Source organism: Humulus lupulus, chromosome 7 (assembly GCF_963169125.1).
Source record: "Humulus lupulus chromosome 7, drHumLupu1.1, whole genome shotgun sequence".
Taxonomy (NCBI): domain Eukaryota; kingdom Viridiplantae; phylum Streptophyta; class Magnoliopsida; order Rosales; family Cannabaceae; genus Humulus; species Humulus lupulus.
In genome coordinates, this window is record NC_084799.1 from 67,572,988 (window position 1) to 67,645,076 (window position 72,089).

The 72,089-nt window shown below is 39.6% G+C and overlaps 4 protein-coding genes and 1 non-coding gene across 9 annotated transcripts; 4 read left to right on the forward strand and 1 right to left on the reverse strand.

Annotated features, from left to right (window-relative positions):
• The first annotated feature begins 7,491 nt into the window (after positions 1-7,491).
• Positions 7,492-7,598, forward strand: LOC133793121 (small nucleolar RNA R71). Its single transcript, XR_009874581.1, has one exon. It is a non-coding gene; the product is annotated as a small nucleolar RNA R71 (small nucleolar RNA).
• An 18,206-nt stretch (positions 7,599-25,804) lies between these two features.
• Positions 25,805-27,154, forward strand: LOC133791815 (uncharacterized). Its single transcript, XM_062229726.1, has 4 exons — positions 25,805-26,334; positions 26,386-26,551; positions 26,637-26,875; positions 27,148-27,154. Exons 1-4 carry the CDS (start codon positions 25,805-25,807, stop codon positions 27,152-27,154), a joined length of 942 nt encoding a protein of 313 aa, XP_062085710.1.
• A 181-nt stretch (positions 27,155-27,335) lies between these two features.
• Positions 27,336-28,412, forward strand: LOC133791816 (uncharacterized). Its single transcript, XM_062229727.1, has 3 exons — positions 27,336-27,684; positions 27,954-28,139; positions 28,287-28,412. The coding sequence occupies exons 1-3, from the start codon at positions 27,403-27,405 to the stop codon at positions 28,410-28,412; spliced, it is 594 nt and encodes a 197-aa protein (XP_062085711.1). The 5' UTR covers positions 27,336-27,402.
• Positions 28,413-29,607: 1,195 nt separating this feature from the next.
• On the reverse strand, positions 29,608-30,936 carry LOC133791817 (protein FAR1-RELATED SEQUENCE 5-like). Its single transcript, XM_062229728.1, has one exon. It carries the CDS (start codon positions 30,934-30,936, stop codon positions 29,608-29,610), a length of 1,329 nt encoding a protein of 442 aa, XP_062085712.1.
• A 2,711-nt stretch (positions 30,937-33,647) lies between these two features.
• On the forward strand, positions 33,648-37,368 carry LOC133788245 (uncharacterized). Of its 5 annotated transcripts, XR_009873156.1 has the most exons (9): positions 33,648-33,930; positions 34,336-34,422; positions 34,729-35,126; positions 35,284-35,933; positions 36,060-36,227; positions 36,331-36,660; positions 36,735-36,808; positions 36,886-37,020; positions 37,136-37,368. XR_009873156.1 is itself a non-coding variant. In XM_062225648.1 (8 exons), exons 4-8 carry the CDS (start codon positions 35,685-35,687, stop codon positions 37,199-37,201), a joined length of 948 nt encoding a protein of 315 aa, XP_062081632.1. In that variant the 5' UTR covers positions 33,648-33,930; positions 34,336-34,422; positions 34,729-35,126; positions 35,284-35,684; the 3' UTR covers positions 37,202-37,331. The 5 variants fall into 5 exon arrangements, 4 of the variants coding, with proteins under 4 accessions (XP_062081632.1, XP_062081635.1, XP_062081633.1 ...); XM_062225648.1 differs by lacking the exon at positions 36,735-36,808 and having other exon boundaries at positions 37,136-37,331; XM_062225651.1 differs by lacking the exon at positions 36,735-36,808 and having other exon boundaries at positions 35,827-35,933; positions 37,136-37,331.
• Positions 37,369-72,089: the final 34,721 nt, after the last annotated feature.

Sequence of the window (72,089 nt, forward strand, 5' to 3'; positions counted from 1 at the left end):
AAATTGGCAAGATTAAACGGGGAATTGGTACCACGAGCATGGAATGGAGAACAACTACGACCTTACTATCAATAGTGTAGGAATGATGTCACCTGTAACCATGCTTGTTTATCTTTACTACGCTTCTATTGATAAATTGTTCAATTCTGATAAAGTTCATTTTCGTTTCACTATGCTGTATTTTTTTCAAACTCTCTTAATTTAATAACATATGGTCACACTCATAGGATATTAAGGGGGCATTAGTGGTATATATACTGTAAGCTTGAAAAAATAAAAAATAGCATACACGAAAATAAGCAAAGTGTTTGGATATAACCAAACGCGCGAGCTAAAATAATTTGGACATAACCAGATTATGAAAAGTAAAGTGTTTGGATGTAACCAAATACGCGATCTAGATATAACTAGATCAAAAATATGTGTATGGACCTAAATAGGTTTGGAACAAATCGGCTAAAACTAACCGACAAAAAGATGGGATATAGATAAATCCATCTCAAATTAAGTTGAGACCGAAGCTGGAATATCTTGCAAAAGGGTAGTTTCGACCTCATAACTTCGGGGAGCTACCCGAGGATGAGGAAAAGCAACTAGAAAAGCAGGATATAACTAAACTACCCACCTTACACACTATATAAGTACTTTCGGGTGCATGGTAAAATTAAATCCCGACCTTGACAAAAAACGAGATCGGACATGGATACATTGAGTAAACTGTGCATGAATGTATTGAAACTCGAGCTTAAATCCATCATGTGTATGTATGAATAAACAAACATAAGGGCAAACTTTTAATATAAAATTGCTTAAAATATTTCGATTTAAGAGATGTAAAGCAAAAATATTAAAGTCAAATATGGTATTGTAAATGTCATAGGAAAATAGCTCTTTTACGAAGCTATAAATTGTCTTAGCCCCAAGGGCATAAAAAGAAAAAAATAAAAACTATTACAAAAGTCTCAAAGGAACGCAGCCCAGGATCAAGATTCAGGAGGAAGGAGCGCCCCCTTTAGCCTTCTCAGCATCCTCCTTAGCCTTCTCATCATCCTCCTTGGCCTTCTCAGCATCCTCCCGAGCCACCTCCTCCGCATCAAGCCGAGCTTGACATTTGGCCACAAGATCCTCCTCAAAAGAGCCCAGGAAGCTGGTATCGAGATCGGTGTTGCTAGCCCAGATCTTGTACATGGCTAGGTCAACCGCCCGATCCTTCCTCTTCTTGAATTCTTCAAGAAGACGAGCCTTCTCGCCCTTCATTACCTTGAAGGTGGATTTTTTCTCCTCCTCAAGCTTGGCATTGATCTTCTCGAGCTCCCCGAGCCTAGCATTCAACTTCCCAAGCTCCTCAACCTAGGCCTTCATCTGCTCGACCTCAACCTCCAGCTTTTATTTTTCGGCCTTAAACTCGTCAGCGAGCTTGAGTTGAAGATCCTTCAACTGCTGAGCATAGGACATGCTCGAGTGGACCTCATTGTTCAACTTGTAATTTAGCTGAGCAAAGGCAGTAAGGGACTAACACACAATAAAATCCAGTTATAACATATGTTAAGCACAATTACAATGAATAATAAGGTGTGAGAAGTTATCGCAGCAGCGAGCTCGACACTCTTGACAAAAAGGCTGTTGCAGTCCTGAGCATTGTTCAAAAACTGCCACTGGGGAGCCTCAAAGCTGCTGATGCTCTGGCCTACCCGAGACAGGACGTCCGAGCCAAGTGTAGCCCCATGAGTCCCGGCAGGATTGTCGATGACATACTCATCAACATGAGTAGAAATTGACAGCAGGCGCCCTTTGGACGTTGGTTTCTTCGGAGGAGGGCTGAGCGTGGGCAGGATCTTGATGGCAGGAGGCAGAGGAGGAATATCTGTTGTGGAAGCATCAACCTGGGAAGTAGGGTCTGCTACTGGGCTCGTAACAATGGGAGTTGGGGGAGGAGGAGTCTTCTCGGTCCTCTTAGAGACCTTAGCAGGTCGATCAGACTTCTGCGAGGCTCTCGTGCGCTTACTCTTCTTGGCCCCCTCACCCCTGGCGAGCACGGTCTCGAGATTCGAATCCATAGTACTTGCACAGTCACACCACATTATAAGAAATTTAAAGACACAAAAGTTAGCATAATGTAGATAGTCAAGGAATAAAAGGACAAGCAACGAGGAGCCTAATTGCAACTCTCCCCCGAGCTCGTGCTCGACGACCACATAATTCCCCCATCTTCGGAAGAGGCAGAAAGAGTCCCTTCCCTATATGTGGAAGTCAACCTTGGAAGTACCCTATAATCATTCGTCCCATATTGGACGACTATTCCATCTCAGACCTCGTTCAAACTATACATAGTATCGTACTTCCCTAGCCAACTATCAAACCTATGAACCCTCTCATCTACCCAAGACCATACATAAAAATTGTCCCTATCATCTGGGCACAAGATTAGGGTGTCAGATTTATGCTTAAGTAGTGAAGGAGACCATAAAGTCGAGCTAAGGATGACAGTACCTCTGTTACTCAAGCTCGAAGCCTCATCATTGGCCTCGTTCCCCAAGCTCGGACTCCTAGGAGGGTGAGCTGGGGATCGTTCCTTAGAGCTTCACCTCGGGGGGAGGCTGCCGGCTGGAAGAGGCACAAACTCCCACTTGGTGTACTTCTTGTAGGCTCTATCATCTGTGGACTGATCCTTCTCCAGGAGACCACAGGCTCGAAGATTATCTTCATGGAGAAGATAAGAAAGGGAGCACCTACCATAAGAGAGTTGAAGCAAAGTCTCCTTATGCTCCTTCATCTCATCAGTGGGAGTAGGGCGATGATAGTTGGCTGAAGAAGTGAATATATAATGAGTGGTTCGAGCCTAAGCAAAAATTCGAGCATGAAAAGAAAAAAGACCGTATACTTACGGTTTCGCTTGAACGAATAGTATCTAGAGGGAGCTAGGTCGTCCGTCCAAAAGAACGCCACCTTGAAGTTGGGAGGATGGTTCGGCAGGTCCTTGAATATTTTCTTCTCCCGGGGATAGCTCGAGAGATAACAAAAGCCATCTTCTCCCTGAGCTCGGGAGGGATTGCTTTTCAAGAAAAAGAGATACAAAATCTCTTTTGGTGAAGGTCCTTCCCACTTTAGCTCTCAGGGCTGACAAGACCCTGTACGAGTTGGTCTGGAGTTGGAAAGGTGCGAGCCCAATGTAAACCAGAAAGTCCTTAAAAAAGGACTTCAAGGGCAATAAGGCCCCTGCCCTCATATGATCATGGCTCCAAGCTGCGAGCTTTAGCTTACTGTCGGGATTGCCATCTCCCAGGGCACGACAGCTACGCTCAATGGGAGTTGGAGCTCAACGCCTTAACGAGCCTAATAATCCCAGGCCATGTCGAGCTAGGATGTTTGTTATCTGCCCCAACGAAGAGACCGAGCTCCAATAATTCTCAGCCTCAAAAAATTCTCCCCTCGAGGTGGAAATAGTGGTTGGCTGCGAGGTGGACGGTTGATTTGTTGGTTCCCCCATCAGGGAAAATATAAGTTCGCCTGCATTGAAAGCTATAGTCACTTTATGGGTAGGGTCAAGGGGGATTGGTCTAGGCTCGAGGTCTGGATCTGGGTAGATTGCAACCCTGAGTCTCTTCCTTTTTCTCTCTTCGACCTCGTCGATCTGGCGTCCAAAGTGAGCTCAGGTGTCCTCTTGCTCACACCTTAGTTCGTGCTCCCGAATTAAGCGTTGATTCCGAGTAAAAGGTGACTCTGGGCTCGGAGTTTCCGATGAGTAAGGAATCGTGAGTTTTGACCCCCACCGCTTTTCCAAATTCAACGACATCTAGTAAGAAAGAAAAAGGGTGAGGGCTACACGAACAAGAGATTAAGAATAAAAATCGAAATGGTCTAAGCTCGAATGCTCGAGACCATCGAGTAAGTTCAATTAAAAGAACGAGATCAGGTTCGGAGGGAACTTAAGCTATCAAAAGAATCAAGCCCCGAGCGTGTATTTGACGAAAAGGGGGAAAGTGGATTTGTTTTTTAAAAGATCCCGGATTTTTAGGGAAAAAAGTTGACGGTTACACAAAAATTCATATTTTTGGGAAACGTGCAATTTATAAACCCTAATCTTATACCCCATTTCTCGGTCTACACGATATGATATTCAGAATCAAGATAATCCATTAAAAGAGCCATATTTGCATCATTCATGCAAAATCTGGGATTGGAAATCCGTAATCTTAGAAGAGCCTAAAAATTACACGACATTGACTAAAGCATTCTGATACTAAAAGCTGGTGATCAAATGCTACTACAACGATAAGCATGCATGGAAAAATAAAATGTATATGAACATAGAACAGATACTTACACAATGTGGCTGGTGGGAACAAAGAAATCGATGACCGAAGGAGAGGTTGCAAGAACGATTTCACGGACTCGAACAGACCAGTGTTGTTTCGTTTCCTCGGCTTGGAGAACATACAAAAGTAGAACGAGTTTTGAGTTCTGGTTTTTTGTTCTTCCCTTTTCTCTGAAAATTTGAAAGCGTAAAATTGAAGTGAAGAAGACGATGGGCGTATTTATAGGCCACAAGAGAATGTCAAATGACAAATTAAATCTGGACCATTGGACGAGATTGGTATCTGATCGAACGAACGGGTACTGGCATGATAATGGCGGAAAAAAGGTGGCAGATGAGAAGACGTGGGCATGGTGCAAACATACTCAAGAACTCTGATCCTCCAATACCTGCCTGACGCGTGTCTGCACTCGAGTACAATAAATGGTATAGTTTCCAAGAAGGGTAGTTCAAAAGTTTCCTTCTCATGGGATTCAAACTGATACTTTTGAGGGGGCAAAATGTTACACCCAGATTTCGAGATAAGAAGTTATGACCTCGAAAACTGGGCTCGTCAGGTGTGAGCTCGAAACATATACGGTCCTCATATGATTCAACCGTCGGACCTCTTTGAAGTAAACAACGACCTCGAGAATGTGTGGCCTCGAGCGTGCTCTGAGCTCGCAATGGTGATGGTATGACACATGAATATAATTTTTCGTGATTGCTTCAGACAAGATGGATCGAGCTCGAGAAGTACTAGATTGGATGTGATAGCATCGTCTACATATACCTGTTCCGAGCATAAACAAGGCTGGGCAGCGAGCTCGTGCATGACTCATGGTCTCGACAAGTTCGATGTTAATTGCTGATCTCGAAGATTTGATGAATCATTTGGGATAATCAGTTACGTGTGAACATTTTTATTATCTTATAATCCAAATATTTAAGGGATATCATTTAATCTGTTATCCGTTCCTGATCTTCATGGGACGTTTCCGTGTATAAAGGAAATAATGCATTAAATAACATTATCTTAATTGATTTACAGAATATCTTCCCGAAATATGTGGGAATGAATTCTACAAAATTCTCTATAAATAGAGAAGGAAACACCATTTGCAAGGGACCGATTTTCTGATTCCTTGAGAGAAAACTCTGGGCAATTCTTCTCTGAAAAATTCCCAAGAAACTCCCAAGTCTTAGTAACAAGGACTCGTGGACTAGGCAGAGTTAACTGCTGAACCACGTAAAAAATCTTCTAGTTTTCTTCCTCATTCATTTGCACCAATATTTTACTCTTTGATTGCTCTACTATTTAAGTTGACGAAAAACGGTGTCAACAGCGGCATTAAGTAGGTTTATTTCGAAATCTACAGACCGCTGTCTTCCATTTTTTAACCTTTTGAGAGGGGGTAAAAAATTCGAGTGGACAAAAGAATGCGAGCTCGCATTTCAGGAGCTTAAGAAACACCTCGCAGAACCTCCCATCTTGTCAAAACCTATCACAGGAGAAATCTTTTACCTATATCTCGCTACAACTGAGCACGCCATCATCGTCGTGCTCGTCCGAGAAGATCAGAAGGTGCAAAAAACAGTATACTATGTCAGCAAAAGGTTACTGGGGGCAGGATCGAGATACCCGTTGATGGAGAAGTTGGATCTTAGCCTAATCCACTCATCTCGAAAGCTCCGACCTTACTTCCAAGCACACCCCATCCATGTGCTCACGGACCAACCACTACGGCAAGTCTTGTCAAAGCAAGAAGCCTCAGGCCGATTACTAAAATGGGCTGTTGAGCTCGGACAATTCGAGATTACTTATCATCCTAGAATGACCATAAAAGGGCAGGCCCTGGCAGACTTCATTGTGGAATGTACGGGAGTATCTGACAATGAAGTTATAACCCCAGCCCACGAGCTGTAGAAACTTTATGTCGATGGATCCTCCAATGAAAATGGATCGGAGGAAGGAATCATATTGATCACTCCAACTGGAAGTCGATTTCATTCAGCCTTAAGGTTTGGCTTCGAAGCATCTAACAACGAGGCTGAATATGAAGCTCTATTGGCAGGACTTCGAATAGCCAAGGAACTAAAGGCTAAAGCGATACATTGCTACAGTGACTCGCAGTTGGTGGTCAGCCAAATCTAAGGGGAATACCAGGTCCGCGGAACAAATATGGCCGCATATTTAGAAAAAGCGAAAGCAGCACTCGAACATTTTGAGTTCTATGCAATAGAGCAGGTTCCCCGAGAGCAAAATTCTAATGCAGTCGCCTTAGCTAAGCTCGCCACGTCCACTGAGGTCGATGCGCTACCCAATTGAGCACCTGTCAACCTCGGGTATGTAATCGGGTTTTACAATGTTCTTTCCGAACATAAGAGTTGAAATTGTTTTGACTTCTCCATTATGACTATAGTTTCCTATCTCATATTGACTTTTTGGATTAGGGATACGTTGACTAGGTAATTTTCATTTTTCTCTATCAGCTAAAGCAGTGGCGAGTTGTCCTACTTGTGTCTCAAGTTTGGCAATTGATTGAGACTGATTTTGTAGGATTTGTTGAGTGGATTGCATAAATTGTTGTCAGGTATCTTCTAAGGAAGGTTTTCTATGTTGAGGATATGGTTGATTTTGTGGGGCATGAGTTTGGTTTTGCGTGTTGTATTGGTGCCCTTGATTCATTTGAGGTTGATTTTGTCTCCATGAAAAGTTTGGATGGTTTCTCCAATTTGGATTATAAGTTGATGAAAATGGGCTATCGTTTGGTTTCCCATAAGCATGAAGAGCATTGGCCTCCTCAGAAAAGGCTTCTTGGTAGGAAGGACATGATTGGGCATTGTGGCAAGGACTAGAACATATAGAACAAACATCTTTTCTTGGTTGTATAGAAGAATTTATAGTTTGGCTTATGGCTAAAGCTTCTACTTTTCTCGCTAATTTGTCTAAGGATGTTCTTAAGTATAATTCATCTTTTACTTCATACCGTCCTCCTATTTTTGGTGAATTAGTTGACCTAGACCTAGGATTAAAATAATTCCATTGTTGTGAATTGAAAGATAAATCTTCAAGGGCGTCCCAAGTCTCTTTTCCTTGGAATTTTAAAAAATTTCCAGTATGCATAGATTGAATCATTTGACGATTAGAGGGGGTCAAACCATCATAAAAATATTTTACAAGTCTCCATTTTTTAAAACCATGATGAGGACATTTTAATAATAAATCTTTAAATATTTCCCAACATTCATAAAACTCTTCATTATCTTTTTGAAAAAACTCGGATATTTCTCTCCTTAGACTATCAGTTTTAGACATAGGAAAAAATTTCACCAATAATTTATTATAAAGTTGATCCCATGTAGTTATAGACCCCGTGGGAAGGGAATTTAACCAAGCTTTTGATTTTTCTTTTAATGAAAAATGGAACAATCTTAGTTTGACCGACTCATTAGAAATTTTTTGAAATTTAAATGTTGAGCAAATTTCTAAGAAATCTTTGACATGCATGTAAGGATCCTTTCTATCTAAACCATAAAAAGATGACAAAAATTGAATGATTGATTGTTTAAGCTCAAAATTGGTAGTAAAAGTGGTTGGAAGAACAATACATGAAGGAGCATTAGATGAAATAGGTGCAAAATATTCAAGCAAAGTTTTTTCAGGCACAACATTTTCATCAACAGGATTAACAATTGGTTCCATGATGCTCAAGTTTTTATTAACACTTTCAATTTCAAACAAAGATAAACGTCTTTTTACTAATCAATTTTTAGAGTAACATTCCCAATGATGCATACAATTTTCACAAACAAGGCAACAAAGATAATCTCAAACAAGCAATTTTCTGATGTGGAAGATCAGTTAAAACCGCAACCACATAGCATACTTAGAATTTTTAGAGATTTCACAACAATATAATTTTTATGGTTTACTTGTCCCCGGGCCTATTTGATTCCACTTACTCACACACTTCTAACAACTTCCCGAGGTTAATTAGTAGAGGCGGATTGGGAATTTTGTACAAATTTCCTTTAAACAAAAATTGCTTATGGTGAAAGGACAAGATTTAGGTTTCTTTTTTTTTTTTCAAGTATTTTTTTTCACAATTATAGAATAATATGATAAAAGATAAAGAAAAATAAGGAAAATTAAATAAGACTAAAATTTAGGCAAGAGTAGGGAGACATAGCATGCCATCAACCATAACAAAAATAAGGTAAAAATTAGGAGGCACAAGTGCCATCAACTAAAACATAAGATAAAAGACTAGGAGGCAAAATTTCCATCAACTAGCTAGGAGGCAAAATTGCCATCAACTAGTAACTTGCAAAAATAAAATAAAATAAAAACTACAATAAGATAAATAAAGAAAGTTGCAACAAAGGTTAGGAGACACAAGTGCCGTCAACTAACAAAGAAATACAAGGAATAAAAACTATAACAAAATTACAACAAAATTAGGAGGCACAAGTGCCATCAACTATAAAAATTAAAAAGATAGATTGATAGGAGGCACAAGTGCCATCAACTAAAAAACAATAAATATAAATATATAAGTAATTTTTTTATGGGTGGTAGAACTGTCCCAAATTTTCTTTTTATTTTTTTAGTTTTTATATTTTTGTATATATATATGTTTTTTTTTCTTAAGGCACAAAAATTAAATAACTAGTAGAAGAATTCACTAACCTTGAGATAAATTTCGTTTCTTTTCTTGCAACTCCCCGGCAATGGCGCCAAAAACTTGATGGGCCCAAAACGGGTATGTTTTGAAAATTTGTAACTCGCAAGCACATGACTCGTATATGAAATATAGTGTTCATGTAAGCACGAGATCACACCTGTTATCCCCGTTTTCTGCCAGGTACCCAGATCCGCGCTTCAGGCCCACAGGCTGGCCAAATGAGTTTGGGCCCAGCCCAGGCCCGTTTGGAAATAGTGTAATAGATATCGACAGCCCAACTCTGGGCGAGGCCCGGTAGGCGTTCAGGGAGTATTGTCCGGGACGGTCATCCGAGAAATGGTATGTTTGGCTTCCAGATAACAGTCGGGATCGATGTGGATGATCCCGAAGCCTGGTAAACGGTCCGGGCTCTTGGTAAATGGTCCAGGCCCATGGTAAACGGTACGGGACCTCAGCGAAAAGAGAGGGATATGGGTAAACGAACCCGGGTCCGTTCTCCAAGGTTGGCAGGATAAAGCATCCATGAACCTGACTTCATCCCATGAAGTGTGGGAGTTGCCCCATGTTTCACCTGCAAAAAAGGCCACCTCAGGATTGCACGTCGTTGGTTCAGACCTGCGCCGCCACTATTTTGATAAATCTTGTCCCCTGAATCTGCCTTGTAACTCGAGATGCCCAGACCAAAGCTCCAATTTGTCGCATGTATATATGGTTTGGGCTGGCCCAGTGGGCTCAGATTAATGTATTTTGTTTATGTTTTAATCCTTTGTATTGGGTTTCCGATAGAGAAGCTAGCAGTATTTATACCTTTATTGGGCCCGGGTCAGCCCGACCCAAGCCCAGTGCACCTGTGAACCTATAAATACATGTAACAGAGCACTAAAGAGGGGGGATCCGGAGAGCGTGTATACAGTTACTCTGCTGAAACTTGCAGAAAAATCCATTATTTTAGATTCTCTAAGCTCTAATACAACTGTCTCGTGGACTAAGGCTCATTAACACCCCAACCAAGTAAAAATTTGTCTTACAACTTCTAAACCCTTTCTCTCTAGTCTCTCTTAACTTTTATTATTGTAGTTTCCGAAAAGCTCGGTAAACATTTTGGTGCTTTCATTGAGAGCCTGAGAAAGCTAGTGTTGACATCAAACCTCTACAACAATGGTGAACACAAGACACACCACTTTTGACCCTACTAACCCAGAACAGGGCAATGGAGAGCCACTGCCCACCCAAACTCTTCCTCAAAGTCCACCTGAGCGCAATCCCCATCAGATGTCCCAGCTTGACGAGTCACAGAACTATGAAGGTGGAGCGGAGTACGAGGAGGACTACTACGAGGAAGAGGAGGAGAATGAGGGGGAATACCACGACAAAGCTGAGAATCCCGAGATCCCAGGAGTGGACCCCAACCAGGAGGATCCGGAGGTGACTAGACTGAGGCAGCAGGTCTTGGACCATGAAGCCAGAATTGCTGAACAAGCGGAGGCTTCTCGGCGGATGCAAAAGTCCCTCCAAGCCTTGCAGGCCTTCATAGCCACCCAAGGTCCGGCGACCAATCCCCCGGCTGGCTCACCTCCTGAAGCGAAACCGCCCGCTCCGCGGGTCAGAACTGGCGTCCCTGAGGATGCGAGGCCGACACCTCGTCCAGGACAGGCCCCAGAGCAAGGCCCAGGAAACCCGGACCGAGAGAAAAAGAAAGCTGGGGAAAACACCCAGAGGAAACGTCCTCCCGTCCAAAGAGCCGGAACCCATCCCAGGCCGCTCCCTAGGAATGAGAAGGTGCGCCCCGTCCTAGGACAGGGCCTCCTGACCAATCCGCAAGGGATGCGGCCACAGGGTACTAGGCCCCGGAATGCCCCAGGGCAAGCCGGACGGGAGAGGTCTTTACATCCCAGCGATTCAGTGAACAAAAGTCACCGGGAGCGCCCACGTAACGACGAGCACCATTCCCTAGGCTCTGGGGATGATACGTCCTGGGTAGACCTACGCGATGGACTGAATGCTCGGAAGGAACGGGCCCGCAAAGAAAAGATCCGCCCCCGAGATGGTGACCTTAGGAACAACATCAACGACAAGAGGAATGAGAGGGCTCCCCTAGAAGATGGCATGGCCAAGCAGCTCATGGAGGAGTTGACCGCCTTGAAAAAGGTCACGGACTGCTTGGTTCGCAAACAGGAAGGAGCAGACACCGATTCTGATGATGAGGACAAAGAGCGATGTGTGAGGCACATTTTGGGCGCCCTGCTCCCCAAGGGATTCAAGATGCCGAGTCTAACTGCCTACACTGGGAACACTGACCCCAGGGATCATCTGTCCTGGTATAACCGACTAATGACTGTGGCCCATGTTAGTGACGACAGCAAGTGCCGCTGTTTTTTGATCACTCTAGGCAGCCCCACAGAAGAATGGTGGAAGAGACTCAAGCCAGGATCCATCCAATCCTGGTCAGGGCTACAGTTAGCGTTTCACAAACAGTTTATGGCCACCATGAGAATGGACATGCAAATCAGTTCTCTCACCAACATTAAACAACTCCCCGCAGAGACGCTGAGAGCCTACATCCAGCATTTCACCAAAGAGGCCTCCAAAACCAAGGTGGACGATGGGCAACACCTAGTGGTGCTGCAGTCCGGAATCCAAGCCGGGTCCCCCCTCTGGGATGATATGCAACGTAACAAGGCAGCTACCCTAGAGGAGTTCATAAGGAGGGCCCAAGGATTCATAACCTGGGAAGAGGCCCAAATTCAGGCGTTTGGATGGCAACCGACACCTCAGCCCAATGGCCAAACATTTCCGGGATATGGGGTGCAGTTTCTGGTGCAACAATATGTCGCTCTCCCACTTGCCCCAGGATCGGAGGCCGCGCCCGGGATGACCTTCACCACGCCCACGGTGTACGGTCTTGCCTCTTCAGGATATGTTTCAGTCCAGTCCTCCCTTTTTTTCGGATATGGAGCCGCACTGGTCGGGTACAACGCTGCCCCCATCGGAGCCCAACCGTCCCATGCAGGGGGAACTAAGGCGAGCGTAAACCCCTCCCAGGGGAAAAGATCCGGCAAGGGCCAAAACCGGTCTGAGCTAGCTGAGAAAGGTAAGAGGGGCTACGAGCCCCAGTATTCAGAGTACACCAACTTGGTGAACACCAGGGAGAACATCTTCCTAGCCACAGAAAGGCGGTTCATTACCGAAAGCCTACCCCCATGTTTAAAGGAGGAAGGAATCCAAGAAATACCAGCAAACGGTGCGCGTACCATAAGGATGTGGGCCACACGACTGAGGAGTGCCGACAGGTCGAGGATGAGATCGAGAATTTGATAAAGTTGGGGCATCTTCACCAGTGGATCAGGATGCCCGTGGGAGTCCCGGGCTTGTCAGCAGTCCCCAGAGTATCCATGGTCCCGGGTGCACCTAGAGCATATCCCCCTCAGGGAGGATATGCAAAGGGTTTGGCAGCACAGGCCCTTCAGGGGGTCCCCGCTGTGCAAGCACCCGGACCTGGAATGCCTTATCCATCAGGGATAGCACCCCCCAAGTGGATGGCCATGTGGCCACCATCTCGGGCGGGCCTCATCTAGGAGGTTCGTCCATGAATGATAAAAAACGCTACATTAGCGAGCTCGACCACGATCAGGAGGTGTGCGCTCTGGTCCAGTCCCCGGCTCAGCACCCGGTTCCACCTCCTCCAGGTGGAAGAATTGTTCGGGAGGAAGACAAGCTGGACCCGAGGATAGGAGATGACCGCGTCCTAGAGCCCATGGACGAGATTGAGGAGGTGTGCATTAGTGACACCGACCTGACCAGGGTAATCCAAGTCGGGAAAAATCTGCCAGCGGAGGTCCGGGCCGCCATCGTCGCCTAGGTAAAGGAGAACCAAGATGTCCTAGCCTGGTCTCATTCGGATATGACGGGGATCGACCATAACATCATCTTCCATGCCTTGAACATTGACAAGGATGCGACCCCGGTCCGACAAAAATGAAGGCCCTTGGGAACGGAGAGGGCCAAGGCCCTCAAGCTGGAGATCAAAAAGTTGTCGTCGATCAACTTCATCCGCGAAGCTATATACCCCGTATGGCTAGCCAACCCAGTTCTGATGCCAAAGCCGAACGGGATCTGGAGGAGGTGCATAGATTTCATGGATCTCAACAAGGCTCGCCCTAAAGATTGTTTCCCGCTTCCTCAGATCGATCAGATGGTGGATGCGACGTCCGAATACGAGATCTTGAGTTTCATGGACCCCAACTCCGGCTACAATCAGATCTCTATGAATGTAGCAAATCAGGAGCATACCAGTTTCCAAACCGACAAAGGGGTATACTGCTACATCGTCATGCCTTTCGGGCTCAAAAACGTCGGAGCCACCTATCAGAGGCTCGTCAACCGAATGTTCCAGGCCCAGCTAGGGCGGAACATGGAAGTCTACATTGACGACATGCTGGTTAAATCCAAAACCTCCGGGAAACATTCTAACGATTTGGATAAAGCCTTCGCGATCATCTGAAAGTATGGGATGAAGCTGAATCCCAAAAAATTCACTTTCGGCGTGGCTTCCGGGAAGTTCTTGAGTTTCATAGTGAGTTTCCAGGGAATAGAAGACAATCTGGACAAGATCAAGGCACTGATTGAAATACCCTCTCCCCGGAAGCATAAAGATGTCTGGAGTCTGACCGGGTGGGTGGTCCCCTTAAGCCGTTTCGTCTCAAAGGCCACGAACAAGTGCATCCCATTCTTCAATGTTCTTCAGGGAAGCCAACGTTTCAAATGGTCAGTCGAGTGTGAAGAAGCTTTTTAAAAGTTGAAAGAGCTCCTAGCCCAGGCACCGATATTGGCAAAACCGGTGGACGAGGAGTCTCTATACCTCTATTTGGCCGTGACCGAACACGCGATTAGCGCTGCACTAGTGCGGGAGGACGAGAAAACCCAACTCCTGGTGTACTACGTGAGCAAGAGGTTATTGGGGGCAGAGTCAAGGTATCCGTTAATTGAAAAGTTGACATTTTGTCTGCTAGTGGCGTCCCAGAAACTCTGGCCTTACTTCCAGGCCCACGCCATAAAAGTTCTGACCAACCACCCTTTGCGGCAAGTGTTGCAGAAACCCAAGTCATCAGGAAGACTCTTGAAGTGGGCTATGGAACTGAATCAATTCGATATAGCTTACGTTCCTAGAGTCTCAGTCAAGGGGCAAGCCGTAGCTGACTTCATCGTGGAATGCTTCTGGATCACCGAAGGGGACGATCCCGCAGACCCCACGGTGCCCGTGTGGAAGGTATTCATGGATGGAGCCTCGAATGAAAATGGAGCGGGGGTCGGGAACATCCTAGTGTTGCTGCAAGGGCAGCAGTTGCAAAACTCCTTGCACTTCCACTTTAAGGCGTCGAACAACGAGGCTGAGCACAAGGCCATGCTGGCCGGGCTGCGTCTGGCCCAGGAAGCAGGGGCCACAAACTTGGAGATCTATAGCGATTCCCAGCAGGTTGTCAGGCCAGTCTCAGGAGAATACCAAACCAAAGGGGAAAAGATGGCGGCTTACGTGACTCAGACAAGAGAAATGCTGCAAACGTTCAAGAGGCACTCCATCTGTCAGATCCCCAAGCGTGGACACACTGGCGAAATTGGCCACTGATGCCGAGGTGGAGCCATCTGGACTGGTCCCCATCAACCATCTCCCCATCCCAAGCATTCAATTCTTCGCGATCAATGCCATTGACCACTCCACATCCTGGATGGGACCTCTTATCCACTATCTGACAACCGACGGGTTGCCAACGAACAGGGCCACAGCCAGGAAGCTTCAGTACCAGGTCCACAGATACGTTATGATGGACGAAAATCTCTACCCCAGAGGGTTATCCATGCCATACCTCAGATGCATATCCAGGACCGAACTGAGCACAATTATGCATGAAGTGCACGGAGGCTTCTGCGGAGACCATACAGCCGGACTCAGTCTGTCCAAAAAGATCTTGCGCAAAGGATATTTCTGGCCAACCATGAAGAAAGACTGTATTGATTACATCCGCAAGTGCGAGCAATGCCAAAGGTACGCGAAGGTCCTCCGGGCCCCTCCAACAGAAATAACTCTGATGACAAGCCCATGGCCTTTCGCAGTGTGGGGAATCGATCTGGTAGGATCGATCCCAACCGGGAAGGGAGGGGTGAAGTACGCCATCGTGGCCGTCGACTACTATACCAAGCGGGCCGAAGCGAAACCCATGAGTACAATCACCTCGAAGAAGGCCCTGGATTTTGTCATCAACAACATTGTGTGTCAGTACGGACTCCCCTACAAGATTGTATCCAACAACGGAAAGCAGTTCAACAGCACCCACTTCACGGATTTCTGTGAAAGACATGGTATCATCCAAAGCTTCTATGCAGTCGCTAGGCCTCAAGCAAACGGGCAAGCAGAGGCCATCAACAAAATCTTGAAAGGAACATTAAAGAAAAAGCTCCAAGCCTGCAAGAGCAAGTGGCCCGAAGAGTTTCCCCGCGTGTTATGGGCCTACCGGACCACCGAAAGGACATCTACCGGGCACACTCCTTACTCCATGGTGTATAGGTGTGAAGCCATCATCCCCATTGAAACAGCCATCCCGTCCCACAGAAGAGACACGTACGATCCCGCCCAGAACCACGCCTTACTCTAGGAATCCCTGGATCTCATCGAGGAGATCCGGGAAGAGTCACAAGTTCAGCTGAAGATGTACCAAGGCAAGATTGCTCAGCATTTTAACTCGAAAGTAAAAGGCTGGAGGTTCGAAACCGGCGATCTGGTCCTGCAGAGAGTTTTCCCTGCAACCCAAGATCCGGGAGTAGGGGTTCTGAGCCCGAATTGGGAAGGGTCGTACAAAATCTAGCACGAAGTGTGCCCAGGAACATACCGTTTAAAATGACTCGATGACACGGAAGTCCCAAGAGCCTGGAACATGGAGCATCTCCGTAAGTATTATCAGTAGTCGGGAGAGCGTGTTCCAGTTTTATATTTTCGTCGTAAGCAATGTACGCCTCAGGGCGATTCCTTGAATAATAAAAATGGCGTGTACAAAACTTCATAAAGAAATATTATCAGACAATGAAAATTCCAATCTACTTCCCTAATCAAGTGACCCAAGACCAGTCTTTGCTCACTTGGGGCGTTTCTCCGGTATGAAAAAATACCATGTTGGACCAAGGCTCAGGCCTGGTCCTGCCCCGGACAAACGCTGTCCGAGGGTATGATAAAAAGGACCAAGGCTCAGGCCTGGTCCCGCCCTGGACAAACGCTGTCTGGGGGTATGATAAAAAGGACCAAGGCTCAGGCCTGGTCTCGCCCCGGACAAACGCTGTCCAGGGGTATGATAAAAAGGACCAAGGCTCAGGCATGGTCCTGCCTCGGACAAACGCTGTCCGGGGGTATGATAAAAAGGACCAAGGCTCAGGCATGGTCTCGCCCTGGATGAATGCCGTTTGGGGGGTAAAAGTATCCAGTAGGATGTATGGGCTAGCCCGTATCCTAACTGTCAGTCGACCATGCACTGCCCCAAACAACCGAGTACCCGTCCGCATAGCTTCCACAATAGCTCACGACTATTAGGGCGCGGGTCCCAAGCGTAAGTTGTGTAAAATTAGTATTATAAACGGCACAAGCCGTAGGAACCTAGTCTAGGTTTCAAAGTAAGCTAATCGACTAAACCCCGATGGTCCAGACCATCGGGTTTTCAAAGTTCGGGACTGGACGATATTTATCAACTCCCTAATGGCCCAGGTCGTTGGATCTTGAGCAACAGAATTAGAGTAAGTTGATAAATTAAAGTCAGGATTAATCTAGTCCAGGCCATTAGAACCGGGACCAAACACTCGGCTCATTCATGCACGGTGGTGAAACACTTAGTGAAAGCTTAGCGGGTGGAAACGGGAAAGCAATAAGCAAAAAATAAAGTGGGTAAAACACCAAAAAAAATTTCTTGGACGCATGCGTGTCCATAAAAATATTGCAAAATTATAAACAAAAAGAAGATCTGGGTCTAGACTTCGCCAGGTCCTGATGCCTCCGGGATGGCTCCATCCGCCTCTTCATCATCCAGGGGCCCCGCGTCAGCTTTCTCCTTGGCCTCAAATTCGGCTCTCTTCGCGGCAGGGTCAAGATAGACCAGGAGGTTCATGTTCTTGTCCTGGACCCAGGCCATATAGATGGCCTCATCAAAGGTGACGCCTAGCATGTCATCCGCCTGCTCTTTTTCATGACGGGTCTCCTCGTGCGCCTTCACCTCCTTGTGAAGCAAGCCGTCCAGCTCATGGATCCGGGCCTCCAGACCTTTGTCCTTCTCCCGGTCCTGGATGGACTGAGTCACAGCCGCCTCCTACGAAGCCTTTACTCAGAGAAGCTCCGCCTCTAGATTGGCCATCCGCTCACCAGCCTCGGCTTCTTTCCGGGACAGAGCCTCTTCAAGCTGAAACTTGACCTGGTCGAACTCCGCGCAGTCCGCTTCGGCCTGAGCAACCGCGGTGGCCAGGGATGCTTTGACCTGGGCTGTCTCCCTGGACAAGGCCTCCTTGGCGGCTTCTCTTTGATTCACGGCCGCCTCCAGCTCCAGCTGGAGCGTCCCCATCTTCATGGCAGCCTCGACCACCAGGTCGGCATTCTGGTGGAATAATAGAGCATCCTATAACAAAGCGAAGTTAGAAGAGTCCTTACTAAGCAAGGAAAAGAAGAAAGAGAAAATGTAAAGCAAAATTACTGTGGTGGCTTGGTGGCAGATAGCTTGGGAAATGAATAGCATGTCCTGGTTGGCGATGGTGGCATATCGCTTCATTTGGAGATTGGACATGGTGTTCCCCACTTGATCCAGCAAATCCGCCGCGAACGGGACCGTGTCCTGCCCCAGCTTGGGGCGGAAACTTGTCTCAGCAACCAGCCAATCCACGATTGGCTGAGGGGCACTAAAGGCAACCAGGCGATCGGTGAATTCAACCTGACGACAAATCGTTAGGGCCTTGTAAACCTCTTCCCTTCTTTCCCAGCCACTCTCCCAGGTCCGGGAAATGAGTTTGGACTTCTCGTCCCGCAAGACGACCTCTCCCTCCTCAGGTAAGGCTGGGCAGACGGGAAGAGTCGGTGCTGCTGGAAGGTCTTTAGAGGCAAGTTGACTCTCCCCGAATGACTCCCCAGCCGAACTAGCCCGCCTCGTCCGGGCCCTCTTGTTTCTTGGTTTTTCCACCTCCGCGCCCGAGTCTGCGGATATTTTCTCGGAGCTCTGGCTTGCCGCTGGTTCCAGCTCCAGGTTAATCACCAGGGGGTGAGCGGGAAGGTCGGGGACAGTGGCCTGGTCAACGACCGTGGTTGGGACTACGGCCAGGGCCGCCTTGCTGGGTTGAAGCTCCGGCCCTAGCGTCTCCTTGCTAGGTTGAAGCTCTGGCCCTGGCGTCTCCTTAGATGCTTTCTTGGCAGCCTTCCTAGCCACGACCCTCGCCTTGGCAGCCCGGGTCTCAAGGAGCTGCTTCATCTTGTCCATGGAGTTGGACATATCGAAGTCTTCTGAAATAAACACAAATAAAAAAGAGCCAGTACAATTGACAAGCAAACAAGGAAGTCAAGACTAAGAGTGACCCGGGACATACCCTTATTTAGGCCATGGACCTGACTCAATTCATCTAATGCGAAAGAGTAGACTCGGTCCCCCATGTCATCCGGGTGTAGAAAGTTCCCGTATTGGAGAAACCCGGGCAAGTATATGAGGACTTCTTACCCAACGGGAATGGGAGACGAAGGTCTCATTTCCTCGTCAGCCCCTAACACGGGGCCTCGGTGTGCTAGCCCTTATCCCTAGCTAAGTCTCCAACTTGGGGAGCAAAAGTCAAAATCATAGGTGAGTTACCTCGCCCTAATGTGCTAGCCCCGGGGGTCCCCGTATTTGGCTGTCCCTCGTCGAAGAGGGCTTCCAGCTCCTCGGAGGTGGCTGCCTCCCTCGGCTGAGCTTGGTCCCTCTTTCTCTTGGCTGCGTCCGCCAGCATTGCTTCCTCTACGGCCCTGATGTGTTCTAGGTCCAGCTCCTCCCTCAGCGCGGGGTCTTTCTCGCATTGTATCCCCCAGAGGCTTGGGGCATGGATCGTTTGGTGGGCCGCAAGCATTCCGATCACTCGAAGGTTGTCAGTGTTGACATAGCCCCCCACGTCCAAATCCTCTGCGCTTAGCTCAGAGTAAAGCTTCTTCCGATCCAGGATGAACTGGGTGAGGGGAGTCTGGGCAAAGGGTCCTGCCACCGAGGATGATGTGGTGAGAATAAAAGAGAGGAAGGAAAGAGGACAAAGATTAAAAAAAAGGGATGGGAAATCACTTACCCACTCGCTGGAAGTCCAACATCAGTGTGGGGTTCTTCTTTATGAGAAACCTGGACGTCATGAACCAGTAGTGTCGGATGTCCGGGGGATGCTTCTAGGCGCTAGTAGGAGCAGGGTAGTTTCCCCACGGTTTGAGCCTGTAAACTCCGTCTAGGGTCTTGTCTTTGACGTTGACCTGCGACTCCATCTTGTAGAAGTACAAGATTTCTGCAGGAGTCGGCTCCGGGATTTCCCTCGCGAAGCAAAAGATGCGCTAGCCCGCAAGAAATCGATATGCTTGGGGCAGAAGCTGGAAGGGCGCAATCCCCGTGAATGTCAGGAACCGCATGAAGTAATCATGAAGCGGGAACGTAGCCCCCGCACTGATGTGGCCTACGCTCCAGGCCCCCGAACCCATTCACGGAGGTGTGGGCCCTCTCCTCTTTCATGGCCAGGCGGTTGTGGAACAGTCCTGGAGTCGACTCCACACCCAAGTGCTTCTCTGAGACGTATAGCATCCGGTAGTTCCGGAACAATTTCGGCACCACATCCATCTCCCACCTGTTGCCTTTAGGGGTCCTAGACTCGAGAAGAGTGACAGGGGCCTTGTTAAATTCCTCCTCCGAATGAAGGGTGACGCCCGATGTCAAGGTTGGTGATCAGGGAGCAAAACAGAGAAACAAACCAAGCAGTCAGTACCAAAACCCAAGAAAGTTGGTTAAGGTACGGGGGCTCTCCTATGAACTGCTTGGAGGAGTCCCCTCCGGATCAGGTCCGGGATCTCCAGGGATCCGCAAGATCCTAATCAGGAATGAAAAATAGGCTACACTACTAAGCCGGCCCATCGCAGCTTGTCCGGGAATCACCCTGTCCCGAAAAGGGCCCAGAGCGCCCCGGCCCAGGCCGTCTCTCCCTAACACTAATTCTAAACACAAGCAAGGTCTAGCAGCCTAAGCAGATAAGCAAAATGACAGAAAATCTGCGTTTGTGTGCATATAAAGGTGCAAAGGCGAAAGGCAGGGAAACTTACTGTAATTTGCTAGTCGTAAAAAACGGTGGTCGTCTGGTGGCAAGGACGGCAGAATCTTAGTCTTGATCTAGTGGAGACGATTCAGCAACTCGTCAAGAGGGCAGGCTAATGGTGTCTGCTCGAGCAAGGGTGCAGATATCGGAACCGTTGGAAAAAGGCGACGACGCAGGCGGAGCAGACGGTGGAAGATATCGTCGGCAAGCTTGGTCATAAAAAAATCCTCTGAATTCTTTAACTGGCTCGAGAGTGTAAAGGTTTCAAATGAAAGCTTGGGGGATATTTATAAGGGCCCAAGTGCTGATCTTTGATCTAACAGTTGGGATCGGTCCCCCCATCGGATGGTCCAAGATCGTGTAGGGGCATTAATGGATCCACTCGAGTGCTGGGCCACTCCGATCCGCGCCACTCTGATCTGTGCCACTGCGATCCGACGTCCCAGAAAGATAGGCCCTTCAAAGGTCACCCCATCCTACAGTCCTCCTTGTTGCAGAAGTAATAATGGAAAGCAACAGTGCGGATGGGACGCTTCGTGATCCGCGTTGACATTGTGGCCCTAGCCTAGCGACCCTTGAGGTGGTTGTTGACCTTTCAAGATCAAGTGTCATTGATGCAATGGTTGCTAGGAGACATGTGCACCCCTCGTCATGAACCGGGGCGTTGGTAAATGAACCCAAACCCTGGTAAATGATTCGAGCTCCACAGTCGTCCAGCACACGGGGCCCATGCCGCGGACCAGTTGCTCCAAGAAGGAACTGGGAAGAATACCGAAAGGATCCGGGACTGAGACAAGCCTCCACCGCGTAGGCCCAGATGAAGGCTTAGGGGGTAAATGTTATCCCTGTTTCCTGCCAAGCGCCCAGATCCGCGCTTCAGGCCCACAGGCTGACCAAATGAGTTTGGGCCCAGCCCAGGCCCCTTTGGCAAATAGTATAATAGATATCGACAACCCAACTCTGGGCGAGGCTTGGTAGGCGTCCGGGGAGTATTTATAGGGACGGTCATCTGGGAAATGGTATGTTTGGCTTCTGGATAACAGTCGCGATCGATGTGGATGAACCCGAAGCCTGGTAAACAGTCCGGGCTCCTGGTAAATGGTCCAGGCCCATGGTAAACGGTACGGGACCTCGGCGAACGGAGAGGGATATGGGTAAACGAACCCTGGCCCATTCTCCAAGGTTGGCAGGATAAAGCATCCGTGACCTGGACTTCGTCCCATGAAGCGTGGGAGTTGTCCCCATGTTTCACCTGCAAAAAAGGCCACCTCGGGATTGCACGCCGTTGGTTCAGACCTGTGCCGCCACTACTCTGATTAATCTTGTCCCCTGAATCTTCCTCGTAACTCAAGATGCCCAGACCAAAGCTCCAATTTGTCGCATGATAGATATGGTTTGGGCTGGCCCAGTGGACTCAGATTAATGTATTTCTTTTATGTTTTAACCCTTTGTATTGGGCTTCCGATAGAGAAGCCAGCAGTGTTTATACCTTTATATGGCCCGGGTCACCTCGACCCAAGCCCAGTGCACCTGTGAACCTATAAATACATGTAACAGAGCACTAAAGAGGGGGGATCCGGAGAGCGTGTATACAATTACTCTCTTGAAACTTGCAGAAAACTCCATTGTTTTAGATTCTCTAAGCTCTAATACAATTGTCTCGTGGACTAAGGCTCATTAACGCCCCAACCACGTAAAAATTTGGCTTACAACTTCTAAACCCTTTCTCTCTAGTCTCTCTTAACTTTTATTATTTTAGTTTCCGAAAAGCTCGGTAAACAGAACCCAAAGGAGTTGTCTAAAATAAAAAGGAAAACTATTTTAAACCAAAATTAATAAATTCTAACATAGCTCCAAAGATTGAGGAGATTTAATGTCATGAACATAAAATAAAAGATAAAATAAAGTTATTTAAGAGAATACAAATAAACCAATAATGATTTGAAAATAAATGTTAAAAGGAAAGATTATTAAGATACTAGAATCCACAAAATGTAAGTTTAATAATACTTATTAGTATATTGATTCCCAAGTTTTAGTGATAGTTAAAATAAGTCAAACTATCATTTTCCAAATAGATTTATAATTTTAAGCACAAATTACTTCTAAAAAGATAGGATTTTTCTTCACTTTTGAAAAAGTATAATTTCAAAGTATTTAATGTGAATCAACCTAATGAAACAACAAAAAATCAAATAACATTATTTATAAGGCAAAACATAATATTTTTGTTCTAAGCATTAGATGTGTATAATTTAATGACACATCTTACACAAAGAATATTATGTTTTGCAAAATGAAGAACAAAGTGCATATTATCTAACAATCCAAAATATGAGATATTAAAGATGAAAGACATATATGAAGAAGAAAAATCCATAAACTTTGTTGCATTACAAGGGTTGGAAGCACATAACTAGAATATAAATTACAAAATAAACAAAATACATACTTGAAAATGCTCTTGAAAAACCCCCAAAATGGAAGAGAGAATGGTAGAAAGAAGATGGTAACCCAAAAATTAAACACCCCAAAAATGGTTTTGAAATTACATATTTATAGCCAAAATGAGATTATTAAAATAATCAATTTAAATTAATTTAATTGATTAGATTAATTATAATATGGAAAATAGGGGTAAATTGTAGAGTGCAATGATGATTTTGTGGTGAAAATGTGTAGAAAAGTTGGGTAAAAATTGCATTTTAGGGACAAGGGGACAAATGGACAAGAGAGTCATTTGTTGGGCTCAATAAGCACCAAGGGGGCTGTGGCAGAGAGCTGGGCCAGTTTTCAAGCGGCTGGGCTTTGGGAGCTTTGGGTCTGGCGGCTGCTGGGAGGCTGCTTCGGGTGGGCCTAGGCTTGGAGCAACAAAGACATGTGGAGGTGCACTGGTGCTGGTGTGGGCATGAAGGTGCTGGCATGTGGAGGTTGGGCTGGGCCGAAGGTGGCAGCTGGAGGCTTGGCTGAGCAGGCGGCCCAGGTGTGGGAAGCAACAGGCACAGGCCTGGGAGCTGGACTGTAGGTGGGCCGGGCACACACGGCTGGAGGCATGGTGGCTCCTAAAGAATGGCCTAGAGGTTTCGGCTGGGCTTTGGGAGCTTGGGCCAATATGCTTTTCTTTTGGTATTTCAATAATGCCATTTTTCCTTTCTTTTTCTTGGATTTCAAGAGCCAAAAAAAAAAACATAATTCTTACAAAATAAATATAAATTAAGTCATGATAAAATATTTTCAATTATAAAATAAATCATATTAATTCTTTGAACATATTAATTAAAACTTAATTTACTTAAACATTTAAGCTAAAAAATGCATCTTTTTTCTTACAACTTAACAATACTAATTTCAAATAATTAAACTATAACAAACTATAATAAAATATCTATAAAAACATATAAAAATCTAAAAAATTATAATAAGACTAAGCAACAATTAGCATAAAAATATGATAAAATAACTCTATTTTGTAGAGTTATCAGTAGCTCCATCACGTTATAGTGAGCATGGGGTGTGGGGTACTAGATTTGATGCACGAAGCTTGAGGAGTGCGGTGGTGGTGGCAGTGAGACTCACCTCCACCCACGGTGTTCGAATTTGGGCCATGAAGTCATGGTTCTGGTGAGCTCCATCTGCTCTCAATCTCATCCATAGTCGGCGACTGAGAAGAATGGTATCCCCTCCAATCTGAGTACTCACCATTAGGAAACTAGTGAGCATTCTTCTTCTTCTTCTTAGGAAACTAGAGAGCATTCTTCTTCTTTTCAAAAAAAAAAAGTTAAACTTTTGAAAAGTATAGATGCCGAAAATCAAGGGATATTAAAGTCCAAATATCTTCTCACCATCTATATTAGGAAGTTACTAAAAATAAAACAGTTCAACATTTCAAAAATTAAAAAAAAATGAAATAAAAAAATATTCATTAAATAAGTTAAATAAGGAAACATTATATATAATTTTTGAAAATGGGTAAGATTTATATGATCAAATGTAATAAAAATTTTCAGTATTAATATAGTAAAATAAAAATATAATGTAATGAGAAAGTAAAAATCCAAAACTTCATTAGAAAAAGGTCCAATTTTTTTTTTTTAAAAAATGCCTCATTTTAGTTTTTTGCCATAATTTAAATAATAAACACTCTAAAATATCTTTTCAAAAGGCCCTATATATGATTTTTTGCCTAAGGCTCCCAAAATGCTTTGGCCGATCCTGGGTAAGCCATCCCTGATAGTGAATTTTTTCTTTGAAATAGATAGGGTAGGTAATGGGGGCAAGGACTCCTTGCCCTACACCATTTATATATTTGGATGAATATATATAAAGGAGATTTCTCTTGTGCGGGCTTCAATTTCGACCGTACCTATAGGGCTTATTTTTTAGCCTTTGATTTTGGTTTGTTGGGTGTAGGTGGGGCGTACACTAAACCAAAATGTATGTGATTTATATAAATGGAATGGAGGGTGTGTGGGGCCCAATAATCTTGTCATGCATTAATTGAATGCCTCCTTAATTTACTCCTTCATATTAGTTGTCTTTTCCAAAAGCCTTTTTTCTGTATATGTTTGAGTGTCTTAACTTGTCCACTGTATGTCTCATTCTCAAGTTTTTGCAACGTTCTTTGAAGCCGAATGATGAACAATTTGGAGACCAAGGGAGGGAAAGGCAGCATGATTTGAAGCAGTCATTGTAGGGTGTACATGGCTCCGACGAATGGGTTAGTTTTGGTTTGAATCATGCTCTTGTGTATTTCTTGGTTGGATTTTTTTTTTCTATGCTTGGTGGGTCTATTTGTCCATATTTGATGTAGCAGAGGTCGGATCCCTTGTTATTTCATTGTCTTTTCTTGGTTTGAATTTATATGATAAGGTAGTTTAGTGATTTAATTTGGGTATCTTTGTTATATTTTCACTAGTCATACTTTCTTTCTTCCATTAAATTGTTGTTGTGTTTATATATTATTGTAAATATTTGTGAAGGGGATTCATAATTTTTTTAATACATTTATAGAGGGCATATGAAGGGCATTATTGGCAATATGTTATATTGCCAAATTATATTTTGTTCAAGAATAGAAATAAGTAGGTGTACTGAATGAGGAGAAATATGTTATTCTTAATTAATTTGATTGACAAGAAGATGAATATGTTTATGATGATGGGTGAGGATTGAAACTATTACTACAGCAAAGAATTATAATTTTTTTAAATGTGACCACTTTTTTTTTTTAAGGATTTTGTTTGTTTGGAGAATGTATTATTACTTTTTGAAAAGAGTTTTGTTTGTTTGCAGAATGTATTATTATTTTTTGTTGGGAAACTGATATATGAATTGCACTGAAGGCATTCGTTTGACTGTTAAGTGGATTTTGCACCAATTATATGAATTATATAAGTATGTGAGTGCTAGGCATGTATAGTATATATGTTGTTGGTGATTGTGACTATTTGCACATTGATCTCAAATTACAAATTAAGTATGCTTATACTAGAATTTTTATAGGATGGAGGCTTTGGCATTGGCTATGAGGATCTTATCGGAATCTGTACAAAATCTCCAAAACTGTTATTCTGAGTTGAAGGAGGACGTACATAAAATTGAAGCTAGTATTAACTATCTATTAGAGCATGTTAAAGGGCGAGATGAGGATCGATGGAGGTTTCAAGGGAAAATTCTCCAATTTTATTTTGGAAGTTGCGATGACATTGCAGCAGGTAGCAACTTAGAAAAAGGCCATGCAGATGAAATTGGGGTGAAAGAAAACGAGGTTGGTCATGGCGGAGATGTTGGAAAAAGTAAGGATGCAATAGTTGAGCAGGATGAAGTTGCAAAGGAAAAAATTAGTTTGGCTGATTTGAATGTTACCACTGGTTCTCGTAGGAGTGGAGGTTTTAAAAGTAGTGTTGAAAGTTCAACAAGTGGTGGTAGCAGGACAGTGAGCGGTTCAGCAGGAGGTGGAAAACTTGCTTTGATGAGAAATTGTTTCAAAGGACAACTGAGTTTGGGAAAACTTTCATGGACCGAGGGAAATCAGTAAGAGTAAGTGTGTATGGTATGGGTTTAATTGTTTTCCAAATTTGAAAGAGGTTGTTATAGAGTAGTATATGTTGGAGAACTAATTTTGGCACTTTATTCTTTTTTCCATGGGCCAGTAGATGGCATGATTAAGCAGACTGAGAATTCTTCTTGTCAAATGAAGCGTGATTGTGCGTCAAGTGCAGATCGTGTTAGGAGTGTGGGAGGAGAGAAGGTATAGGTGGTAAATCTGTCATTTATTTTAATTATTATTTATAGGTTTGTTTAGGAAAATAATATGATTTAATTATTTAATGAAGAGGAAATTGGAGTCACTCTCAGACAATGGTGGTGGCAATATTGGGAGAGGTGCTTTTCAGGTACAGAAGTTGGGTCCTTTTATAGTGTCTACCCCTCTCCTTGACGGTGATTATGGGCCACTTCTGGACTATATATTTGATGAGAATTTGGATGGAGGGTATGTGTTAAGTTATTTGTCGAAGGTTTTTGTAGTTTGTATATTTGGTAAAGTGGGAGAGAAGTTGATTTTGCTTCATTGGTTTATATAGAATCTACTAATAGATTTTTCCCGATTGACTAATTGTTATTGGCTTGTCTATTTGCATATAGTGAGTATATTGTGGAGTCAGAATTCTACTACCTTAATCATGCATTTTTTAAATCCTTGTCTCCTGAGACTATGCTATCTGGCGAGGTGAAGTTGGAAGAACTTTTTTGATTGAAAAAATATCTAATTGAATTATGGAAAAGTTGGATTGTCGAAGAAATAGGGTTAACAAAGATTGAACTTTTATTTATTTGTTTTTGTAGGTGTTGAATGTGGTATGTGAGATGCTTACATGCACGGAACGCTTAGTATCGAAAGGGGGCCGCACTCTGTGGTACCTAAATACCAGATTGATTGTAAGTTTTGAAATTTTCTTATTGTGGCCTTTTTTTGTAATGAAACTTGTAATGTGGTGGTATTTTAATGTAAATATTAAATGACTTCCTTTTTATTTTTGTTTCCCAAGTCTTCTGGAATAAGTATCCAGCGTTTGTTTTTTGACACTGTTCACGGCAAACATGTTGGGGAAAGATTGTCTGCACGAGAATATTTCATTGGTGATCTTGCAATTTGTAAAAAGGTTTTATGATGTGAGAATAGATTTCATTGGTACCATGGTGATGCATTTTTTTTCTAATTTTAAACCTGTTGATGGTCTGCAGATTTTTATCCCGGTGCACATTCAGAACATCCGTCACTTTGTCTTGTTTCTTCTTCATGTTGGGATAAAAGTGGTAGAAATTTGGGATTCTCTTCTTCACAAGGGTAAATCCAGAGGAGCGAAATTGGTACAACCAGTGGTTAGTTCTTTGGTACTTAAAGAATTTATTTTGTAATTGTCATTGTTTTCCTTGTTATTCATTTTTTCAATCGATGTTGTGTGGTTTATATTTTATTTAAGTGAAAAAATTTAAGATATCTCAATGAGATTTTGGATGTTTTGAAAGTGTGGGGAGTATGTTTTTTTTTTCTTAGAAGTTCTTTGTCAGTGTTAGAGTTGCCTTATCATTATCTTGGTGGTAATTATTAACCACCTTTTATGTTGCTAATTGTAGTTTTTTCTTTGTAGCTAAAACAACTTGATGATCTGTTGGGAGACCAAATTGCAAGCATGGGACCTGACTGGTCATTTTCTAGCTTCACAGTTAGCACAGTGACTAATGTACCACAACAGTCTAATTCATATGACTGTGGTATATTTGTGGTTAATTGGATGGAGCAACGTCCTATTGATGACTTCCAGCATGATTCGAAAGTATGATTTTTCAAACTTTATTCATTTTTGTAGTGATTCCCATTTCCAGTCATTTTAATTAGGATTAATATTGTTTCATAAATTGATTTGCTTTGTATGGACTGTGAAGTTATATTTATCTCTACTTTGGTGTAGTTTCACTCCTAGAATGAGAGGTCACGTGTAGCTGGTAATATATTTACCTCGAAATGCAACAAGTTAAAAGAATCGGTTATGGTGGATGCAATGATTCACAGAAGAGGAGAGGTTAAGCGTGGGCGAGTTGGAAAGTAGGATGATACTTTCTCTCTATGAGTGCATTATTTTGGTTCGCGTTAATGGTTGAGTATATGGGTGATACTTGTAGGTATTTTTGAAAATATTTTTTTATTGGAATATGTCGGGTTATAATTTGGACTGAGTTGGATGGGGTATAATTTGGACTGAGCTGGATGGGGCTTACTCTTTTTCTTTTTTTTTTGTATTGCTTTCTGGTTTGGTAATCTTTTGAATTATGTAATTACATGTGATAGTTGGGGGTGGACTCTTTTTTTTAAGTGTTTGAGAATTGAGGTATGCGATAGATTGCATATGGACGAAGGTGCATAAATTTGTGTGCTGAGAGATTAATATTTGTTCATTTTAATCTTGTCCACAATGGTTTTTCGCTAGTTTGAACAGAAAATGGATCTTTGGCAGTCGTAAATTGGCACTATTTTATTTTATGTGTTGTATTTATTAAATTCTTTAGTTTCTAAAAAAATATTGAGATATGTATACTTTTGATTTCAAAAGCCCCATCCTAATAATAAGGGGCACTTGACAAGTTTTGGAAATAAGATCGTAATTCTGTTTTTGTTTTTTCAGAAAAGGAGTTGGTAGTATGGCTGCTATGGTTTTCCCAAAATAGTGTGCCCAATTGCAAAATCCAGTGACATGGTTATAGAAAAATGATTAAATTCCATGAGAGTTGAAGGACAAAAATGGAAAACATAAATAAGACATAACAATTGCCACCTGCCAAAGATCTAGAGCTTCTTTTTTTTCCATGATATGTATTCATGAGCCTTGGGTCTCGTAACGCTTGTACAAGATCAATTTAGAATTAACATTAACTAATTTAAAAGGATAAAGGTTGGCAATTAATTAATTATGCAAGTGTCTACTATATGACATCTTACCTATTATATATGTACTTAATTTATATTTCATATGATGATTAAGAATAAGCCACACAACAAGGCATTTGTCCAAATAGAATACATAAAGGTAGTACAAGTCCATGTCCAAATATAATACATAAAAGTAGTTCCCAACTAGTGGGAAGACTATAGAATACATATAGGTTGACAAAAAATGATTGTATTATACCTTGCATTCTCCATGCTGATAAGAAAATAATCTTGATTGCTGACCACTTGGGTTTTCCTCTCCTCAAGGCTGCCTTGTTTTTTCTAACTATGAAGAAGAAGCAATTTGTTGAGGTAGTTCATTGGGGCGTCATTTCTTCATCCGTGTGAGTAGTTCCACCACATTGAGGCATGGCATCTTCAAAATGTTCATCGTCTTCATCATCAGAGTCATAATTAATTTTTTGATGACCCTTTCTAATACAAGTTGCCTTGTTGTGTCCAGTTTTCTTGCAAATGCTACATTTTCTTTTCATTGCATTCTTGGAGCCCTTCATCTTTGCAGTTCCTTTTGATCTAGTAACAATCGGCTCTAAAACAACCTGGTCATGGTGTTGCCATTTCACGTTATCGTCGTAGTCGCCTTCATCTACTTCATGATTGACATACATTTGCAAGGTTATATGCATTTTACCAAGTTGTCTCATAGTCTCTTCGTAAGCTTCATGGCTCCTAGAGCCAATGTATGGAATTTCAGCCATCTTGCTTGTGATACTACCAAACCTTGCTTGGTCTTTCGTGTTCTTGTTCTCACAATGTCGATAAGTCTCATTTGGCCCGATATGGTTTGGTTCTCTTGCATTAAGTGTCCACTGCTTAAGTATTAGTGATTCTGGCATCTCAATCACTTTCACATGTTTCATTGCCTCAAATATATGCCTACAAGGAGTACCAAATGATAGAATATATTGGCACTCACAAACAAAATATTCACGGTCAGTAGTAACCATCACAGATCTCTTCACTATAGATTGTGGGTATTTCAATAGGTGGAGTATTATGCCTTTATCATCATCTGAAGTACTTTCAACTGTATATCTCCCTTGCTTTTGCATTTGATGCCTAACTTTGTAAAACATGTTCCTGGTGTATAGGTTGGATAACTGCTCCTCAATTTGAGGCATGTTAGTCTTCTCTAACTCGACACTACTATGGAGTGTCTCGTAGTCATCAAACGCCTGTCTTTGCCGGATCCATGAAAGGGACATGTCGATTGCTCTGACCACTTCATACAACTTGAGTGAACGGTTTAATTTTTTTTTCAAGACAGCATTGACACCCTCATTGCGCTGTGTTGTAGTCATCCCGCAAAAAAATTTTGCCCCCAAGTAACTTTCTGCCCACGACTTTCGTCTTTCATGAAGTATTTTTGCATAATTTGTTCCTTCAATGTCGAATTCATATTTCAAATCAGCCCACTTTTGCTCAAATTCATCCACCGAGTAATACTTGAAAACTAGATCTGTCATCTTGCTAGCAAAAGCGGGATCCTTCACCTTGACAATTGTTTTGTTGTGCAAATGCCAATAACAAAGTTTGTGCACCGCTTCTAGCATCATTTCCATTAGTGCTATTTTGATTGCTTCATCACCATCAGTGGTTACAGTTTTCGGTTTAATTCCATCCATACACTGAATAAATGCATTGAATGCCCAAATGTAGCTTTCCGCCTATTCATTGTTTAGCAACGTGAAGCCAAATATACAAGTTCAAAAGTGATTGTTAACTCCAACTAGCACCAGTAACGGTTTCCCATATCTGTTGGTCTTATATGTCGAATCTAGCGCGACGGCATGTCCAAATGTATGGTAATCAGCTCTTGATTGGCTATCAGCCCAAAGAAGGTGTTCCAACCTCCCAAATTTGTCTGTCTTGTATATACCGACAAACTCGGGGTCATGATCTATTTTATGTTCTAAATAATCCATTGCTTGTCCTGCATTTGACTCTTCAAAGTATACTGAAGTATCTCGAGAAATTCGGTTGTACATATCCTTAATTATAAATGGCATGTTCTCATAAAACCCAGCTTGCAGAGCCATGTATGACATTATTTGACACGTTCTAACACCCGCTTCCCGAAGTGAGAGTGTTGTTTGTGCGTAACCTGGTGTAACCACTCGGCTTAAGCAGAGAAATTGCTTATGTGAATCTGTGGCTACCACGTGGGAATGATCAAAAATAAACTCTTTGCATATCCACGTGTTATAATGCTTCTAAAAATTAACTCTGAAAGCCACCTTGACCTACAACGGGTCACTGCCTTGGGCTCTCGAGTGCGATCCAATCTGGACAAATGACACTATAATCTTCTCCCTTCCCTAGAACAAACCCACTCCCTCTCTTGAACGTTCCCAAATTTAGATCTTCGCATATGGCCTTTGCGAAGGCTGAAGCCAATACTCTTTGCATAAAAAAAAAAAAAATAACTCCTCTACAAGCTGAAGACGTTGGAAGAGATGGCCTACCAAGTGCTCCCTCGTCAGCAGCAAAGGGTCTTCGTTAATGTTGAATTTGATGATATTATGGTGGGAGGCAAAGTTAGAAGTAGGTTTTTATACAAAACTCTTATAATTATGATTTTTTATAAGTAATAATCTTATTTTTTTTCCTAATTAATAAATCATCAACAGAAATATCTGGATTCTGCTAAGTTTCAAGTGAGAGATTTAGAACATGTTGGGGTTTTATGACCTAATTAAAACTCAAATTCTTTGTAATCTCATTTTATTATTAATAAAAGAATATAAATCATTTTTTGACTTGGTCAATCACTTTGCTCACATGTTGTATTTTCATGATTATTTATTTAATATAAACTTTTATTAAATCTCGAGCTTATAGCTAATCTTATTTATAGTGACGTAATCACAGTGGAATATAAATATGATTATATGTTCAAAATAAGTTAGTCATAAGATTAGTCAGTGCACATGATTTACACTGACTTGCCAATCTACGATATGATCTACTTACACATTACAGTGTTATGTTCTTTCCAGAACATTAGCAAAGTAGATAAGATTGGATGTATTTGTTACATCGGACTGGACCGATATTGACAGTTGATAAGATAAGTAAACATACCGTTATTATCTATTCTAGTCATATCATATAGTTGACCATAGGTCAATTCAATCTCAATTCTGAGTGGTTAGTATTCTAACTGATAGTTTTAGATTCTCTCTAAACACAAGTCTTTTTCTAAGCCTCTTTGTTATTTTCTCTTATTCTCTCTATATCTATCTCATGTGTTGAGAATTGCCCACACTAGTCTAGGTGGTTCTAAGGATACATTGGAAGATTGTGAAGAAAATAGAAGATCGGTTCAGTTTCTTGATAATACTCTGCGACAGAGAGGATACAAGAGTTAGAGAAACTGAAGGAAAGACTCTTTAATTCCGCTGCGTATACTATAAGTATTCAATTCTTTGTTTCTCTTTGAATTCAATTTTAGAAACATGTTTTAGGCTATCTCGTATTAATTTGTTTGATATTAGATATACATGAAAATAAATAAAGATCATGTATAAGCTAATCCAACAGTTACCACATATCCGAAGAAAGATAAAAAATCATATCCATCCCCTTTCCCCTCTCTCTCATCTTCTTCATATAATTTTTTTCTAGATTTGAATGATCCTATCAGAGTAACTAGTTACTCATTCACTTTTTCATATTTTTATTAGTTTTCTTTCCAAAATTTGGTGTTTCTATAAGGGTTACAGTAAAAATAAAATCATGAAAAAATTGAATTGAATTTTTTTACATATGGTGGAAAAAACTATAAAAAAAATTATAATAATAAAACATGATAAATAAATAAAATAGTAAAATAATTTTGTAATGTTAAAATATATGTGTGAAAAAATGAAAAAAAGAAAGAAAGAAAAAATAATTAAGAAATGAAGGAAAAAATTAAAAATTAAAAATTAAAATAAAATAAAATAACTTTCAAAATCAAAGATAACATAACTATAATAAAAAATGTAGCATTTTCATATTTTACTTAGTTACTAATTATGTTCCTATACTTTAACTTTTTATTTAATAAATTTTCTCATGCAAATTATGAAAAATATAATTATCATATTTTTACATATTAATGGTATAAAAACCATATTTTTTTAAAATTCTCAAAAACAAATGCCAAAATTGTACCCAAATTGCTAATTAAGATGAAGCTATAATGGGGATGGGGCTAGTATGATTGCGGCCCACATCAGGGCCTTTCAATCGGTTGGGTTGCGCAGGCCCAAATATGTGTGGAAGGTTTCTTCTTTTTGGTAATATATAATAAAATTCACCAAAAAAATAAAGTAAATCTGGTTCATTTTAACCTTCATTTTTGTCTGTCCCGAGTACAATAAATTGCAGATACAAGTTGGTTAGAGTTTGGTGGATTTATATCTAATCCCATCAATATGGTAAGTGAACAATTCATACAGGACTGGGGAATTTGAAGTAGCCTTGCCGCGTGATCCTCTCGGCAAGTTGAAGGAGAAGATAAACGAATTCGGTTCGAATTCGGTCGTGTTCGTATCTGGTACACTACGCAACGGGGACAGTCTGCGGTAGGTCCACCAAGCAATCATAGAGAGCAAGCGATACTCATGGTGGAGGTTTGTTATTTCTGTCCCTCTCTAATTCATTTTACTTTTTCTCGAAAATTTGGAGAAGATTAAGCCGATTTTAAGTTTGCTATATGGGTCTTTCATATTTTCTTTGGAAATTATAAGTGCCGAAAGTTAGATCTTAATTGCTTTGAATTTAGTTCAAATGGGTTTCTTAGATTATGTCAATCAACACTATCAATTATAATACTGACAAATTTGTTACACCTTTCACTCTCAAAGTTATATTTCAAAATTTCAACTATTATGTTTGTCAAAGGCCTTGACTATGGTGTGTACAGTTCATAGATTACATTAGTCTTTCTATTATTTATGAAGTAACCAAAGTATCCAATTGTGTATACATATTTTTCCCCCTAATTTTTTCCTTTATCCCGGTATATGCGAATAAAGGAATGGGAGTTAGAAGAATGACAGGGGCTTCGATCATTACATGTATATCTTCATGTTCAAATTCATGGCAAAGCTCGACTTTTTAAGGTAAATCATTCACGTTTGTTCAATTACAATAACTGTGATGGTATTTTTTTGCTTTTAACGTTATAACTGTGTATGTCTCTAACTATAGTTCTACTAACAATATTGTTCCATGATATTTGTATGAAGTTCGTGTTCTTTTACATGTCTTTGTGAGGGCTTTTGTTTACAAGTAACAATTTGGTTGTGTGTTTTTATAAATATGTAATTAAAACACTACATGACTCTTTAAAATTTGGAGATTGATTGTCTGAAACATGTATATATTGGTACTTTTGGAACTTAATATTCCCCTTTTTGTTGACCTAGGTTGCATCATGTTTTCTAATGATGTTTATGTGATGATAAATGTCGATACTAGCTAGAGTTAGCATCGACAAGCCAAGTGGATTTAAAGTAGCAGCAAAAAATTTTGAAGCCAAAGACAACAACAAACTCCTAAGGCGTAGTCAACGTGGAAGGATAAGGAACCAACTGTACAACATACCATGGACTTTAATTCAATTGATAAAGAAGTTGATGATGTGGGGTTCTCGACTTCACCTGGCCCCCCTATTTTTTCGTCAAATAAGAGAAAGGAGTCCAGTATAGATCACATTATTACCATACCACATGGACAATACGGCATTAGAAGGGGCCATAAACAAAGTGGACTCATAAAAAAGGATACTGTGAAATTATACCCATCAGAGCATTTGTCATTCAAGGTATACATAAATCCATTTAATAATTTCTCTACTCGATCTCTTTTAAACATTTAACGTTTAATACTTAATAATTTTTTTAATATTCGTTGCATTTTACATCTTAAGTTTATATTGTCACAAAAGTAGTACACTAACAAGGGGTAGTTTTATTGTTCAGAGGACACAAATAAAAATAACAGGAGAGGGTGAAAGGGAACTAATTCTGAACTGGTATAATGAACTTTACCCAAATGTTAAATCACAAGTGGTATCCTCAGGTCTAAATTTTTTGGTAGATTCCATTCCATTAGGCCCCTTAGACCATCCATTGATACAATCCCTAGCTGAAAAGTGGTGGGACACTACGCACACATTTATTTTCGAGAGCCTTGGGGAAATGACTATGACTCCAAAGGATTTTAGTGCAATAACTGGATTAGCCGTGCACGGGACACTTTAAAAATCGATAAAGAGATTCATAAAAAAAAAGACATTGTTCTAAGACTTCTTGGACAACCATTAGCAAGTATTCAAAAGAGAAAGGTTACCATTAGTTGGTTATACGATGCATACCAAGGCATGACGACTAAAACATTGGAGGTTGAAGAGATACTAGCCAGAGTGTTCTTAATAGCACTGCTTGGATCAACATTATTTGCACGGAGCAATAACATGGTCAATGTGTGTTTGTTACCATCCCTTGTTATAATTGACGAGGTAGGAATGTACAACCGGGGCGCTGCGGGCTTGGCTTACTGTTATGAACAAATGGACGACCTATGCAGACAATGCACCACCTCCATAGGAGGACTATGGAAAGCATGGGAGGTAATATTGTTTTAAATATGGTTAATCTAAATTTATATGTATTCACAAATAATAAATCAAAAAATAAATAATTGCTTCATGAAACAATCATTCTTCTATGAACTAGTTATGCTATGTTACACACAGGTGTGGGGAAGAGAATACATTCCTTCTTTGCGGGTTACATCTCAGTGCATCATGTCCAAGGTATTTCCAAGATCCTTGCTATGGATTAGCTGCCCTCTGCCAAGCATGGAACATTCAATCCTATTGGACTACTACAGAGAAATACTAGATAATCTAACTTTTAAAGATGTAAGTAAGCGAAGATGATATTTTAGTGTAGGTTTCCTTTCTTACTAATAGAAATGGTTAATGATAATATTATGTCAATAATAAATCTTCATATGCCACATAGGTTCAATGGTTCCCTTGGGGGGAAAGAAAACGCCAACCTGCGTATGTGAGGTTCTCCGAACAACCAAACACTCGTAGAATCCTCCTATTGGGATTGCATGGAGGCGAATGGTACTTGGCTGAAAGAGTCACAATGCAAAGTTACAACATTCCACAAACAAATATCCCCAAGATACCTCCAAAATCAATGATAGTAAAAGAGAAAACAATTCTTATATCAAATAATTGGTGCTTAGCTGGGAAGCCCGGAAGGAATTTTTTCAAAAAATCCACTAAGTTGACATATGACGAGTACATATCGCTATTCTTGTCCAGCAACAATAATGAAGAGGTTAGTTTCGAATTCATAATTAATATTATTAAAATATGTCATAATGCTTTGTCTTTAATATATATATTCCCTAGAACTTCCACTGGATGCCCCAAAACAGGCGGATAACCTATTTTCAAAGGATGGCCTGGATGAACTAATCAGAAAGGTGAAATAAGTCTCCGAGGTTTATTATGTAATTTTCATTGAGTGTGGTTGACAACATTATTTTTATTTTTGGCTTAGAGAAAATGCATAGCTGCCACAGGACTACTTGCTAGGTTGGATGGTGTCCAATCAAATCTAATTCAACAGATTAACACAACTAGTGAGACCTTCAAGACATACTCCAACATCCTAACAACCTTGATGATTGATCTGGTAAGTTTTATAATACCAATTTAATACATCAACTTTAAGGAGTAAAGTTCATACCACACAAATATATGTATAATTAAATGTTAATTCTATTCCCTTGACTTTCCATTTTTCATAGGCACAAAATTCCCCAACAGAACCAAGCAGAAGACCGACAATTGAAGATAACGTCAGCACCAACTAAATAAATAAATAAATGAGAGTAAAAAAATAAGTCATATTCTACAGTACTGAACTGTTAACTAGGAGAGATCCACCGTCCAACTTAATATGTTTATTCGATACTAGTTAATAATATATTGTGTTTTCTTCTATCTTTCATATATATACAAAATCACTTTAAAATGTTTATTGACATGCCAGACATTTGAAATTGTTGAAAAAAAACTCACACCAAACACATGTAGAAAAATTAACCTTCGCCCTCCACTCCCATCTTCTAGTCAGTTTTAAGTATCATCATGTTTGGAATTGGGGCAGACTTCCAAACTTATTTAATTTTTAATGTGCTAAATTGAATGAAAGTTTTATTTTAAATCTTCCAAAATAGTAATATCAAGAAATTAGTATTGTCAGATACACTACCAATTCTTTTATAAATGATTAAAATAAAACATATATCTTTACTTATTTGATTCCACAAAGCTACCAATTTCTATCCTCAATTCAGAATCCACTTCAAATGAAAAAAATAAAAAAATTTATGTCAAGAACAAGAACTCATATATAGGTCTTTTGGCTCAGTCTGCCAAAAATTAACGAGTAAGAGAACTCTACTTGAGATTACCGATCATACATAGGCCCACTAAAAATCTCCAAAATACAGTACTAACTTAACATTGCATATCAGCTTTTAAAATGAAACCAAAGTGAATTATATTTCATAATTCTTCGACCAATCGTGTTTAGCAGCTTTCTTCATGATATGATCTTACAACTTATTCGCTTCCGAACCCAGAATTAGTGACCCAATGTATAGCCTTTGAGCTGATTCTCCAACCTGATAAATTAGAAAATCATTACTACAACCCCATTTGTAATATCATTTAATTATTGCCAACAATAAAATTACAGAAAATAAATAATAGGATTTGTACATTTGCAGAAAGAACGCCATCCATGTATCTACCCAATAGATGTTTCATAACATGCAAGCTACTATCAAAGTTTCCAACAATCCTGTGATGATCTACTGCTTTTGCTATATAAAAGTCACTAAAATACTGAAGATTCCCATACAATCTTAAAATAGACTCCTTAAATGTTTTGTCCATCGACTGGAGCTAAACAACAGAGATCATAGAAAAAATTAAAAAAAAAAATTGACAAACTAACACACATAAACCAAATTGTAGAAATATATTCAATATATACCACGAATGACAAAATAGCAATTCCCAGCTTAGGAGATGGAACTTTTAGATCATCATAAACATCAACAGCCTTCTCACTCATATTCAGCACAGATACAAACCAATGTCGATTTGCCATGATAGGAACATATGCCTATCCCAACTCATTAGAGAAACTCACAATAAATGCATAAAATAAACTAATGTAACCACACCAATTAAAGTACTATAACAAGAAACCTACCTTCTCACAACTTCCAATATCTCCACACCAATCAATCCATCTTTTGCGGTCACTAAATGTAAATAAACTTTTACGATCGGGTCTCTACTTAACAACAAAACAAGAATACTCAAATGGCAAAATTAAATATATCAAATATTAAAATTAACAAGTACATGTGGACTTTTCCTCAGTAAACCTACCGACAACGCAGTAGGAATCCACCAATATTTTCTCTAAAAACAACATTCAGATTTCTCAAATGCATACAAAATCTCAAGCAAACAATTCACAACCTATAACCAAAACAAGAAATTTAAATACATTAACCTGAAACCAAATAATCCTCATAGATTTTTTCAAAAAAAAAAAACAAACAACATACTCGAGGGGCCACTAATGTGTTCTTTCCCAATGTGAGGAAGTCAAACCTTCTCTCAACCACTTTCTCCCCAACGAAAACAATCTCGCTAAAAAATATCCAACAAAATTAAATGCAAAATTATACATACAAAACAAATGGAATCAAACAACATATAAAATAAATGTAATGTACTAAAATTAAAAGCATAATATAAAAGAGTTTAATAATACACTACTAACTTATTTGGCAAATTAGTATCCATCACATAGCTCATCAAAATCCCCTCAAATTCCTTTGGCACACCAAAATCTCGCCAACTGGCACAGTTTAATATCGTTCTAGGTAACACCGCAGGAGAGGAATAAACCTGCAAACTATTATAGCGCATTCTAAAGAATTTAATTTAGTCAATTTAAGAAGAAAATAAAATGAAACAAAACAGTCAGCTCTATTTTACCTTCAAGCCAAGCATATAAATTTCACATTTCGAAGCATCAAACAATTCTGTATCAAAACAAGATCCCCCATAATTCAACTTCAATGCCTTTTCCTTCAAGAACTCAGAAAATATTACATCATCTGCGTTCATACCATTGTTTCCAGTACTATGGCTCATCTGACTAAGCAACTCAAGTGATGTGGCCAAATTTCTAGGAGTATCATTCAAAACATCAACGCCAATCCACTTATCATCCCCACCAATGCTTTCATCTACATCAATTACATCATGACTATCCATCTTTGCTTTCAAAGAATTAGATGGCATTACGTCAGTGAACTGGTTTGTTCTACTAACATGTTCTATATTACCAACAGTACCAATTTTATGTCCAACAACACTACCTATGTTCACCTTAGCCTCCTTCTCACTTGAACAACAAAAGCTCTTCTTGATTGCCATTGACAAACTCTCATCCACCATGGAATTATCAAAAAATAAATTTAAATCCTCAAATTTGTGTGAATCTTCATTTTCACCATCCAGTGTTGCTTCCTTAGGTTGAACCTTGTCTTTCACGTTATCACTCCCTACATTTTTGCTATTATTAAAACTTCCAATAACCTTCTTACTCGTTCTCCTCCTTTGACAACCTTCCTCAATTAGGACATCAAAAAATTTATCCTCCTCTGCTACTCTTTTCTCACCCTCGCGAAATTTTTCTAACTGATCTTTGAATGAAGAAATCTTAGCCTTTAACTCATGAGCTTCAACTGAATGAAAAAATATTGCCTCAACTATTTTTCCCAATCCTCCTTTATCCATATCATCATATTCCTACAAAAAACAGGGAATGAAATAATAAATTTTACTTTCAACTATAGGAACTTTTTTTGGTGTAAACACAACAGTAACATTACTCAAAATATGACAATCATATTAACCTGCATCATACTCAATTTTCAAGATTTAACTACCATATATTCATGTATTTATGAGGGCTTCCGATTTCATTTAACACTCAAGAACTACCAGTGGTAAATTTAATACTCCAAATTCAAAACCCAGCAAACTTTTAATAACTATCACTTGCATTGCATTAAAATCATATCATAAGCAACATCATCATTTCATTTCATTTCACATCAAACCAATTGCAAATAAGCATTTTATCATATTAATCATTAGACATACATAAAATATAAATATTAAAGATAATAACAAAAAAAAAATAATAACTACTATACCAACTTAAAATCCAATCAAAATCATCGATGATAATAACACATATTAAGCAGTTAAAAGACTTCTCATAACCCCCTTGCATAATCACTACGGTAGTCAAAGGAAGCAAAAAAAAAGCAAATAAAAAAATTACCATTTAGAACACAACACCATCAACTTTTGTCTTCAGAAAAAAATAAAATTCATTTACAGAGGTGGAACAAAATACTTTACGAAATGAAGACATTAGCTTTGCTGGAGGTTGTTCTAGCCAAAAGCTTCAACAGTTTGCTCTAACAGTGACTCCAACAGTGATTTTATATATACCTTTTTTTTTTCTGAAAATAATTGCAGAACTTCATCCCACCATTCTTCCTCCTCCCTTCTATTTTTTCCTTAAGCCTAAAAGACACGTCTTCCAACCTTCCAAAAAAATACCACATCTTTAATCCATTAAAAAATTGGCCCCACCAATTGTACTCATCATTAATGCATATCCCAAAAAATCTGAGTAATTTTTTGAAGTAGTCAAATTGATTATTAATTACTAATTTGGTAAATACTATCCTACACGGCTCCTCACGAAACACCAAGACAAAATAGCAGCGTGCCAAAGGGAGATGGGTCACAAAACAGCTCTATGGTACGGTCGAAATTGAAGCCCGCACAAGAGAAATCTCCTATATATATATTTTTTCAAATCATAATATTTTGTATATGTTTTATGTTTTTTAGTTGATAATAACATTAAATGAGGCGGGGATGATATTTAAAATATCGATGGATTTAATTAACAGTTTTGGTGCAGGATGGGGCAGGGAAAAATAAATTTGGGACAGTGATGGTATTGTTTGGTATTCTTCTTGGATATTGTTTTCTTTTTCCAGCTTCCGGATTATATATAAATATATCACATATCATGTATGTGTCTTAAATTGATATATGAAGATTGGTATTAAGATAATATTTCTAGTAGAATGCTTACAGTCATGACCAACTGTAATATTTTGAAGTGAATTTATAGGACGAAATTGTAAGGTTTGGGAATAACGAAAAGGAATATTGCATTAAAAATTTATATCTGATTTTTGTACATAGGAATACCACCAAAAGCACCTATAGACGATACCGCCATAACATTTGACAGCGAAGAGATATCTAGCTACAAAACAAATTATATTCATAAAAATATATGTAATTGTATATAATCATCGAGTTCCAATTTTGTTCCTCTCCAACGTCCAAAGTAGTAGTACCTTATTATGTCCGCTACACCTATATTTCTTTCTGCAAATACTATCGGTTCTATCATATATGAGGGTACATATAACATATATATTCATAGAATATACTCAGTTAATTCACTTGTTTCTATTGCCATTCCATTTTCCAATATAGTTTTATAATAATATATTTCAATATAAAATAACTAAATCATCTTCAATGAGGTTATAAATGGCTAAACGCACACTTCTGTTCTATTCTAACAGAAGTCAAGAGTAGAAGCTACTTAATGAGAACTATGGAAACCAATTTCAAGTTATTCGGTGGAAGATTTGGTTGGTTGTGCTTCTCTTTGGGGATTGTTCTTCTACTTCAGTTTGCCAATGCTCATGAAAGTATATCTCTTCGTTTTCACTATAATAATAATAAGTATATATACCTCATGATGGCGTGAATTTATATCCTAACAGACGTTTTGGTTTGTTGATTTTTAACAGATAGAACAAGCCCCACAAAAAATGTAAACCTTGGCCCAATCCAGATGTGGAGAAGCGCCTACTTCTGCTTGCAAAATCAGGTATATATGGTGTATATACGTCTATATGTTATTATTATTATTATTATTATATTATTATTATTGGGATATATAGTGCATGCAAAATACTCATTGAATGGTTTTAAACAAATAGTTGGGTTGGGTAAAAGTCATATGATATTATTATACATGAGCCAAAGGAGTTGTTGTATTCAATCAGGCATCGAGTGAGGTATGCAAGAGCAAGGACGTGTTAACACCGCAAGGAAACCTTAGCGTGAGCTCCCAAGAAATAGAAGAGTACTGCAAGCCAGGACTGTGCGCGGACCATATCAGGAATAATGTTCTTAGCTGTATGTATTTGGTCATGAGGGACCTCGACAGAGTTGTCTTCAAAAACGGTGCATCCATTAAAAAGCTCAATGAAACCATTAATAATGGATGCAACACTAATACAAGTGAGTAATATAGCTAGCTAGGTATCCAGAATACATATATGATCATTTGTATATATGAATCGTAAATATATATGTATTAGTTATAATTTTCCGCAGCTTAAAAGTTTTGAGTATTAAGTAAAGACTGAATTTTGTTGTTTGGAAAATATTGCAGGTATAACACTAGACAAGGTAAACAGCGGAACAAAGGTGTACCAGAAGACGTACATGACAATACTTGTGACAGGATTATTGGTGTTTTTTTTCCATTCTCAAATAATGTAATGATGTGATCTCATCATCTTATTTAGTATGATGAGAGAGGAGGAGGTCAACAAATCAAGTCATTATAATAAGTGGAAATGTGAGGATATTACCATGTTTTAATCTTTGTTGTAATATACTCCTAAATTAAGTGTGTAAGTACAAATACAAGATAATCAATATCTATTTGCTTTACTATTTGTGATGAATGATATATCTGCTACAATGTGTGATGTAACAATTAAAAGATAATAATAATGAATTAATAAATATAATGTTAAACTACATAGTTAGTTGTGTTAGTTATTTTCAGCTTTTACTTTTTTTATTAGTTCGTTGACCCCATTTTTTGTCTCTTAAAAGAACGTTCTTGGTTTTGTTACTAGTTTATTTATTCTCTTGTAATTTCTATTAACTATAAATAATATGTGAAGATTGTGACTTCTTTCCTTATCCAATCAAAAAATTACTTAAATGACAGCTCACAGTAGTTTGCAGTTCTAGTTGCAACTACTTAAACTCCAGTTGCATCTGCGCGAACATCAGTAGTTCATAATAGAACAAGAGATTGTTGCTAGTTTCTGCTAGGCTCTTTAGTTTTTGTTTCTCGTCCCTATATATAGTTTTAGGTCTGATCACCTTAGTGCTATTTAATTTTTGAGAGTTTTAGTTGAGAGCAAGAACTATATTGTAATACTCAAGTGTGAGAGTGTTTCAAGGAAAGTTGGATGAGTGTTGTTGTAATCTTGAGAGCTTGGAGGGTGTAATCTTTTATGATGCAGTGGATTTGACTTAGGCATATTGCTGCCTAGCATTGGATGTAGGATCAACTACACTAGTTGTATCCAAACCAAGTATTCATTGGTATTCTTTCTTTTGTGTTTTACTTTTGATTACTTTGTGTTTGATTAATTGTCTTACTTGTTCTTCTTTGTTGTTGTTCTTTGTGCATTGTTTTGGCTGTGTTGTGCAGGTCCTAATCCCCAACATAATACAAGTCTGTGCTCTTAATCATATTGATCATCAAAAGCTATTTTTCCTTAATATGTCTTTTAGTCACATGGTTTCTGGCCATTTTTGTCCATCGTGTAGCTACCTGATTTATCTCTGTTGTCTAGCTCCTCATTCTTTTGCAAACAAACCATTATTCATAGCGATCACCACTAGTTCAACCAAAAATCACTCAAGCCCTCAATCATTTTCTACACTACTAATCAACAACAACATTTCATGGTTCTTTCTCAAGCCCTCAATCACACTCTGCTTGTCAAACTTGATCGCAACAATTTCATTTTTGGGTGTGCAGAAAAGAAAAGTATCAGTCTTGCTAATGACATTGAAGATTTTCTTGATGAACCATTTGTGGCCCTACCTAAGAATATCCCTAGCCTCAATCCATATTTTCTTCAATAGAGAAGCGAAGATTGTCTTATCCTCAAATAGTTACACTCACTTTCTTTCGAGATTATGTCTCATTATATTGTAGGTCAAAACATTAGTGCTACAGCATGGGCGACTTTTCAACAGATTTACCCATCCACATCCATATCCATATCTCATCCTTGCATCTTGCCACTCTAGATCCAACTTCATACAATCATGAAAATATTATTGTCCATGATGTACTACATTTTAAAACCAAGAATCTTATGGATCAACTACATGTTGTCTTTGAACATGTTTTGAATCGAGATCAAGTCTTTTATTGTATATGTAACATCCAAATCCAAAAGGATTGCTTTTGAACATGTAGTTGGTCTCATTCTTGCTAATAAATCAAGATTCGAACAATAAAACTGTATTGATGAGTCTACAACTATAGTTGCTAATGCCAGTTGTTGTCACCAATTTTCATAACACACCCACAACCTTAAATAAATAACACATTCACTTATTCATCATCAATTTTTTGTTCAACTCCTTCAACTTGGTGAAAAGACTACTACAATAATGCAACCAATATATGACACTAAAAGAAAATGAGCACGAAAATACACATAATACTTTATGTTAGACTGCAGTAGGGCATTAAGCATTATTCAACGTCCTAGTTGGCAGGCAAATGTAGAGCATTGCTTGACATCCTCAGTGTTATATATATAATATTGGAGGATTCTCCGGTGCACTCCCCAAAAGGGCACAGGTGCATTCCTTGGTATTTTTGGCTTAGGAAGTATTTTCGGAGAATTTTTTTTATGATCGTGTATATTGTATTATTTAGAGCATCTTGTAAACTTTTAGAAAATTCTAAATAATTTCTAGTGTCGAAAATAATGTTTAAATAGGTTACATTCCACGTGTGCAACAAACTATTTGAATTTTGTTTTCTATACTGTAAATTATTCAGAATTTCTCAAAAATTTGTAGAATGCTCTAAATAACTACAATATAAGGCCATAAAAAAATTGCACCGAAAATACTTCTTGAACTAAAAACTAGAGGAGGTGCACTAGTGTGCCCCTTTTTGGGGATGCACCAGAAAACTACCCTATAATATTTGCATATATATAAAAAAACAAAGATCAATATGATCAAGTCCAAAATTAACTAAATAAAACCCTAAGATTTATTTTCTATCAGCCTCAATTACACTACTCCCTCTTCCTTTCTCTTTGTATCGTCTGATTCTTCCTTCAATACAGGTCATGCGAGACACCCAGCCACCATGACTGATATACCTAAACAGAGATGGAGACACTAAGGCTTTAATGGGGGCTTTGCCCCCCCCCCCCCCCTTAAAATTCGGGAAAAAATATTTTGGCATAGTATTTTTTATTTTAATCCTTAGTTTTTAATAAATTATGTATTCGACCCCCCTAAAAAAAATTATCTTTTGGCCCTCCCTAACTTTAACTTTTGTCGCTGTCCTTGCACCCAGCCATCATGAGAAAATCGCAACCAGTGCTTTCACAAGTACCAACCACTGCGAGTCGTGACATCTCTAGCCATCCTAAGTGTCGCTTCACCATCTTGTTGCTCCTCCATCATCATCGAGTTTTCCTTTTCTATGATTTCAGTTAGGCTTTGGTTTAGGTTTAGTTTTTGGTTAGGGTTTAATATCTCTGGATTTAGATTAAGTTTTTTTATATTTCAATTTTAGAAATTATTTAGGTGAAGGAATTTTTGTAAATAGAATTTTGTAATTAATAAATTTATTTTGTTGAAAAGTTTATTTGATTTTTCAATGAAATTTTTTTCCAATTCATCGAATTAATGTTAACCGATGATTCATCCATTATCTCATTATTAATTGTCAAACATATTTTTTACACAATTCATATATTTCGATTTGTTTTTCTTTCAAATAAGAACGTGAATATAAACTACTATTGATTTTAAATGTTTATGTGTTTTGATTTTGATTCCTAAATTATTGTCTCTAGCCTTTGGATTTTGGTTTGGCTAGTTGGTGGTTTTATTTAGATTTGTTGAATCTTTTATTTTACCTTATTTTAATATTTTTATTTTCTTTTTTTACTCAACAAGGACGTCGAGCATTACTAATTGTACCGGCCCTAGCGTGACGTCAAGGGTTTTACATCAAACATTAGTTCAATACCTAGGGATTTTTAATGACAAGAAAAAGACCCTAATTATAGTACCATGATATATTGCAATGTGAGAAAGTTGTTAGTGAAAGATCTTAAATAATTGAGTTGGAAGCCAAAAATTCTTTGTGAAATCAAAGTTGTAAACTTTTAGTTTTTTGTTTATGGTTTTCTATTTGGAATTATGAAATGAATAGAGTTTTTGATATGTTTGGTTTAGGGGTACTTGGTAATTTTTGTAGTTAAAGGTATAGTTTTGTAAGAAATATTAAATGGGCAATAGATTTAAAAATAAGGCTATATACATATCAAAATTGTTGAATCTGTGTATAAATGTAAATCTAAATTCCCATATTCCAAATTTAACCCAAAAAAATCCTTGCCCTCATCAATTCTCTTTCCATTTATCTTTTGCGATTCCCAACCTCAATGTGACCTCCAAAAACAACGTGAAGCATCAAACTCAACAATGAAATACTATTACCATTCATTGTCTGTTATTATAGAAGCTCTAAAGAGAAAGATAAAAAGAATAAAAGGACAGAGAGAGGAACTTTTTGAGAATTCTCCGCCATATAAACTAGAATTTCTACTTTTCTAGACCACCATAACACAAACTCAACACACTTCCCAAATCAATTCATTCATTTCACCAACTGAAATAATAAACATTGATTAATTTATCTATAAAAAGTGTGTGTCTAATATGTAACGCCCCGAGTAGTAAGAACCTTTATACCATGTGCTAAAGATAGTGTTTAACTCGGTAAGCGAGTCATTTGGAATTGAAAGTGTGATTATATTAAACGATAATTTGGTATTAAGAGTTTTTGATCAAAAGGTTGAACTTTTCATTAAAATCTTTGAATAATTACAAGGGATCCCAAAAGTTTTCAAATAAAATATCAGCTTATCACAAATTACAAACTTTGCTGACCTAGGCAACAAATTTTCACTAATGACTCCTGTTCCCCAAAATATCTCGATCGTGGCGACTGAGCAGGCTGAGTATGTACCCGCCGCCCCTACAGCTCTCCAACTCATGCTGGTCCAGCTTTCCTTTGCCCTTACCTGCACCACGAAGCACCCATGAGCCGAGGCTCAACAAGAAAACCCAAACAATCATACGAATAATCAGATACCATTAACATGTATTGCATACTCTATAACCACAATCGATTCACATAGATTTTCCATAAAATATACTTTCCAAACAATATACGACTCATGCCAAGTAGATGGATGCAACATATTTACAATGGACGCCTTAATTCCTTAATAAACATAAGGTTTTCGGTAAGTTCTTATCTCGATGGTTTAGATCTTCTCTTCATCTTATTTTCTTTAGAAAACTTATGTTTTCTTTATGTTTGGTTTTAGGAGTTCCAATTCTGCTCTTGTCTCCAATATTCCGATTTTTTGTAAGGAAAATTAGGTAGTTTAGTATTATGACCTAGTTTATGTAGTTTATGATATAGTTTATATTTGTATGACCTAACATTTCAGGTACAATAAAGGGGTAAGTGTGTCTGGACCTAAGGTGTCCAATGATGTATGACAGACTTATGTTCGGTAGGCTCGGTTGCCAAAACTTTATGACAGACCTAAGTGATGTCCGGTGTATGACAGACTTATGTCCGAAGCTTAATTGCCACCCCTGTATAAACACTTATTTTTTTATTATATCTGAACTGTTATTATGATCCATAGTTATGATCATGATTATGATTTATGACCTATGATTTATGACTCATGATTATGACTTATGACTTAGATTATTATTAAAGAGTATGACTTAGACTATGATATGACCTAGGGTTTTATGATATTGTATGATTAGTATAAATAAGTCTTAGTTATCACTCTTGTGTAATTTATGATATGTTTGATTATATGACTAACTCTTGTTTGTATTTTCCTTACTGGGCTTAGAAGCTGACTCCTTATGATGTTATTTCAGGTAAGTAAGGATAGAAAGGCTGGTGGTGAGTGGGGACCTAAGAGCTTCGTGATGTACTTGTGGGGACCATATAGTCGAGGAAGATCAAGCGGGCCTATTTTTATTAAAGCATGTTATTTTAAAGTTTTATTTAAATGTTGCTCATTTTTATGTTAAAGACAATTATTTTATGTTTGTAAAACCATGGATCCATGTATTTATTTTCAAGTTTTTATTCAATAAAAGAGCAATATTTATGATTATGACCCAACGCTGTGTTCTCGATAATTTATGAGAAATTAGGGCGTTACAATATCGCATCCGCTTTATTCAAACACAACATACATTCAACTATAAATAGTTTCATGACAAGGTCATTCATATGCCCTATAATTGGGGCACACACCCTACACTTGGTGCAAGAGACGATTTTCTTACCTCAAGTCCTCTGCGATAGGGTAAGGCGACAATGAGCATGATCATTTCCTTCCCGATTCTTGTGGTACCCCTAGTCACAACATAATAATGGATATCCATAAAGAACTAAACCAATTACAAACTTCAAGATTGAGTCCTAGCCTCCGGGACACGAATTCTACTAAACCGGGTAGTATAATCCTTCTCGAGACTTTAGGTTTGAGTTCTCGTACTCAAAACCCCCTTCTGGCTAACTTTCCCAATTTGAGTCACGATGCCACTCACTAAGGGTCGTGACGCTCTACAAGTCAGAGCCCCCCCCCCCCCCCCCCCCCCAAGCTATCTCCCTAGACACGCACCATGACGCTAAGGCGATTCAGATAACCGCCCTAGCCTCTGAGTTCATGCGGCACTATAAGAATAAAGCTTATTAGCGGCGTAAGTATTAGCGACGGACGAAGTCCGCCTGTAATGTACAGTATATTAGCGGCGGACTGTACCATTATTAGCGGCGGAGACTCCACCGCTAATATTCCAAAATAAATGCCCGGGAACAGTTTTTTAAAAATTATTAGTGGTGGATAATCACCTATATTAGAGGCGGACTATCCGCCGCTAATAGTATCAGCGGCGAGTAAACACCTTTTATTAGAGGCGGGCTACCCGCCGCTAATAATATTAATGGCGGCGGGAAAAACTAATAGCAGCGGGTCCCGCCGCTAATACTTATGAATACAAATCAAATTGGCACCACCTCTTCGCGTCTGTTCTCCTTTCTTCTTCTCCGACTTCTCCGTCGACTGGTAGACGATTACACAGCAACATTCCACCTCTTCGCGTCTGTGGTCAATTGTGTTTATTGTTGTTGTAGATTTAGCTTTTTTTTAGTGTAGTTGTATCTTTATATCTGGACCGTCTGTGGTAGTTGTTTTTTCAGAGTAGTTGTATTTTTTTCAGAGTGTTTGATTTCGTTGTTTTGTTCACTTAAGACTATGTTTTGTGTGTTGTGATGGATCTGTATTCTCTTCGTGTATGTTTTTCATTTTCTTTATTTCAATGAATTTGGCTCAAGTAATTGATTTGTAATTTTCTAGAACCCTAGACCGATCACCGTCTGATTTAGTCTGTTACTATAAATCGGAGTGATTTCAAACCACATAAATAAGCCAAATATGAACCTAAGTCAGATTTAAGGGCTAATGTGAATGTTATCTTCCCTTCTTTTTATGAGAGAACCAATATAATATATGAGTCTAAAGATAATTTATTAAAAAAAAATCAGTATTTCAATAAATAACTATGGTTAAATAGTGTCTTCGTTGAAATGGAAATAGAAATGAAAATGGAATACTCTCTCTGGTCTCACAGAAAACTAGTAGGCAATTAAAAATCTTCATGCATTAGAAATATATTGTGCTTATACTGAAATAAGAAACCAGTGACATATATAACTTTGGTTTTGGCAGTGACTCTTTTGTGATTGGTCTTGGTGGCTGTCTACACTTGGTGGCTTTAGGAATTTCGGACTATTGACTTGGTGGGTCAGAGGTATTTTTTTATGATTTATGTTGATATCGATATTTTGGACTACTGTGATTGATGTATTTTGATTTTAGATTTTATATTTGGTACTTTGTTGCTGAATTGTTGTTACTTGTTAGTATTTTTTAATGATGAATCTGTCATTTTTGCATTATGTGGGCAATTATCTGTTTTGGCTTTGTGATCCTAGTCTCTATTTATTTGGAATAGTTTTTTTAATGCTGATAGTGCTTTCTGATTTATTGAAAATTTAGAAGGCTTCTTTACAAAAACAATGTCACATATTTCTAAAACATTTTCTTTTTAAAATTTGGTATTTTATTTACGACATTTTAAAATCGAAAAGAAAATTATGTCACATTTTTTGTGGTTAATGTTTAAAGTCCATCATTATTTAAAAAAAAAAACTTTTTGCTTTTGAAATAAAAACGTTAGCAAAAAGACTAATATTTGAGAGGATTGACACAAATATTTTAGATTTTATCCCCTACTACCTGAAAAAGAAACAAAACTCTTGCATTGAATATGTTTCACAAAAATAGAACAATAATTAATTTGTAAAATTATTATAATTATAATTTGTAAAAATAGAACAAAAAAATTAATTAGTAGTTAATTTATTTTCTCTGTTCCGGTATGCTTGTGATTGATGGTTGTTGACTACAACCATCAATTATAGGGATATCGGCACAGAAATAATAAGTTTAAAATATTATTAAAAAAATAATGAATGAAAAAGATTAATAAAATTTATCTAATTATTTAAAAAAATAAATTAGTCTAAAAGTCAAACAATAATTAATTTGTAAAATTATTATTAATATTATTACAAATTAAAAAATTATGAATAAACAAAAAGGGTATTTTTAATTATTTTTTATTAATTTAATTAATTAAATAATAAAAGTTTGATATAATATTATCTAATTAAATAATTTAATTTAATTTAATTTGTTTATTGAATAACATTATCTAATATTAAATAGTTATAAATTACATTAATATAGAAATTGATAATTATATTTAATAAAAGTTTAAAAAATTAAGAATAAATAATTATATAAATAATAATTTATTTTTGATTAATTTTTAATAATTTAATTAATTAAATAATAAAAGTTTGATATAAAATTATCTAATTAAATAATTTAATTTAATTTGTTTATTGAATAACATTATCTAATATTAAATAGTTATAAATTACATGAATATAGAAATTGATAATTATATTTAATAAAAGTTTAAAAAATTAAGAATAAATAATAATTTATTTTTTGATTAATTTTTAATAATTTAATTAATTATATTACATTATCTAATAAAACATCATAAAATAGTATAAGATATTATAATATTGCATAAGATTTCAAAAATGATAACAAATCTCCTTTGTTATCCATTTCTATTCACATTACTAAAACTCACACTCTTATAACACTTTAGATAGCGATTGACAAGACTTGGACAACATTGAGAAATCGTGGTTGTCAAGAATATTGGAATGGTCCGCAAGCTTTTTTGAGAAATCGTGGTTGTCAATGTGATATACTTCTATTTTAATGCTAATTACTAACTAATAAATTTTAAACTGAAGTATAATGTCAACTGATATAGCTACTTATCACGGCGAAGATGGTGGGGGTCAAGACCCGCCAGATCCTTCTAGGGTACCATTATCTTGCGAGTCAGTTTAAATATTTCATATCAAAATTATTTTTAGAAATTATATTGTTAGATAAATATAACATCAATACTAATACTGATTATTGTTAATAAATTTTAAAGCCCCGGCCGACGAGAAGAAAAGGTCGTGGCCTTGCTAGTAATAATGTTCTTGAAGAATGAAGGAAAAAAGCTGGGAAGCCATTGGATCTAGAGCTTGATCCTGTGACCAACAAAGTGGTTGGGCAGGAGGATGAAGCTTTTATTCGCATGTTGGGCACTCTAGTTACCATTTTGTGTCTGGAGCATTATTTGGATTTTGCTGATGTACCTTAACAGTTTAAGGATCAAGTGCTTGATCGTATGAGGGTAAAAAAATTACAAATCTTGTACTTTTCATTATTTAATTCCATTATTTACAAAGTTATCTAATTTTTTTTCTTAATGCAATATTACTATAATATAGACGGTCATCCACAATGTGAGTCAGTTCTGGCAACTGTCAACAAGGAGATGGGCGAAAGATATCGCGAGAGAAAGAATAATAGACATAGACACTTCAAAAATCATTATGTTGGACCAGAACATTTGGAGAATGTCCTCTCGAAGCCACCTGACCATTGCACTAAGGAGGCTTGGCAGAATATTTGTGAAATGTTTTTTAGCGAAAGATTTTTGGCTCGTTCTGCTAAAAATCAAGCAAACAGAAAACAAATGAAGTATGTAACAACACAAGGCACAAAGTCGTTGGTAGCTAAGCGTCACCAATATGTAAGTGAAGATGTTAATTTAATTTTATAAAATAACACATTCTGGAACATTTTGTTTACATTTGTATAGGAGAACCCAGATGTGCATGTTGTTGATACTTGGAGGGATGCTCATATGAGAAAATCGACAAAATCTTTTGTCAATGAGGCAGCCCAACAAGATTATGTAAGTGAATAGTATTGTTTTCTTGTTTCTAATGTTTCTAATTTTTGTTCATAATGTTATCTTTATACAAGAAAAAATGGTGGCAGAGGTTTAGAGGTCACAGCTTGGGAGGCAAAGCCAACAGCAGAGTGAGGCATCTCTAAATGTATCTGGCGTTGATTCGTCCCCGGTCGATCAATACGAGATACTAAGTAAAGTACTCGGGGAGAGATCTGATTACCAAAGAGGAGTGGGTTATAGGGCGAAAGGGAAGGCAAAAAAGACATCCTCTAGCTCTATAGATCAAAGTCAGTCCCAAGCAAATACTGCTGCTACGCCTAATGAAGATATGACTACTATGGCTCTGATGATGAAGGCAATTCGTGAGACGTTTCAGTCTGTGGTACCTGAGCATCCCAGTAAACGGTATGACCCAAGGTTTGACAGTTTTCTGGAGAGGTATTTGCCACCACAATCCGAAGGTGGTTCGTCTTCTTAGAGTAACACTGCCAATCCTGACCTTCATACATCGCCACAACAGTAGTACCAGCCTCCTTCACAGCAGCAGTATCAGCCTCCTTCACAGCAGCAGTACCAACCTCCTTCACAGTATCCACCACAGCAGTTGTACCAGCCTCACCCAACGTATATGCCGCATGTGTCGTCGCAACAACCTCCTCAGTATCAAAACCAATACATTTTTGGACGCTCTTCCCAGTCTCCTCCACTATATTTCAGCTTTACCGATTTTCAAGGAGGATCGATGCAGCCTCCGCTACCTAATGTTAGATATGGGGAGGTTGGAGGTTCATCGCAGCAACCATATGTGAGATATGGTGAGTTTGGGGGCGGGTCGCAGCCACAGCCTCGAGATCAGTTTGGGGACCTCACGCTCGGACGATCATCACAACCACCTTATATTCCTTCACCGCCACAACCACAGCCGTCACCCTCACCACCACAGCCACCGCCACCGCCACAGTCGTCGTCCTCACAACCAAACCAAAATGTTGAAGATGAGGACAATTTCAATATTAATCTTAATGATTTTACTTAGTTACTAGTTTATGTATTTGGACTGAATTAATATTGTATTTGTAATGCCCCAAATTTCCTAATAAGGTTTAGGACCTTGATTAGGAGACCGGGAGGGCCATAATTGATTTATTATGGTATTTAATGATTATATGCATGTTCATGTGAATTATATTATTATATGATGGTGAATGCATGCATATGGGCTCATATTCTAATTACAAGGGCATTTTGGTAATTTGGCCATTGGGGGCGTGATTGTGTAATTTTATGCATATGGGTGAATTATAATTTTACCACATTATATGTGGATTGGTTCGAGCCATTCGGCATGAGACGATCATGGGAATGCAAGTTTTCGGTCTAGTCATAACGGGATTAAGTGCGAGGCTCGGGGTAAGTCTCGGGGTCATTTTGATGATTAGAACATTACAGGGAATAAAAGGGTAATGGGATATGATATATTGGTATTTGATAATTTTGAGAATAACGGGAAATGGATGGTGTTAATTATAGTTAACGAGATAGGCGGGAAAGGACGGTTTTACCCTTAGGAGTGTTTAGAAGCTTTAATTTGACCTAGGGGAAAAATAGTCTTTTCACCCCTAGGATATATATCAATTAGATGGCTATAGAAAACAGAAAGAAAAACAGAGCATCATCATCCTCATCCTTTTCTCCTTCCCGTACACCATTTCTCCTCTTCCATTCTTTGGAATTTTTGAAGCCAACTTGAAGAACCAAGCTAGGAGATCAAAGGTGAGAGCTTAGGAACTTAGTTCAATCATTGAAGAGGACTCAAATCCAACTTGAGGTAAGGTTTCACCCAAGAACTTACGCTTTACTCTGTTTTACAAGTTAGTTTTCAGTTGGGAAATTTGAGATGTTAGTTGTGAGAATTCATGGAAGTTCTTGTATAAGATTGCTTGGGTTTTGATGAGGGTGTGGTGTAGATGGGGTTTGGGGGTTGAGTTTGATGTTTTGATGATGTTTGGGATTGATTTGGAGGTTTGTTTTTCAAGGGAAATCGTAGAGGAGAAGACCAGAAGAGTTTCTAGTATGCTGGTGGCGCCCCAACGCTAGGCAGAGTCGTTTCTGGTGCTCTCTGATTTTGGGGCAGCGCCCCAGCGCCATTAGGTAGCGCCCCAGTGCTAGTGCACTTTCCAGGAAGCATATTTTAGGGCTCGGGGGGACCTTTAAGGCTCGGGGGTTGGTTCCTTTACCCCGTTTGGGTAGATTGAGAGTCCCGAGAGTGTGGGATGGATCCCGGGAGTGAGGTTTTAGATTATAAACCTTTCCATGATTTCTTTTATTGATGGGATTCCATATTTGGTTATGATTAGGTGACCGCTAAAGGACCAAAGGATTGATCGTTCTCAAGGGTCGTTATTTTTCTAATTCTTGCTCGAACCCAAGGTAAGAAAACTGCACCCCATATGTGACATGCATGGCGATGATTGATGCATGTTGGATGTTTAAATGTAAACACGGATAGCATAATGAATGCTTGGCAATCTTGCCCATTTGCATATGATTATTGTTGAGGCATGCTGGATGATTAAGTGCGATGCATGTGATGCACGAGAAACATGTGATTAGGGCATGCCATGAATGATGAATATGAGATTGGTCAGAGCTTGAGTCTCTGTGTTTGTGCGTGATCGTAATTATGCTAGCAACTGTTTAGTAAGCATGCTGGATGCCCTGTTCTTGGATAACTGGCATATGATACACATTGATAGCATTGCTTACTTGTGCATGGCACTGACTAATTAGTCAGGTTTGGCAAAGGTGCTAGTACCAACTGTGAAGCCGTGACTCACTAATCAGGTTCGGTAGTGGTGCTGGGCACTGGTCACGCACTGACTAACTAGTCAGATTTGGCAAAGGTGCTAGTATCAACTGTGAAGCTGTGACTCACTAGTCAGGTTCGGCAGTGGTACTGGGCACTGGTCACACAGGGCTGACTCACTAGTCAGAATTGGCAAAGGTGTTGGTATCAACTGTGAAGCCGTGACTCACTAGTCAGGTTCGGCGGTGGTATTGGGCACTGGTCACATTGTGCTAACTCACTAGTCATGACAACCCTAGTGTGTAGTACAAGTTATGTCGATTGGACCTAATCGACCCTCTGCATTGAATGAATCAAAGAGCATTAATGCAGGACCAACCTCAAGTTCGATGAATATAAACAAGCATTTATCTAGCCAAGGGCTAGCCATGTAGAGCCATTGCGGGAAATGGGCACTGGGCCCCTAGTGACTTGGTTGTCAGTCACTCAGTATGGTTTACTAGAACCTGAAGTGATATTCACTCGTCTGATCAGGGCTATGAGCTCTGTATGATCATTTTGATCATCATATGCATGGCTTGGGCACAGGGGCCCCTAGTGACTTGCTTGTTGGTCACTCAGCAAGGTTTATCGGAACCTCTAGTGTTACGACACTCATCTGATTAGGATTGACTTTATAGTCCTCCAATCAGAAGGCCAGGACTTCTTGCCTTGGATACCCCAGCATCTGTTTGAATCCATTTGCATGCTGAGTAAAGCTATGACTGCTAGGCATGCCAGATATGATTTGATATCATGATATGACTGTTTATGAGCATATGAGTTTTCTTGCTGGGCTTCGGCTCACGGGTGCTTTGTGGTGCAGGTAAAGGCAAGAGGAAGTTGGACCATCCTTGAGTTGGAGAGCTTAGGTGATGACGTGTACATATGCAGCTGCTCGACCAATACTTGGGCGAGGTTTGAAAGTGGAACTAGGGCTGAACCCTGTTTTGCCGCTTAGAACGGCCTGTTGTAAACACTTTCTTGTAATAAACTCTGAAATTATATTTTTGGGATCCCAATGTATATATTAAACGTTCTAGTGAAACGTTATACCTTAACCAAAGTTTTTAACCCCTAAACCGCTAATCATACTTAGTTACACGTTTATGGCCAAACGACTCGATTAGCGAGTTTAGTACTGTTTGCAATATGCACTGTGGCGGTCCCTGGAGTTGGGGCATTACAGTATTTATTTTTAATGACAATAGCGATATTTATTTGGTTGATAAATATTAAAACTATTCACATTAATTTTAATGTTAGTTATATTTAAATTAATTAAATGTTTATTTTTGTTAAATTATATTATGAATTATTTTTAAAAATAATTAAATTTAATAAATATTAATTTATTAATTTATTTCAAATAAATTTTATAAAATATTATAAAAACAATATTAGCGGCGGACCCCGCGGCTATATAATGCCTCTGACAAAGGTATTAGCGGCGGGCTCCGCCGCTAATAATGATTATTAGTGACAAACATTTAGGCGCGGGTTATTAGCGGCTGATTTCGCCCTTATTAGCGGCGGAGGCCCCCGTCGCTAATGTATGAATTTCTTGTAGTGCGGGCTGCGGTGCATCCCTGCGAACCCAGAATTTCCAACATTTCCTTTGAGCCAAATCCCTCAAAATTCACCCCAAACAACAACCAAACCTATAATTGATGAGTTCTAAACTCCTAACAACACATCACAGGCAGCATGTAACCCCAAAAATCCAAGCCAAAACCTCACCAAACTCAACATCCCCACCTTGAGCTCCAAAACATAAAAACACAAAGACAAACCAGAATTTTCTCAAGAAAAGAGAGTGTAAATCCTTACCTCAGCTGTGCAATCCGACCCTATGCTGCTCCTAACCCAATTCTAGCTCCAACCTCCAATTTCTCAAGCTTTTACTTAAAAAAAATTCAAAACTTCACCAAGTGCCCAAGGGAGAAAGAGAGTAACGAGGGAGAGAGAGAAAGTTGAGTGTGTTTGATGTTTATCAGTTTTGAAGGCTTCTCCTTAACTTGCTAAACTTATCCTAAGGCTTGGAAAAGACAAAAATGTCCTAGCCTAAATCATTGCTCTTTAATGCCCTTAAGGGCAAAATGGTCATTTGACACCACTTTCCCGCTAAACCTCAAATTCCATTTAAAATTCCCAATTAATCCCACTAATCTTCCAAACACTAATATTTCCCCCAATTAAAAATCATACTCCAATACCCCCAGCAATTTACCAAATTACTAAAATACCCCTAGGCTCACCCTGAGCGGAGTATTAATCCCTGATGTGACTTTTCCACCAAATTGCTCACTAGAATCATCTCATGCCACACATCTCAAATATATCCACATAATAATGTGGCCCTACTAAAACAACACATATATTTACATATATACCCTCAGTGGGTCAAAATTACGAAAATGCCCTTTTTAACAAAAACGGGCCTATAAGCATATTTATTACACCTAAACATGCACAACTTGTCATATCATAATATAACTCATAGAATTCACATATATAATCACAATTAAATCATAATAACACATAACATCCAATTATGCCCTCCTGGCACAGTAATCAAGGCACTAAGTCTTATTAGCAAAAGTTGGGACGTTACATGATAGATTATTGGTTTAACAATTTTTTATTTTATTTCAATTAAATTTGATGGAATATTACAAATATTTAACAAAATATACTTTTAAAATCATTTAAAAAATATGATATGTTAGATATTCAATAAATATATTAATATAAATTCAAATATTATAAAATATCATTATTATAATAAAATTTAATGCATAATTTTAATTTTTTTTCTCAAATTTGTATAAGTTAATTTAATTATTAAATTCAATATATATATATATAAAAGTACAGATCTCATCTAATAAAAATTAAGCTTTTAATAGAAATTTTATTATTTAATAAAATTTTGATTCTTAATGAATGAATTAAGTGATTAACAAATGTTAATAGATAATTTTCAAATTTATATGAAAAAAATTAAGAAGAATTATTATTAGTATATATTATAAATATTTTATACTTTAACCATTTAGATGGGATATGTATAAAGTCACTTTTTATATATAAAAAAAAACTATTTACAATATTTTGTTTTAATTTTTTTTATATATTTATATATATACTAGGTGCAAGAAACGAACAATGCACATTTTCTTATATTTATTTAGAAATTTTATTAATTATTTTATCAAGTTTTTATGATTCTCATATAGTTTTAATTAAATAAAAATATATTATATATAAAAAAAAATGACATAAATATATTAAAAGAAAAATTAAACCAAAACATTATCTATGATTTTTTTTGTTAAAAAATAAGAATATGATAACTTTTTAAATCACAAGCTATCATATTCATGGTACAAAACATTTATGATATTACTCAAACTACATCTCAATGATTTGAAAAGCTTGTTTATTCTTGATAGAAGATAAATGTTATTCTAATTTCTTATATACTTACATAGTCATACTATTTGTACACACACAACACCTATATATAACGTATTTTTGTATCCTAATTTCAGCATGAGTCTTTCACTGAGATCGTGTACAGGTCGCAAATAAATGCATGGAAGAAATAGCCAAGGAGTCCATGTATTTTCCATATAGACAACACGGTTGTACGAGCTAGGGATGCATAAATTGATAAGCGCGAGCTTATAATATTTATAAGGCACGACCTCCACAGTACGAGCTTGACGGTATATCTAGCTTGGGGTAATTTGAAGATATGGCGTATCCGCGGATCCCCGAAGACCCGGATACTGTATATGATTGTTTATGATCAGCATGTGGTATTTAATGTCCCAGATATTAGGAGACTATTTATTTCGTGATCAGATCATATCCTAGTATAAATGGGAATATTTCATACTAAATGTAATAAATGTGTAAATCCGTGATTGACTCACGCAGTTACCCAAACCTGTCCAAGGAATTTCTCTATAAATACTTAGAATATTCGACAGGGAAGAGGACGATTATTCTGTAATACCGAAACTCTGTCAAAATAGAGAGAAAAGCAGTAATATTATAGACTCGTGGACTAGGTGGATTCTAACCACTGAACCACGTAAAAAGACCAGTGTTCTTGAGAGTTAATTATTTTTTACTTCGGTTTATCATCAAGCACTAATTCAACCTTGTTATTTTCTTAATTCACTATTGGCGAAAAATCGCGTCAACAGTTTGGTGCTTTCATTGAGTGTTAAGATTAGTGCTTTCATCAAAATCCTAATCAAATCTTATCATGGTGGTCACTCGCTCGATGCACGACAATGAGATGGAACAGCCTGGTGGATAGGGGGCCCACCATACCACTATTTCAAATGAGCATGGCCCTGAAGTTCAGCAACGACTGGGAAAGCAACCGGTGGGTCATGACGATAATAGGAATTCGGCGTCATTGTCGCCGAATCCAAACCCAGACTACTTAATTGTGGTAGAACTTGAAAACATGCAGTTAAGAAGTCATCTTGCTAAGGCAAACAGGCAAACCGATGAGGTTTTGGCTCGGTTACCCCCTCTAGCAACCGACGTTAATGTCAGAAAGAGGCAAAGTGGGTGTCATAAGTCCCACAGGAATAACCAATCCAAACTAAGTCAGTCAGACAGAACTGCCACCCCAAGTTCTGTGCCCACAGGGCGAGATCGCCAAAATGCTTAACCTAGTGGCCCTCCCAGGGGTCATCGACAGGTCAGTCGATCGGTTAGAACTGTGACCCCAATTTCGGTACCACCATCGCACGTGCCTGGGAATACCCATGGAAATCCACAAGGAGGAGTCGGAGCTGGTTCATAGAGACAAAATGTTCCGACCAACCCTCCTGCGTCTCGATCGAATCGCCAGACGCAAAGAGCTAGAAATGGTGGGGCGGAGCGACCACGGGCTAATTTAGTTCGCCCTGCTGGGAAAAGAATTGCCTCGCCAGTCAGGCATCCCCCATTACCCATTAAACATCTGACACCACCTTGTTCTACACAGGACATTCTTGCCTATGGGGACAGCAGGAGAAATCCTCCTCCGTCTGCCCCTACTTATGTCCCACGGACACGTGTCAATAATCCAGATCCTCATCCTCAGCTCCGAGCAGTGAGCTTCGCTAATGGGAGTTATTGGATGAAAATCCATTGAAGTGACAGGTCCGAAGGTGATGTGAGAAATTTCCTGAGTTCGGCTCAGAGTCCTCGATTTGATCCACAGCCTGATCTGCGAGTTCGCCTAAACTCACAGAGAAGAAATTCAGCCCGAAATGAAGAAGTTAGTTACACTCGTCAAGGGGGAGGTCCTTTCAAAGTACGTGATAACGGGAATGTCCCACAAAACCAAGCCCGAACTTGGAGGGACTATAACCCCCCGAGCGCGTACAATGGGACGAGAGCTGTTGAACAGCCCCAGAATAACCAAGGAACCAAGGACCCAACCCTCGAAAGGTTAGCTCAGATGGAGAAGCTAATGAAAAGGCTCTTATCAGAAAAAGAGAAAGATGAGTGCGATTTAGAGGATTAGCTCGAGCTTTTCGACCCAAATATTGCGGCGACTGCATTTCCACAGGGTTTTAGGATGCCACATTTGTCAAAGTTTCATGGAGACGGAGATTCGTCTGACCACTTGGGGATGTTCAACACCATGATGATGACCCACAACATCGGGCCCGAGCTAAAATGCCTAATATTCCCCTTGACTCTGATTGGGCCAGCTAGGCAATGGTTCAAACAATACAAGAGGCATTCAATCAGCTCGTGGAAGAGTTTTTCTGCCAATTTCAAGAGAGCATTCAAGCTTCTCAAGCAGCACGGATTAAGGTTGACTCTCCGGAAAATGTAAAGTAGAATCCTGGTGAACCTTTGAAAGCATATCTAAGTAGGTTTGCCAATGTTGTTGCACGAGCTAGAGATACCGATGAGAGTTCTAAGCTCATGGCAATGAGGACGGGAATCCTTGTTGGAGGCGTCCTGTGGCAAGAGCTACAGAGGAAAGGATTTAGTACTGTGGATGAGTTTTTGAAACGAACTCAAAGGTGGCTTAACCTAGAAGAGGCGCAAGCTTCCATCACAGGAACCAGCCAAGTCCCTGTCCAGCCCGTTGGAGTGGTAACGGATGCTGTAGCTATGGCTCAAACTGTTTCCCAGAACAACCAAGGGGGAAATAATAAGAGAAAGGGAAATGGTGAGGGCGACTAGAACGGAACAAAGAAAAACAAGTACGTGGAGAAATTTAAACCACTCTACACAACATATACCAATATCACAGACACTAGAGAATGCATCTTCTTGGAAAATTCTACTCGCCTTTCATGGAAGAAACCAGAATCGTTAAAGAGTCAAAGGGCGAAGAGAGACCCTTCAAAATTCTGTCGATTCCATAATGATATCGGCCATAACACTGATGACTGTAGACACCTGAAGGATGAGATCGAGACTCTCATCAGGGTAGGACCTTTGGCTCAGTACGCTTGGAATCGATCAACTCCCAGTCAGCCCGCTGGACAAAACACTCCATCAGCTCCGGAAGCTCCAGTGAATCAAGCCAGAGCTCACATGAATCAGCACAACCCTCCTCTGATAACAGGAGGAGATATAGCCACCATTTTGGGAGGACCTCATCTGGCAGGAATGAGCAGAGGTGCCTAGAAGAGATATGTCAACGAAATCCCATGACGGAGTAGAGTTCATCCCATGACAACGGTTATCAAAATAGTAGTGATTGGAAAAACAACCAATCATTTTTACGGAGGAAGATACTAGCCATGTCCAGTTCCCACATAACGATCCTCTGGTCATAACTATTCAGCTTGCTAACCGGAGAGTTAGGAGGACACTAGTAGATAATGGAAGTTCTGTGAATCTACTCTTTAGGCCCACCCTAGAGAAAATGGGATTGTCTATAACTGAGCTGAAGGCAACTTCCATGATTCTATATGGGTTTTCTGGTGAAAGGTCGGAAGCTATCATAACAATCGAATTAGTGGTAACATTGGGTGAAGGTCCATGAACTGTCTCCAAGCTTCTTGAATTTGTGGTCATCGATTGTCCAGTTGCATACAATGCGATTTTGGGCCGACCTGCATTGATGGCGTTTGAAGCCATAACCTCTATCCGCCACCTAGCAATCAAATTCCCCTCATCTACGAGAATATGCATTGTCAGAGGCGATCAGCTCGCTGCCAGGGATTGCTATAACATTTCCATGAAGGGAAAAACACAACTCGGGCAGCAAGCAATGGCCATAAGTGACAGAGGTGAGGAGTCCCAGGAAGTGAAAGTTACCTCTGGGACGGAAGAAGCTCAAGAAACAAAGGATAAAGACGTCGCCCCAACGAATGGGTGAGGACAGGTCAGATCTCCAAGCTATTGAAGAGCTCGAGGAGATAAATATAGATCCCAAAGACGCTTCAAGAGTCATTAGGATTGGGAAAAATCTTGACGATAATAGGAAAAATGAGCTGGTTAAATTTTTACAAGGGAATCTAGATGTGTTCGCCTGGTCTCATGAAGATATTGTGGGAATAAGCCCGAGTGTGATCATGCACACCCTAAACTTGGATAAAAGCATGCCGGCAAAATCCCAAAAACAGAAACGTTTGGGAACAGTCCGAGCCGAGGCATTGGAAGAAGAAGTAGCTCGGTTATTAAAGTGCGGGTTCATTCATGAAGCAAAATATTCGATCTGGGTTGCAAATCCTGTCATGGTCCCGAAGCCAAACGGAAAGTGGCGGACCTGCATCGATTTCTCTTACCTAAATAAAGATTGTCCTAAGGATTGTTTCCCATTGACGAGAATTGATCAATTGGTAGACGCCACCGCAGGACATGAGCTCATGTCCTTTATGGATGCATACTCTGGATATAACCAGATCATGATGAATCCTGCGGACCAGGAGCATACTAGCTTTATGACTCTAACAAATGTGTATTTTTATAAAGTTATGCCCTTCGGACTGAAGAACGTCAAAGCTACCTACCAACGGTTAGTCAACAGAATGTTCATTGGTCAAATTGGGAAAAATATGGAAATGTACGTCGACGATATGCTAGTCAAATCCAAGACTGTCGATAACCACGTTTCCGATCTACATGAATGTTTTGAAATCTTGAGAAAATATAATATGAGGCTGAATCCCCAGAAATGTACTTTTGGAGTGGCGTCGGGAAAGTTTCTAGGATTCATAGTCAATACAAGGGGGATAGAGGCGAACTCAGATAAAATCAGGTCATTATTGGATATGCCTTCACCCAGCTCGTGCAAAGAAGTTCAGAGCCTGACTGGAAAGGTGGCAGCGCTAAACCGATTTATTTCAAAGTCCACTAACAAGTGTTTTCCATTCTAAAACTTGCTCAAAGGAATCAAGAAATTTGAATGGACTGAGGAGTGTGAGCAGGCATTCATCGACCTAAAGATGCATTTGGCCGAGCCCCCAGTATTTTCTAAGCCTGCATCTGGAGAGTCCCTGTTCCTTTATCTGGCCGTGACAGAAAATGCAGCCAGCGCCGTGTTAGTTCGAGAAGAAGACCGTGCTCAAAAATCGGTGTACTATATAAGCAAAAGACTTCTCGGGGCTGAATCTCGGTATCCACTGATAGAGAAGATAGCATTCTGCCTGATATTAGCTTCCAGAAAGCTTAGACCATACTTCTAGTCCCATTCAATCCACGTCATGACTGACCAACCTCTAAGGCAGGTATTGCAAGAACCTGAAACGTCGGGACGTCTTATAAAATAGGCGATTGAACTCAGCCAGTTCGAGATACTGTACATGCCACGAACCTCGATAAAAAGCCAGGACCTTGCTGATTTTGTGGCTGAATGTACCGAATTTCAAGAGGAGTTTTTGAAGGAACCGATACAGGAGTTGTGGAAAATATTCGTGGACGACTCATCTAACGAGAATGGGTCTGAAGCTGGGATCATATTAATCTCTCTGAAGGGGCATCAATTCCATACAGCTCTGAGATTCGGATTTGAAGCATCCAACAACAAAACTGAATATGAAGCTTTATGAGCCGGACTTAGAGAGTCAAAGGAATTGAAAGCAAGGGTCGTCAAGTGTTATAGAGATTCCCAGCTCGTGGTCAATCAGGTGTTGGGGGAATATCAAGCGCATGGTACCAAGATGCCAGCTTATCTAGCTAAGGTGAAGGGAGAGTTATCAGAGTTTGAATACAGTACTGTTGAACAGATCCCTCATGAGCAGAACTTTAATGCTGACGCTTTGGCAAAGCTCGCCACCACCAAGGAAGCTGAGACTTTGAATGTAGTACCAGTAGAATTCTTGGAGAGTCCCAGCGTGGCAGAAAAAATGGTAGAGGTTGAGATGATTGACACTAGGCCGACCTGGATGACCCCCATTACCTAAGGAAAGAAAGGATGAGAGAAAGATACTCTATCAAGCTCCAAGGTATGTGATAGTAGATAGAACATTATATCGACGTGGTCATTCACTACCTCTTCTACGGTGTGTTCTGCCCGAGGAGGCTAAAACCATTCTGCAAGAGGTACATGAAGGCTTTTGTGGAGATCATGCTGGGGGGAAAACCTAGCCTTAAAAATATTAAGGCAGGGTTATTTTTGGCCTACTTTAACAAAAGATTCCATCTCCCATGTTCAGAAATGCGACAAATGCCAGCGCTTCGCCACAGTCGCCCGAGCTGCTCCAGTCGAGCTAACGACAATCTCATCCCCGTGGCCATTTGCAGTATGGGGAATCGACTTAATAGGATCCTTACCTCTGGGAAAGGGAGGAGTTTGTTACGCGATGGTGGCAATTGATTATTTCACGAAGTGGGCAGAGGCCGAGCCTTTGGCAACCATCACTTCAAAGAAAATCTTGGACTTCGTGGTGAAAAACATTGTATGCCGATTTGGGCTTCCTAAAAAGATCTTATCAGATAATGGAACCCAATTTGACAGTGATCTCTTCACCGATTTCTGTGAAAAGTACGACGTTATTAAAAGTTTTTCTTCGGTAGCATATCCATAGGCCAATGGGCAGGTCGAGGCTGTGAATAAGACCCTAAAGGAAAGCCTTAAGAAAAGGTTAGATGAGGCAAAAGGAGTATGGCCTGAGCAGCTCCCGCAAGTACTTTGGGCATATCGAACTTCCCACAGGACCTCCACAGGACACACTCATTTCTCCTTGACCTTTGGAAGTGAAGTCGTCCTTCCCGTCGAAGCAAAGGTAGCCACACACAGACTAAGGACATTCAGCCAGGAGCGGAATGATGAGCTACTTAATGTGTCTCTAGACCTAATTGATGAAAAATGAGAGGATTCACAGTTACAGATCACGTATTGCCAACAAAAAATCATTTGTTATTTCAATTCTAAGGTCAAAAGACGTAGTTTTGGATTGGGCGTCCTAGTTCTCCGAAGGGTCTTTTTGGCAAACAAGGATCCTAAGGACGACGATTTAGGCCCGAACTGGGAAGGACCTTTTCAGATCATGGAAGTTTTGCGTGAGAGAACTTTCAAATTAGCTCGGCTTAGTGGAGAAGTAGTCCCACGGACCTGGAACGCCATTCACTTAAAGAAGTATTACCAGTAGTACTACCAACCACTTGTAAGGCATAGTTATAAAGGCCATTTAATTAAATAACGGGGGATTATTATGTAATTTTTCTTGTTAGCATGGTTTTAAATGATTTTTCTGTATAAGGTTATTTATCAATTAGCTCGTATATTGATGTTTGTAAAAGCAACCAAGAAAATCTTTACATTCTGGTTACTTGGGGGGCATATAACCCGAGGTAGATCAGAACAAGGTTGCTGGTTGAGTTTAAATTTTTTAACTACTTAAAATCCTGGATACAACCTGTTATATTATTTTATAACATAACATAATGTAATATTATATTATTTTATAATATAATGTTTTAGATTAAATAAATGTGACAAAGAGTGTCACATATTGTAACATATAATAGAGAGTTACATAATTTAGATACATGTGAAATATCCAAATATGTAACATATTTGGTGGTACAAATTCAATCGTTTGTAACTTCCAAATATTACCCATTATTGTGTAGATTTTTTGTTACAGAATATAGAGATGAATTTCTTAAAGTCATATGTGAAATGACTGATAGACATGTGATTTTAACTCTCATAATGTGTATGGAAGTTACAAAATCAAGTGGGAATGAATTTGGAACGTTTTGGAAAGTTTGGAAAATTGGTTGCTGAAAAAACGTCTTGGGCCGCGGCCTGAGTTTTTCAGGTCGCGGCCCAAGAGGAAAAACAGGCAAAAAACACACCGTGGGCCGCGGCCTGCGTGGCTGACAACATTTTCCAAACTTCAGTTTTATCCTATTTTGAACGTTTCCAACAACCAAGTAACTCCCAAATCTCTATTTTAATTCCATAAACATCCACTTAATCATTGGTAACAGCCATGGGGGTTGGTGGAATTTGAAATTCAAAGGGTGTCTCAAAACTCTATAAATAGGAGCCTAATGCTCACTTGTAAGACACAACTTTTCTATCCACTAGAGCACTTGGCTAGAAAAACACCTAGAGACTTGATTATTCCAGAAAGCATTTCCAAAATCTGTGAGAGATCCCTTAGTGCTTGAGTTAGGGGGAAATAAACTTTTGGAGAAAGGTTTCAAACCTTGTTCAAGTTGGTGATCCCGAACACTCTTCACTTTGGTTGTGTGAGTGAGAGTTTAGTTATTGTTTTGTTCTTGTTCTTATTTTTCTTCTATTGCTTCTCTTCTCATCATTCTTGTTATATTTACTTGTATCTTTGTTTAGAGTTGTAATCAATTTTTCCTTTTGTTTCAAACACTTTACTTTATTTGTATTCTTTTGCATAGAGTTGTATTTCTCTATTCTCTTCTTCTATTTCTCCTTTTATTTATCTGTATTTTCAATCATAGAGTTGTAACTTTATTTAATCAATCATTATTTATTTGTAATATTTTTGTTTATAGTTGTATATTCTTACCATTTCCACTGAGGCAAATATATATTTTCCTAACACAACCAGGTATAAAAGTATCCTGGATACAACCAGGACAGAAACTTAGAAGCTTGGAAAATTGATTATCCGACGGCTTTTCAAAAGCTTGGGGTGTCAATAAACCTAGCACGAACTAAGTTCAAATCACTTAAAACCCTAGATACAACCAGGTACAAAACTTAGAAGTTAGAAAAATTGAATATTCGATGGCTTTTTTTAGAAGCTCGAGATGTCAATAAACCTAACACGAACTAAGTTTAAAATATTTAAAATCCTAGATATAACCGGGTCCAAGGCCTGACACTTAACAAGTATGATATAAATCAACACATTAAATTTGGATATAACTAAACTCAAAATATCTATCCCGATCTAAAAATTGATTCCTAAAATCTCGAATGTTCAAATCTAAGAAAACATAAACATGAGAGATAATCAAGGAAAAGACAAATAGATTAAAACTTAGATATATGAATTGAAGTTCATGTTGTCCCGAGGAGAAAAACCTTGAACTAAGCCCAAGGGAATTTGTTTACAAACATATAAAAAAAAAAAAAGGGACGGAAAGAGTAAAACAATGAAGGCTTCATTAAGCCCCTCCAGGACGTTCTGAGGACGTGACCTCCTCGATCTCCTGCTCGCCCGCTATAGAGGCGTCCCCTGTCTTCGATGGCTCTTGTAAGATCCGGGCCTTGAATTTTCCAAGTATGGATCCCACAGCTCGGGAGCCATGAAAGAAAATTTTCCATCCTGGTTAAAAGCCCAACAATGATACAACATGTCTTCCATGGTGGATAGTGAGGTTGTTTTCTCTTCTTTAACCGCAGCGTCGACCTCTAGCTGCTTTTCTTTGGCCTCAGCAACCTCCACCTAAAGAGCAGCCAAGGCTATCTTTGCTGGCATTCTTGAGCAGCAGTCAAGGTGGTCTTGGTAGATTGGAGCTCAGCTTGGAGTTCATCATTTCTAGCCCTAGCTCGGGCTATACTGCGGTGTTGAGCAAGGGCAGACTAGAAAATAAAAAAACAAGTTAAATGTATAATTTGGCAAGATGAAAAAAAAATTCACTAAGGAATGATATCTTACTATAAGGATCATCCCCAAGGCTCACTCCAGGATGTTCTCTGGGATCCGCTCTTCTATCGTCCTCAGATCCCTCGGGTTGGCTTTATAAGCGTGCCCCGCCACGTGGCTCGCTGTCTCATAGATGATTCCCCGAAAGGCATCGAGGATCTTCTCCAGGTCCTGGGGATCAACTACGATGTGCACAATTGCAGCCGAGACAAGAGAAGCTAGGGGATCAGCTTCTATTACCTGATCCCGAGCAAGCGCAAATCGTGGAGGAGGTAGTGGAAGAGGAATCCTCTTCTCCATCACGGTAGACGCCGAAGCAATTGAGTTCGCGCCTTTCCCCTTAGCAGGGGATTTGGAGGTGTTTCCTACCGCAAGGGGGTTTTCTTTGTAAAACGGGGCTTCATTACGACAGGACCCGAGCTGGACTTTCTGCCCTAGAAAGTTGTATGGAGGTTAGGAGCCCCGGATCATTCCATCTCTTCGCCTAAAAAGAATAAGAAGGGAGTTAAATCACAAGTAAAGTCGGAAACTTGCACAAAAGAAATAAATAAAGGTCCTACCCTCCAGGCTGGGGGAGGAGTCTATTATCATGACCTCCGGCCTTGGGATTACTGGACGAGAAGGGGAATCTAAGTCAAAAATTTCTTGCATTATAGGAGGTCCAGGCTCAGGTTCTACCTCGGGGCTAGACTCGTCTACATATTTCCTAAATCCAAGGGCAAAGGCGCCCTGGAGCAAAGATGGCCACGACCTACGATTGGTCCCATACTCCTAAAAAATGGCTGACCTAAAGGTTGAGGTATTATCTATGACAATAGTACCTCTAGGGTAACTCATATCATGGCGCAAAATTAAGTGATCCACGCACTGGAGCAGGGTAATGTTATGGTCTGAATTATTAGGGTGGTGGTGGACGAGTTGATTTGGGTTAAATCTAACTAGCCTAAAGTCGGCAACAAGCCAATCTAATTCCCTATAAAAGTATGGGTTAGCTTGGCCGGAGGGGCGACTGCTGCCCCTAATGAAGCTCGTTCTAAATCAGGTTCCCAAGCAGCCTCAGGAACCCGCCTCTTCCGCACAAGAGGTACCTCATCCTCCTCTCGCTCCTCGCCTTCAGTAGCTTCTGAGTCTTCTTCTAGGGAAGGCGGGAGCTCGTGGACTACTGGAAGGGTAGCCCGGGTCCTACTTAAGGGCAATGTCTGGCCTTCGCCGATCAATTTACACGCCAGCATCATGACGTCATTCACGAGCTGGCGGTAGTCTTTCTCACTGGATGGAAGCCCAGACAGTGTTTCATATTGACCCCCGTTGGTCACTGACTTCCCCGTCCTCACCAATATGGCTACACAGAAAATAAACTCAAATAACATATGCACAAGGAGTATGTCTTTAAAAAGAAAAAAAAAGAATGATTTTACGAGCTAAGAAAAGAAAGAAGACTTACGAGGACGGTTGAAGTATCGATGCTCACAGTTTCAGAACCCATTCGACATAAAGAACTTGTCCTTGTAGTCGTTCGTCACCTCGCCCTTTTTGCTCTGGGCTAGCTTAAGGCAGAAGAAGTATAAAATATTTGCCGGAGTGGGGACCTCCCACTTGTGCTTCAAAAAGAGATATTTCAGCCCCTCCAGAAGTCTGTATGAATTTGGGGGCAGCTGAAAAGATGCCAACTTCACATAATTCAGGAAGTCGGCAAAGTACTGATCCAGGGGAAGGAAGGCCCCCGCCTTTAGATGCTCGTCACTTCAGGCCGCGAAGTCGTCTTGGAGAGGCGCACAGCTCCGTTCCCCTTCGAACAGAGGTCGGGCAATGAGGACTCTGGACCCGACCTCTATATTATGGCTCAACATAATATTGTTGACCCTTCCTTGGGACGTAATCTTGGAGGCAATTTTCCTTGCCTCGAAGAACGAGTTGGGGTCGACCACAATCTCCCTCTCCACCACTGGGTTGAAGTGATGAAGGAGAGATTCGGAGGCAATCTCTTTTCCCTTGTTTGTTTGTTGAGCAGACGAGCCAGATGCATTCTTCTTGGGTACGCTCTTCTTGGATGCCAATAGATCGCCTAACGAACAAGAATGATGAGTTATGTTACACCCAGATTTCGAGACTTGAGGTCGTGACCTCGAAAGTTGGATCCATCAGGTGTGAGTTCACGATAGCTAAAATACATGTTCATAATCTAGACGCCGAACTATAAAAGCAGGTGGTACCCTCGAAGATGGGTAGCCTCGAAGTCCTTATAAGCTCGAAAAACATAACAATCGGAGTATATCCATTGTCGGGCAGCCCCGGATCAAGTGGACCGAGCTTGGCATGAGTGTGAGCTCGGAGTAAGGCGGCCTCGGTGGTATTTACCCACTCCGAGCTGGTCTTAGGAAAATAATGCAACTCGTAATTTACTCAGAGACTTAGACTGGCATGATGCTGATTGTTGATCTCAAACGACTTAATAGGTCACCTGAGGAGACGCAGTCTATGCATTCAAGAGACATTTATTGTTGTAACTTCCCTACAATAAAGGGATATTAACTAGTCAATTATACGCCCCCTGGTCTTCAGGGGACGTTTCCTTGAATATAGGAGTTATAGGCTTTAAAGCCATTAAATTTATTAATATACAGAATAACTTCCCAAAACGTATGGTAAAATATTCTGAGATCTCCTCTATAAATAGAGGATTCATGTACCCTTGTAAAGGACCGAAATTTTTTGATCTAGAGAGAAACTCTTGAGAATTCATCTCTGAAGGATTTCCAGAAATTTCCTAAGTCTTAATAAAAAGGACTCGCAGACTAGGCAGAGTTAACTACTGAACCATGTAAAAAACTCTCATTGTTTTACTGTGTCATTCTTGCCATAATTTTACTGTTTACGTGCTCTACATTTTAAGTTGACGAAAAATGGCGTCAACAGTTTGGTGCTTTCATTGAGAGCCTTAAGCAGTACGATCCCTGAACAGTCATGGCCGCCCTGGGAAGCAGCCAATGGTAAATCCAGAGACTGAAGAGAGAACCGAGTCCTCCGATTCTCAGGGACCTCCAGTCCTAAGGGATG

What these genes read in the sequence shown, in the direction of transcription:
- LOC133791815 (XM_062229726.1), top strand. Translation starts at nt 25,805, where the DNA reads ATGGAGGCTTTGGCATTGGCTATGAGGATCTTATCGGAATCTGTACAA. An exon ending in TCATGGACCGAGGGAAATCA is followed by an intron (nt 26,335 to 26,385) that starts GTAAGAGTAAGT and finishes CAAATTTGAAAG; the next exon opens with AGGTTGTTATAGAGTAGTAT. An exon ending in GGAGTGTGGGAGGAGAGAAG is followed by an intron (nt 26,552 to 26,636) that starts GTATAGGTGGTA and finishes TATTTAATGAAG; the next exon opens with AGGAAATTGGAGTCACTCTC.
- LOC133791816 (XM_062229727.1), top strand. Translation starts at nt 27,403, where the DNA reads ATGTTGGGGAAAGATTGTCTGCACGAGAATATTTCATTGGTGATCTTG. An exon ending in CGAAATTGGTACAACCAGTG is followed by an intron (nt 27,685 to 27,953) that starts GTTAGTTCTTTG and finishes TTTTCTTTGTAG; the next exon opens with CTAAAACAACTTGATGATCT. An exon ending in ACTTCCAGCATGATTCGAAA is followed by an intron (nt 28,140 to 28,286) that starts GTATGATTTTTC and finishes TTTCACTCCTAG; the next exon opens with AATGAGAGGTCACGTGTAGC.
- LOC133791817 (XM_062229728.1), bottom strand. Translation starts at nt 30,936, where the DNA reads ATGGATGGAATTAAACCGAAAACTGTAACCACTGATGGTGATGAAGCA.
- LOC133788245 (XM_062225648.1), top strand. Translation starts at nt 35,685, where the DNA reads ATGACGACTAAAACATTGGAGGTTGAAGAGATACTAGCCAGAGTGTTC. An exon ending in GACTATGGAAAGCATGGGAG is followed by an intron (nt 35,934 to 36,059) that starts GTAATATTGTTT and finishes TGTTACACACAG; the next exon opens with GTGTGGGGAAGAGAATACAT. An exon ending in CCAGCAACAATAATGAAGAG is followed by an intron (nt 36,661 to 36,885) that starts GTTAGTTTCGAA and finishes TTTTTGGCTTAG; the next exon opens with AGAAAATGCATAGCTGCCAC.